Source organism: Melanerpes formicivorus, unplaced genomic scaffold (genome assembly GCF_026170545.1).
Source record: "Melanerpes formicivorus ecotype bairdi unplaced genomic scaffold, bMelFor1.0.p_v2 SCAF_26, whole genome shotgun sequence".
NCBI lineage: Eukaryota > Metazoa > Chordata > Aves > Piciformes > Picidae > Melanerpes > Melanerpes formicivorus.
In genome coordinates this window covers 8208250-8280338 of record NW_027142378.1, presented here as the reverse complement: position 1 = coordinate 8280338, position 72089 = coordinate 8208250, and positions in this window count along the sequence as shown.

Here is a 72089-nt window from a genome sequence, read left to right as displayed (position 1 = left end):
CCTGTCTCTGGGAGGCATACCTCTTGAAATGAAATATAAGCCACCCTGGCTCCCTTGCAGAGAGGTGAAGATACAAAGAACATGGTAGCTGTGAAGGATATATGCATCTCTGGAAAGACAAAGGTCAGGGAGTAACAGCAAGCTGCCATGCCGGGCACTCATTTGCTGTGATCTCTGCAGAATCTGGCCAAATGTTACAGCTGCTAGACAGGCAGAATGAGTCTTGCATCCCACACTGATCATCTGAAGGTTTCCAGTGGTAACTGCAGTGAACAGAGCACACTAGCTCATGTTTGCAAAGTGGTGAGGAAAATGGTTCAAGTGCTGCTCCTCTGCAGTGACTTGCCATTAAGAGAGCACAGTGTGGTTCTCCCAGGCACCCAGTACCAGAACAAGAGGACACAGTCTCAGGCTGCGCCAGGGGAGGTTCAGGTTGGATGTTAGGAACAAGTTCTATACAGAAAGAGTGATTGCCCATTGGAATGGGTTGCCTGGGGAGATGGTGGAGTCGCCGTCATTGAAGGTGTTCAGAAGGAGACTTGCTGGGGTGCTTGGTGCCATGGGTTAGCTGTTTGGGTGGGTTGGATTGGTTGATGGGTTGGACACGATGATCTTGAAGGTCTCTTCCAACCTGGTTTGGTTTATTCTAATAAAGGTTTATTCTAACATTGCTGCAAGGCTGTGCGAGGAAGATCATTCACCACCGAGGTCTTAAGAGGGAGGAGAGGTGGTCTGTGCTCCCCAGCTGTTCTCACAGTCATTCCTGTGTGGAGGAGAAAATTATCAACCCTGTTTCACTAAAAGGTGGCTGAACAGAGGAAGCTCCAGATCTATGAAGAGGTGGGACGCTTAGCTCTCACCACGATCACATAGGCTGGTCACCTGTAACACCTCCAGGAGGTCAGCAATAAGCAATATACCTAGAGGTAGTTTGCACTGAAGCAGGGCATTAATTTAATATATCCTCAACCTCATCTTCACTTCTGTCTCCTCGCTTGCCACTGTTGAAATTGCTTTCCTCTAACCATCCCCAGACTTTAGCAGTGCTTGAACTTCTGGATCAGGTTGAATGCATGTATTAGTGAGACCAGCCCTCTGATCTGTTCAGAAGGAAAGGAATTCTACAGGGCTCTCCACTGGCTGTCTGCAACCCCAGCACTGTGACAGAATCACCACACTAAGCTGGGGATAGCCTTTGGGCAGAAAATTAGGGTAGACAATTCCAACAATCCATGTTTCCATTTCATTGGGAAATTTGGCCTTCACACTTCTTTTGGCATCCAGTACCATTTGTTTTTTTCTTGTCATGCTTTAACTTGAGACTAGATTCTCAGCACAACCCAGCTGAAGGGAAACAGCTGTTGGCTGAAGTCCTCTGGAAAGCACTCCTCGGAGCTCAAATCTGACCATTCTTGGCACAAGCTCCAGCAGACTACAGGTGACTCATTTTACTTTGGAAAGCTCAGCCCTATCTTCTCCTGCCTCCTCAAATCCTATAGGCAATTCAGAGAGCAATTTCAGCTTTGCCTCTTCTTCTGCTAGTTGAAGAGAATCTCCATGCTTACCCTTTGCAACAGAGCCAAGCCAATCCAGAATACACATTTGATCCAGATTATCCCTTTGATCTTTGGCTTAATGCAACACACAAGGAGAGCAAAAGAACAAGGCTTTGCCTCCTTGATGAGAGATTTAGTGTGTGAGCCATGGCCACTTTAAAGGGAGGCTGATGGCTACTGCAATGATCTGGTGAAAAGAGTGAAATGCCTCCACAGAACCAGAGTCCTGTTGAGTGGCTGTGGAAATGATTAACAGATTTATGGCCCAGGTAGACCTGAAACACTAAGAAATTAGCAAGGAAAACTTGCATGGGTTGTTGGTTGGTTGGTTGGTTTTGGTTGATTTTGGTTGGTTGTTGTCGTTTTGGTTCCATTTTTGGTTTGGTTTTTGGTTTGTGGCTTTTTTTATTGTATCCCTGATTGCCCTACCTCCCACACTGGCAATCTCTGACACTGGAGGCAAACAGGACAAGCTTTTATTCATCCTGATTTACAACAGCAGTTTCCAAAGTGGCTTGCTGCAACTGCGAGCAAAATACATGGCAAGAGGTAGGAAATGCCAATACATTAAAATCAATGGACCAAACTATGCACTATCCTGAGAGTACTTTTGGCCAGGGGATGGAAGTGACCCATGTTTGGCTGCCCAGGCATTGATTCTGCTCTCTCTTGCTATTTATGCCGACACAAATGTGTAGCATCGTTGACGTCAGTCCACATAGAACGGGCACAAGTACAAGGGCAGGCAGGCCTGTAAGGTTTCTGTTTGATTGCTGCCTCAGGCAAGGAGGAGCTGTGCCTATGAGGTGTTTAACCTCCTAAAGGAGACCATCTGCAGAAACACTGGGTCTCTGTGTGGTATCTCTAGCTCTCATGACAGCATGGTCCTGAGAGAAGGGGAAAAGAGACCAAAGAAACTTAGCTCAGGCTAATTTTGAGTAAAAGCCACTACTGCAGATGAGCTGAGTTTGCCCCCCACAAAAGTTCCTCTTTTCATTACATTTTTTTCAATTGGAAGAGTCAAGTTGAGTATTTGCATTGACTTTCTGCCTTGACTGTGCAAATCCTCAGGGGTGGGAGATACGTTAGTAAACTAGCAAGCATCCAGGAACTGGAAGAAAACAGGTTGGCCTGTCAAAAGCTTTTTAATCTCTTCTGAAAAATGTTTCCTCTAGGAACACTTTCCTGTTTGGAACAGGCACCAAAACACCCCAACAAAACACTGCAGAGGTGGTTTGTCTTTTGCTGCCACTGAAAAACTTTCTTATACCTGGCTGCATCCCCAAATCTCCGCTTTTGTGTGCAGGACATTCACCTTGTTGGGATTCTGCAGCTACAGTCAAGGACCCATGCTCCATGTCAACCATGCTCTTGCCATTCCTGCTCCCTGATGGTGCTTGGGGTGTGTTCACCCTCCAGAGCTCCTGAAAGTGCAGATTTTAAGCCAAAAGTCAAATCCAGTTGCCAGAGAGGAGGGGAATGTGTATCAAAACCAGCCAAGGAGTTGTACCACTCCACTCTTTTCCATAGCTGCGTGAACATCACTGTTGTTGTTGCTAAGAAAAGCCAAAGGGCAGCTTTTTCCTGGCACTGAGATGTTGTGCAAGGTCTCAGCCTGTGGGGCAGACTCTAGCTGCTAGCATGGCAGGCTTTGCAGACAGTTTGTGCTGAGAAGAGTAGCTGGAGAGATGCTGCTGGTCTGAGAAAGAATAGAGGAGTTTTGACTTATAGCATTGGTTTCTTGTGTTGCTCTCTGCTAGCTTTTTGAGCATGGAACTGGATTTGGATTTGGGGTGGTGAGGGAGTTATGGCACACCTCTGTCCTGGGTTGGCAGTGGGTGGTAAGGTGATGATGGTCTGGGCAGCTGCACCTCTCCAGTGATTATACTAGGTTCCTTTTGTGGGAAGGCTCTGGTTCCCTTGGGTTCTGCTGCTAAGGATGAGGCTTCTCTCCCACCCCTATCGTGGTCTTGCTTTATGACAGAGGCTGGGGCTGTGTATCAAGTACACAAATTCAAGAATGACTTAACATTTCTCTACATATGGGTCTTACAGTGGCCATTGAGCCTTGTGATCTGTGTAACCCTCCTCTGGTGCAAGCTGGTATTTCTCCTTTTTCATCAGAGACTACTCTGAGCTATGGCCCAAGAGTCTCTGGGGTTTCCCAAAGCCCCAGCAACCCTTTAAAGGACACCAGTCCTTTAGTGCTTGTTTGCAAATAGCAGCTGGTTTGCAACGTGGGGGCCCCAGCTCAGTAGAACAGGGAGAAGAAGCCTACCCCTGCCCACCAAGCTCTTTCTGCATGTACAACCTCTCACTGAATGCGAGTCTCCCTGCTGGTGAAACATTTGCTTGCTTGTTTAATTGTGTGTGTTTTGAAGACTAAAATTAGGGGCTCAAGGTATCTCTTAGGAAAGAAATGCTCCTAAACTGGGTGTTTTGAAATGCTGCTTGAAGACTTCACTGGTTTGGGAGCTCAGCTGTCTCAGTGGCACTTTCAGAAGCAGCAAAGCTACGGCATTGACCCTACTGATTCACCAGACAAGTCCTCAGTTACTGTTCCTCTCTCATTAGGCTTCCTTTTCCCCTTCCCTCTTTTTAGCTTGAGGTAATTAAAATTTAAAAATGCTGGGTTCTGCTTTGTCACAGCCCTCTGGGAAATGTGTAATGAGGACCATGTAAGTTTCATCAGTACCTTTACAGTAGGGCCCATGCTAATGACTGGCCTCTCTGGTGCGTGGTGACAATGCAAATAAATAACAACACTCAGATGGAAAATTCCACAGATGAACTCAGATGGTTTCTGAGATTCCTTTCGAAGTGAGAAAACAACTGCACCTCAGTGGAAAGCCTGCAGTGAGCAGATCCATCATGCATAAAGGAGTAGAGAGCACGGGGAACATCTGTGAGTGCTTAATTCAAATGCTGAGGGTCCAGAAAACTTGATAAGCAAGATTGTATTTCCTACGCTCTGGAAGAGTACCAAAGAGCAGTGGAATGATATAGGAAGGAAAAGGTATGCTCTGTGTGGCTGCTTACCCTTTATGACACCTGAATTTCCTGGGTAACTCAACTCATCATGAAATGTCAGCATCAGAAATGAGATACACTCATGTATGAATCCTGGCTTATGCTGCTTCTGCTGTGGCCGCAGAGGCGAAAAAGCTGCTTCCCATACAGAGAAACACTCCCTGTGCTTGAAATGCATTTGTGTTTGAACACCATGATTAGCAATCCACCAGAGGCTTTCTTTTTTTCTATTCTTTCTTTTTGGTCCATCTGGGGATTGCTACCTACACCCTTGCTTTCTCATTATATGAGGAAGTAATGGTTTTCGTATGGGAAGAGAATGAAGTTACCTCATAGGCCTTCTCTGACACATGTGGCAGATTGTAGCTTCTCCCTCAGTGACAGAGTGAGTCATTTTTGGAGTCAACTTGCCTGGTTTGTAATGAAATGAGCAGGGGATGGAGTTTTGAAGCAGTCTGAAAATGGGTTCAATTAAAAAAAGAAAAAGAGTTCATCTGTTTGCATCTTGGCTTGTTCCTGTTCCAAGGCTCTTCTAGCAAGTTCATCTGGCAGCTCCCAGCCCCGCTCTGACCAGTGCTTTGGGTCAGCCCCACTTCTGCTGGAGCCAGTGCTGTGTTGTGCAAGGCAAGGGGCTGCTCAGTCTGCTTGGGAAACCTGTGGTCAAGCCCTGCCTGTAAGTCCAGACCCACCCCGTGAAACTTCTCCATCCATGGAGGTTTTTAAGGGCAGGCTGGATGTGGCTCTTAGCAACCTGATCTAGTGTGAAGGGTCCCTGCCCATGGCAAGGGAATTGGAGCTAGATGATCCCTTCCAACTAGGTCTCTTCCAGCCCTAACAATTCCATGATTCTCCTAAAATTGCAGCTGAACAATGGGGAAACTGAACCAATCCTATGTGAACTGTGCCAAAGACCTTCACAAGTGCTTAAACATCAGACTTGTCATGGGTTCAGCTCACTTATATTCCTGTAGGATTTTTAATAGATGCACTGAAAAAAACCAAAAACTAATCACAAAACCATGGTGAAAGGAAATCACTTGTAAGCATCCTTGGCACTGTGTTAGGATTTCTGCCCTTGTTCCAGCCCATGGTATCACAGTATCACAGTATCACTAAGGTTGGAAGAGTCCTCGAGGATCATCGAGTCCAACCTGTCACCACAGACCTCATGTCTAGACCATGGCACCAAGTGCCACGTCCAATCCCCTCTTGAACACCTCCAGGGATGGTGACTCCACCACCTCCCTGGGCAGCACATCCCAATTACGAACAACTCGCTTGGTGAAGAACTTTCTCCTCACCTCGAGTCTAAACCTCCCCTGGCACAGCTTGAGACTGTGTCCTCTTGTTCTGGTGCTGGTTGCCTGGGAGAAGAGACCAATCCCCTCCTGGCTACAACCACCTTTCAGGTAGTTGTAGAGGGCAATGCGGTCACCCCTGAGCCTCCTCTTCTCCAGGCTAAACAATCCCAGCTCCCTCAGCCTCTCCTCATAGGGCTGTGCTCAAGGCCTCTCCCCAGCCTTGTTGCCCTTCTCTGGACACGTTCAAGTGTTTCAATGTCCTTCTTAAACTGAGGGGCCCAGAACTGGACACAGTACTCAAGGTGCAGCCTAACCAATGCAGAGTACAGGGGCACAATGACTTCCCTGCTCCTGCTGGCCACACTATTCCTAATGCAGGCCAGGATGCCATTGGCCTTCTTGGCCACCTGGGCACACTGCTGGCTCATGTTTAGGCTTTACTCGAATGGGACAGGTAAGATCCTTGTGGCCACGTTTTTAAGCTCCTGCTTTGATGCCCATGGACATGGTTAAGGTGCTACAAAACACATCTGACATCTTCACCACGATGGAGTTTGGAGCCTACTTTCTTTGTTTATGGGAAAGTTCTAGAAAATAGATAGACTTAGGTGCCCAGCTTTCAACCTCTCTTTATTTGTAGACTTGCTTTGGTTGTAGAATCTTCTGGAGCACCTTAGCCACAAAGCTGTCCAGCATATGGACTCCCAGCCCACCCGCTCTTCTCCACTAGCACATAAGACATGAGATTTAGAAAAACAGAAACAAAAACAACTAAAAGAAAAGATAAAGGCTTTCAAAATGTTCTGGAAAACCTTTTGATTGGTAAAGGCTAATACTTAACATAAGACAGACTAGATAATACAGCCTGTAAGTATTCAAGGTGAAAAAAAAGCCTTTTATAGTTTCAAACCAAAGTATTTGGACATTTTTAGATGGAAATGTTCTTGGTTAGTGGTATCCTGCAATATGGTTTTGATATTAAAAAGGTCTGGTCTTGTGATACCATAGATTCATAGAATGGTTTATGTTGGAAGCAACCTAAAAGATCATCTAGCTCCAACTCCCGTGCCATGGGAAGGGACACCTTCTTCTAGAGCAGGTTGCTCAAGGTCTCGTCCAACCTGGCCTTGAATACCCCCAGGGAGAGGGCATCCACCACCTCCATGGGCAACCTGTTCTAGTGTCTCACCAACCTCCCTGGAAAGAGTTTCTTTCTAATACCCAGTCTAAACTGGCAATGAAGTTGGTGAGGGGCTTGGAGCACAAGCCCTATGAGGAGAGGCTGAGGGAGCTGGGGCTGCTTAGCCTGGAGAGGAGGAGACTCAGGGGTGACCTTATTGCTCTCTACAACTACCTGAAGGGGGGTTGTAAACAGGCAGAGGTTGGTCTCTTCTCCCAGGCAGCCAGTACCAGAACAAGAGGACACAGTCTCAGGCTGTGCCAGGGGAAGTTCAGGCTGGAGGTCAGGAGGAAGTTTTACACAGAGAGAGTGATTGCCCGTTGGAATGGACTGCCCGGGGAGGTGGTGGAGTCGCCGTCACTGGAGGTGTTCAGGAGGAGACTTGACAGGGTGCTTGGTTACATGGGTTAGTTGATTAGGTGGTGTTGGATGATAGGTTGGACACGATGATCTTGAAGGTCTCTTCCAACCTGGTTTATCCTATGTAAAGTAATTTTCTATTCTATGTAAATCTCCCCTCTCCCAGCTCAAAGCTATTCCCTCACACCCTATCACTACAAGCCCTTCTGAAAAGACCCTTCCCAGCTTTCTTCTAGGCCACCTTCAGTCACTGGAAGGCTGCTATAAGATCTCCCTGGAACCTTCTCCAGGCTGAACAGACCCAATTCTCTCAGCCTGTCTCTACAGGGCAGGCGATCCAGACATGTGATCATCTTTATGGCCCTCCAGTAGTTCCACATCCCTCTTATGATGGGGAGGGTGGGGAGAGGCACCAGAACTGGACTCCAAATATCCTTCAACACAACTTACACATTAAAAATATTTTTAATTGTCTGGAATGGAAACTTTCAACTTCATAAACACTGAGCATTTGAGTTGACCTAAAGTATGCTTCACTTAAACCTTTTCAGCTACATTAAAAATGCAGCTAGGCTTTTTTTTTCCCCCCCCGGTTGAAGGTGAAATGCCATTTTCTCATATCTTTCCTAAGCTAAGAAACCTGCTGCAGCTCACTAGAAATACACACTGGCTGTACAAAAACAATATTGCATTTACTGTGGAAATTGGCCACTTTTGACTTCTCTGGGCAGCCCTGTAGAAATCATGTGTAAACCTGAAACCAGACACTTCACCCTCTGAAGGCCATGTAAGATTGATCTGTGCAGTGCAAGGCTTAAGAGGCAAGGTAAACTGAAGAATGTGGCTGCAATTGCCTCTCACTTAAAATATGATGCTTTGTTGTGAATGATTAATGGCCAGGAATCTCTTGCCACCTCTCTTTGTGAAGGCTGGAGTTGGCTTTCGTGCCTCTCCCCAGAACTGAGCTGTGGACACAGTTGTTTTTTTGACAAGCCCTAGAATTTCCAAGCTGCTTTTCTTTTCTGCAGAGTGATGCTATCATGATTTATGAAAAATCAACCCCCCAAACAACCAGCTCCTGGAGTTTGTTTTGCTTGGCATGCAGACAAAAGACTCCAAACCCATTTTTTTTAATACAGGAAGGTTAGGTGGGAGGCTTTATGCTGTGCTTGTGGAGTGGAAAACTTTGCAGCTAAATTGAGGATAATATTTTTTCCATCTAAACTGACCTTTATGCTGATATATCCTCTGTCATCTTGGGCTTCCTTTTGAGCTGTGCCTAACTTTCACAGGCTTAAAGTTGTCCTTTATCACTTGCAAAGGAGACAAAAGTCCTTAGGACCTTGTCAAAGAGAGACAGGTTTGTTCCTCATTGAAATTAAATGGGTCTGTGTTTTGGCCTGGCTTCCAGCACCACCTGTGCCACTGCCACATCTCCATGCTGCTCCTTCGCGAGCGCGGTCTCATTTGGGCATGCTGTGTCCACCTGCTTTGTGTTTCCTGAAGGCACTTGGGGAAAATTTCTCCTCATTGGCATCTCTGCCATGTTTTGCTTGGCCTGTTCCTCACTTTTTGGCAGAATTGGGACATTTGGCTGCTCGTCTGGGGAGAGCAAGCGGAGGGAATAAGTGAATTCGTGATGCTCTGAGAGGAAAGATGCTGTGTGTGAGTTTGGGAAATGGACTTTCTGAAAGTAAATGTAGTTCATGAAAGTAATGGAAACAACAGTAAAATAGTGGAAAGAATTCTAAAGAAAGCTAATAATAAGAACTCACTGAAGCAGATATTTATTTATTTTTAATGGACTGGATCTTTCTCCCTGGGTCTGAGCTCTCGATAATCTCAGGACAATCAATGAATAAGTCTAACTATATAGTGGCAGAAGCATAGAATCACAGAATTATTTTGGTTGGAAGAGACCTCTAAGACCACTGAGTCCAGCTACCAACCTGACTACCATGGTCATTGAACCATGTCCCCAAGTGCCATCTCCTTATGTTTCTTGAACACCTCCAGGGGATGGTGACTCCACCACCTCCCTGGGCAGCCTGTTCCAATGCCTGACCACTCTTTCAAAAAAGAAAGTTTTCCTAATCTCCAACCTAAACCTCCCCTGGCAAAATTTCAGGCCATTTCCTCTCATTCTATCATCTGAGGATGGTAGTAGGGAGAAGAGACCCACTCCCTTGAGGGAGGCTTAGGTGAGGAGAAAGTTCCTCACAGAGAGAGTTGTTAGCCTTTAGAATGTGCTGCTCAGGGAGGTGGTGAAATCACCATCCCTGGAGGTGTTCAAAAGGGGATTGGACGTGGCACTTGGAGCCATGGTTTAGTAGTCATGAGGTGTTGGGTGACAGGTTTGACTTGATGACCTTTGAGGTCTTTTCCAACCTTATTGATTCTATGATTCTATGAGTTTGCACAAGACTTGGTAGCTGGATAATAGTTGGGCTAGATGATCTTTAAAGTATTTTCCAGCCCAAATAATTTTATGATTCTGTGATCTCCAAGGTTAATATCTGGCCCTGTGAACCTGAGATGTAGTTATCAATCTGTGTGTTTAGGAGGAACTTCAGGTCAAAGAGTCTGAAACTGTATGTCACAACATCCCCAGAATGGTGTGCTTAGAGCAGCAAATATGGGGTGGATGTGACATAAGGAGCTCTGGAAGTGTTGGGAGGACCTCTTGGGAGATGCAGACTTGCAAGGAGTGTTTTGAGATAGAGTGCAAGGAAGAATAGCACTGCTGGTATCACCTTGTTCCCCTTGCTTTTGAGGAAGTGGGATTTGGAGCGAACCATCTCCTGAAAAAGGCTCAGGAATTCTCTTCAAGCAGTCCAAACAAAGCCAGATGTTAATTGAACAATGTAGCTGATAGGGTTCTGTTTCTCCATCTTTGATTTAGCAGCAACTCAGTACCCTTCAGAACTGACAGTGATCAACCCTGGCCTCTATGAGTAACCACATCCCTAAGCAAGAGCCATTTATCAGCTGGGCTGACAGCAGTGTGAATTCCCCACCCACTTCTGTGCCGGTTTTGTCCACAGACCCATTTTGATGTGTGCAAATAAGTTTTATGGGAGGAAACACAAGTGGAATCTCTGCTCTCTACCCCCTGGCATCGACTTCCCTAGTCTGCCATCCAACTCTTTGAAAGCAATTCAGAAAGGTTAACTGCAGCACTCTGCATTTTGTGGCAAATCACATTCTATTACTTTGAATTTAGCAATCCACTGTGCTTTGTTACTTGGGGTAAAAATGGTGTATTAGGAGTGAGCAAGAGGAGAGGAATCATAGAACTGTTTCTGTTGGAAAAGACCTCTAAGGTCATCAAGCCCAACTGTGGTGGGTTGAAATTCCACCCCCCCACCCCTCCCCATTAACTTTGCCAGACCAGCCCAGTTGGAAGCAAATGGAAGCTGTATTTACAAGCAGAACTGCAATCTACAATGGAATGCAATGAATATGTACAAAATATACAGGAGTTACAACATTTACAGGTATTTACAATTAACAAACAGCACAAGATCCCTCCTGGTCAAAGACCAGGGGAAACTACTAGGCTCTCCTTTTCTAGCCCCCCATAGCCCCCTGTACAACAAAAGGAGAAGAAGCAGGGAAGTTAGTACCAAAACAATGCAGCCAAGGTCAAGCAGAAGCAAGTTAGTATCTCTCCAGAATGAAGAAGTGAGAAGAGAAGAGAAGAGAAGAGAAGAGAAGAGAAGAGAAGAGAAGAGAAGAGAAGAGAAGAGAAGAGAAGAGAAGAGAAGAGAGAAAAGAAGAGAATAGAATTGTCTTGAGAACAAGATCTTACGATAGATCTCTCTCCAATGGGATTGTTTAGAATCATCTTTGTTTTCCTTTTCACACCCAATAGTGATTTATTTACCTTTTACTACTTTTCTGCTCCAGATTTATGAAAAAATGTAAAGGCATAGCCTAAAACAACCACCATCAATGTAACACCACCATGGCCATTAAAGCATGTCCCCAAGTGCCATGTCCACATGTTTCTTCAACACTTCCAGGGATGGTGACTCCACCACCTTCATGGGCAAACCTCTTCCACTGCCTGACCACTCTTTCAGGTAAGACATTTTTCCTAATATCCAATCTAAACCTCCCCTGTCACAATCTTGGGCTCAGCTCTAGACATCTGGCAGAAATATCTGGGGAATCCCAAGGAGCAGAACTTGTTTCTGTCCAGCACCAGAACAAGTGGACAGAGTCTCAAGCTGTGCCAGGGGAGGTTTAAGCTGGATGTTGGGAAGAAATTCTTCTTAGAGAGAGTGATTGCCCATTGGAATGTGCTGCCCAGGGAGGTGGAGTCACCATCACTGGAGGTATTTAGGAAGAGAGTGGATGAGGTGCTTGGTGCCATGGTTTAGTTGATTAGATGGTGTTGGATGATGGGTTGGAACTGGTGATCTTGAAGGTCTCTTCCAACCTGGTCTGGTCTATTCTATTCTATTCTATTCTATTCTATTCTATTCTATTCTATTCTATTCTATTCTATTCTATTCTATTCTATTCTATTCTATTCCATTCCATTCCATTCCATTCCATTCCATTCCATTCCATTCCATTCCATTCCATTCCATTCCATTCCATTCCATTCCATTCCATTCCATTCCATTCCATTCCCAGTTTAATGCCATGGGATTCAAGTGACCAATCTTGAAGTTGATTTTCAACCCCCACCACCCATAATAGTCACCTTGCTTGGTGTTGTACAACAACTTTATAAACTACATAAAGCATCACTGCAATTGACCATTGCTAGCAAGCAAAACCTCTTAGTCAGGTTGTCTGGGTTTGGAAGCCTCTTAGCAGCCTTTTCCTCCTTATTTTCCCAGCACAACTCACTTTTATGAAACCTGCTTGAGAGCCTCTGAGTTTCAGGCCAGAAACAGAAAGAAATATAAGAAGAACAACTTTCATTTGGATTGCATCTCGGCAGGCAATTTGCTTCTATAAGGTTAATCTGATCTGGGCTGTTCCAAGAGGGAGAAATGTTTTTTTCATGAAGAGATGTTAATCAACCTGTCTCAGCTTCTCACGTTAGAAGCTGACTTTTTCCAGCCTTCTCCAATGTGTTGTTGACAGATAGAGAGCTTGATTCTTTATCTTTTACATCTGACCAGCTTTCATTTGCTTCAGTGTAGACTGAAAGTGATTCACATTAAGCTAATGCAGTTTCAGTGACGCGATAGTGTTTTGAAACAGGGAGGCTGAGATGTACCTCTCCTTGGAGATTCATATAATGTTTGGAAATCATAAAAGGACTTGGGTTGGAAGGGACCTGAAAGATCATTTAGTTCCAGCCCTCCTGCCATGGGCAGGGACACCTTCCACTAGAGCAAGTTGCTCAAAGCATCATCCAACCTGGCCTTGAATGCTTTCAGCGCAGGAGCATCCACAACCTCCCCAGGAGACCTGTTCCACTGTCTCACCACCCTCATCCCAAAGAATTTCTTCCTAATAGCCAGTCTAATTCGATCCTCTTCCAGTTTAATTTCATTCCCTCTTATCACATCACCACAAGCCCTGCTAAAGACAAACCCTCCTCATCTTTCTTGTGGGCCCCCTTCAGGTACTGGAGGGCCATTATATGGGCTCCCCGGAGCCATTCGTTCTCCAGACTGAATCACTGAATGTTTGGTTTCTTAAGGTTTAGCAATGTGTATGTCCTTTACTGAAAAGAGGCACTTCATCTCTTAGAGTTAATTTACATCTCCCTTTTTAGTATGTTTCTCTTAGCTGTTGATCAAAACATTCACATCCTCCATGTAAGTACTCCAACAGGGCCAAATTTTCCCTCAGTGCAATTTTTTTTCCTCACTGGCTCCCTCGGAGCAGTGTCAGGGATTAACTGCTTCTGTTGTTTGCTTTCAGTTCTTTCTGGGATCACACACACAATCTCCACAGAGCCTTCCTTAATTTTTCTCACAGGTAAAATAATTTGCATGCTTGCTGTTACACAATGTGTCATTTGCTTCCCTTTTATTGAAGCGATTTTGCTGGCTTTCACACATTTTGTGCAGTTGTTAGAGCTGTTAGAGCTTGCCTGCATTAACAAAGCAAATGGCTTGCAAAGCAGTCTGTAAAATGTACCAGCATTCAGTACTGCACTGCTCAACTTCCCTGACAATTATTTCACTGATGAGCTTCACTAGTTTTCTCTGGGTGCCTCACATTAATGCTCTTGTAGGCTGTGGAGTGGTGGCTGGGCAAGTGGCCCACACAGTGTTTCTCTTATCCTCAGGGATGTATGAGCACCAGCCTACAGAGCAATATGTCTGAGCATCTCCATGCCTTCTGCCAGTATCCACACAGAACTGGGTTTTGTACTCTGGCTATATGAAAAAATAAGGGCAACAGAATTAAGGGCACCACAGAAAATTGAGGAAAACTCAAGGGCACCAAAGGTGGTGAAGAGTCTAGAGAACAAGTCTCATGAGGAGTGGCTGAGGGAACTGGGATTGTTTAGTCTGGAGAAGAGAAGGCTGATAGGAGACTTTTTTGCTCTCTACCAGTACCTGAGAGGAGGTTGTACTGAGGGGAAGGTTGGTCTCTTCTCCCTGATAACAAGAGCAAATGGCCTAAAATTGTGCCAGGGGAAGATTGCATATTGGGAAAAATGTCTTTAATGAAAGAGTGGCCAGGCATGGGAATAGGTTGTCCAGGTGTAGTCATCGTCCCTGGAGGTGTTCAAGAAATGTATGAACGTGGCAGTTTGGGATGTGGTTTAAGGTCCATGGTGGTGTTAGCTTGATGGTTGGATTTGATGATCTTAGAAGCCTTTTCAACTGAAACAATCAGATCCCATCAAATAGACAGCAATCTTGCTTCCCTGTGCCCTTCCTTAGCTCTGTCCTGCTGTAGACTTTGTCTTGCCTGTCTCTGCTCTCATCCTTTTTGCTCCTTAGACCTTCTAAAGAGTACAGCATTTTGGAGTGTATAGTTGTGTCTGGAGACACTTGGGTATGTATCTTTTTCAGTCTTTCCTTTCCCTTGGCAGACCTGTGACCAGTCAAAGTCCAGACAATCAGCTGAATGGCCACAAAATTCCCTGATTGCCAGAGGCCTGTTTGTACCAGCCCCATTCCTCTGGGGAATATCTTTTCCCTGGAGGGAGTTAATGTAGAAATGAGCTCAATTGAATCACAGATAGCCAAGCTAGGTGCTGTGGAAACTCTAGACCCTTTCTGTAAAGGTTTTCTGCTCTGACTCAGATTATGTAGTCCCTTGGGGCAAGCCACTGCATAGCTCCTCAGACACTGGGATGCATGCCTGCTCTGCACAGGTGCCTCTTGTGTCTTCTCCTGGGGCAGAACTGATGGTGCCCTTCTCCATGCACCAGAAGTGAACTTCAGAGCAGCCTGGCCCTTTGTTTCATCTGAAGCTGCTGCAGCTCTGGAGTTGGCTGTTGGAGTGGGATAAGGAGGCCAGGAGGTGTGTGCAGCACTGCAGCATGCTGCTCCAAGATGATGTGGAAAGCCTCTGGGGAGGTTTTCATGGTGTGGCTGGGCAAAGTCATGGGCGCATGGGTGAACTGGTCAAGCACTGGTAGCAGGTAGTGTTGCTCCAAGCTAGACACCACTGAAAGTCCCCTCCAGATGACATTTCCATGAATTTATGACATGTTTTCTTTTGATGGAAAACCAGGCAGACAACTAACCAATGCTGCAAGTAAATAAATGAAAAGAACAGAAAACGGCAGTGTGAAGTAAAAGCGGGAACAGAACGATGGAGGAAGAAATGGGATGTGGGAATGGCCAGATGTTTCACAACAAATTCCAATGAGGGATTTAAGCAGAAAAGGAAGCAACCAAAGACAGGTCATGGAGCATCTTAGGGGAAATAAGTTATTTATTGAAGTTAATGGGACTTCCCAGCAAGACAATTGCGTCAGCATCCATCAAAAGCTGCAATGACAGATGCAGTAGTGAAAGAATAACCAGAAAGGTGAAGGAGAAGCAGTGATGCACAATAGCTTGGTGTAGTTGTAGGATGAAATGGGTGAAACACAAAGAGAAGGTTGTTTTTCCCTCCCCCTTTTTCTTATATAGCTCCTCTCCAAAACCAATGTCTCACCTGTATCTTTGGAGACAAATCACTTTTGGCTTAGAGTCCTTGAAACATTACTGTGCAACTGTCATAAAGGCTGTGTCCCTGTACATACGCTGTAGATTAGCTTCGGGGAGGTGGCATCCTGCTCTGCAGCAGGGGGTGGTGACTTAAAGTGCAGGGTAGCTGGTGGTGCCAGTATGTAACACTGTGGGTCAATGCCTGTCAGCACTGTTTGCCTTCCAGGGACAGGAAACACTTTCCTGCGATCTATAGCCAGGAAGAGTAGAGCAAATGTTCAACGATTACGGGTAAGGCGGGGGAGAAAGTGCATGGCTCTTCCCCTTCCACTTGTGTGCAGAGAGTGGAGTCATTCAGGATGCATTCTTGTTGTTATTTTGGATCCTGGGCAAGCTGGGTTTCTCTTTTCTTCCTCTTTTATTTATTTACTTATTTCTGGTTGCCACATGGGAACCCCGGGGAGGGCAGGCTTCTTGCAACCCAACCCTCGGAGCTGCTGAGTGAAAATTATGTAAATCCTGAGAACATTGTATGTGTGACAGAAGCTGCTCAACAATGATCTTCCTCTGGTACGACAAGGATTCATCAAATGTAACTGCTTGAGGTCCAAAAATGGCAAAACAACAGGTGGAGGCGCTTCAAAAAGCAGCTGGAATGCGGCAGCCGATGTCACCCGAGCCTCTTTTGCTCCAATAATGAGGAGTGCAGTGATACAAAACCAACATGGCATTTACAGTTATGGCATGATAAATGTTCTCCTGTGCTTAACAGTGTATCATATAGTTTTTATTCCTGTCCAAGGAGATTAAAATAATTTGATATGAGACCTCACTTTTGCTCATCCCAGTAATGGGCAGGAAGACTTTCAATTTGACCAAGTGCTTGAGCAAACCTCAATGTGATGAAATGATTTGGTGTAGCTATGGACACAGCATAGCAGAGCAAGGATCCCTGTGCTCTGTGGGGATTGCACTACTTTTTGTTGTGGTTGTTTTGTTTTGTTTTGTTTTGTTTTTTAAGTGAGAGGCATCCTTCTCTTCTGGCCAGCTAACAAGCACAGGAATCTGTGAGAGGTTCATGTGCTGGATGTTAGGAAGAAGTTCTTCATAGAAAGAGTGATTGGCCATTGGAATGTGCTGCCCAGGGAGGTGGTGGAGTCACCATCACTGGAGGTGTTTAGGAAGAGACTGGATGGGATGCTTGGTGCCCTGGTTTAGTGGATTAGATGGTGTTGGGTGATAGCTTGGACTCGATGATCTCAAAGGTCTTTTCCAACCTGGTTAATTCTATTCTATTCTATTCTATTCTATTCTATTCTATTCTATTCTATTCTATTCTATTCTATTCTATTCTATTCTATTCTATTCTATTCTATTCTATTCTATTCTATTCTATTCTATTCTATTCTATTCTATTCTATTCTATTCTATTCTTACAATGGCCATGGGCAGCTGTATCAATTGTGGGAGATGGCCTTGACTATGCTGTTGCAAGAACAGCAAAATGGAAGTTATCCAAAAGCCTGACATTCAGGACACAGGGAACTATGTCTTAGTAGCTGTCTTATAGCATGTAGCCAGCAGGATGAGTGAGGGGATTCTGCCCCTCTACCCTGCTCTTGCGAGACCCCACCCGGAGTATTGCATCCAGTTCTAGAACCATCAACACAAGAAAGGTGTTGAACTGTTGGAATGGGTCCAGAGAAAGGCCACAATGATGATCATAGGATTGGAGCACCTGCCCTGCAGGGACAAGCTGCAAGAGTTGGGGCTGTTCAGCCTGGAGAAGAGAAGGCTCCAGTGAGACCTTATAGCACCTTCCAGTACCTGAAGAGGACCTACAAGAAAGCTAGGGAGAGACTTTTTACCAGGGCTTGTAGTGATAAGGGGGAATAGCTTTGAGCTGGAAGAGAGGAGATTTAGACTGGCTATTAGGAAAAATTTGGCCCTGTTGGAGTACTTGCATGGATTATGTGAATATTTTGATCAATAGACAAGAGAAACATACTAAAAAGGGAGATGTAAATTAACTCTAAGAGTTGAAGTGCTTCTTTTCAGTAAAGGACATACACGTTGCTAACCTTGAGAAACCAAACACTAAGTGATTCAGTCTGGAGAACAAATGGCTCCAGGGAGACCTTATAATGGCCTTCTAGTACCTGAAGGGGGCCCACAAGAAAGATGAAGAGGGACTCTTTAGCAGGGCTTGTGGTGATATGATAAGAGGGAATGAATTTAAACTGGAAGAGGATTGAATTAGACTGGCTATTACGAAGAAGTTCTTTGGGGTGAGGGTGGTGAGACAGTGGAACAGGTCTACTGGGGAGGTTGTGGATGCTCCTGCCCTGAAAGCATTCAAGGCCAGGTGATGCTTTGAGCAACCTGCTCTAGTGGAAGGTGTCCCTGCCCATGGCAGGAGGGCTGGAACTAAATGATCTTTCAGGTCTCTTCCAAGGCAAACCATTCTATGAATCTAAGTCTTCCAGTGCTAATGCTTGGGCCTGATGAAGGATGTAGAATCTGTGACCAAAGAGACTAACTGAGATTATTTCCACAAACAGTTTGTCTCTAGCACATTGGTCTGTGAAGACACACTTGGAAAGGTAAATGCTTCCAAAATTATCATAGACTTTGGAAAGAAAAAGCATCTGGGCTTCATGGAGGATCAAGAAATAATGTAAGGATGCTGATGATACCTAAAATTAGTAATTCAGTTCAGTGCCTGTTTGAGTCTTAAACTAAGCACACATTCGGTGCTGTGGTTATGGTGAAAATAAACTCTTCTGGTAAAAGTACAAGGGGGACAAACTCTTTCACAGGCTGCCTCAAAATACTATTTCCTTTTTGTTCCACCTGCACATAAAATGGCAAGTGTCTTTGCAGCTAAGGAGAACTGTGCAAGAGGAATAAAACCCCCATGGAATGGAATGGAATGGAATAGATTGGAATGGATTGGAATGGAATGGAATGGAATGGAATGGAATGGAATAGACTGGAATGGAATGGAATAGAATAGAATAGAATAGAATAGAATAGAATAGAATAGAATAGAATAGAATAGAATAGAATAGACCAGGTTGGAAGAGACCTTCAAGATCATCACGTCCAACCTATCACCCAACACCACCTAATCAACTAAACCATGCAACCAAGCACCCCATCAAGTCTCCTCCTGAACATCTCCAGTGATGGTGACTCCACCACCTCCTCGGGCAGCCCATTCCAATGGGCAATCACTCTCTCTGTGTAAAACTTCCTCCTAACCTCCAGCCTAAACCTCCCCTGGCTCAGCCTGAGACTGTGTCCTCTTGTTCTGGTGCTGGTTGCCTGGGAGAAGAGACCAACCTCTGCCTGTCTACAACCTCCCTTCAGGTAGTTGTAGAGAGCAATAAGGTCACCCCTGAGTCTCCTCTTCTCCAGGCTAAGCTACCCCAGCTCCCTCAGTCTCTCCTCACAGGGTTTGTGTTCCAAATAGGTATTGCCTGCAGTGCTGTCTGGCTAGCACTGTAACAGTTGTGTGCAGAAGCAAGGCTTTCAGATTCAAGCAGTTAAGTACAATCCATTAAAAAAGAGAAGAATTAAATTCATTCCCATAGCTGGAGCAAAACCAAGAGATTTGTCAGATTCATCCACAAAATTCCAGCGCCAGTGGGTCCATTTCCCCCCAATATTTATCGCATCTAAGCTTTCAGGACACGATGGTCAGAACCACAAGCGGAAGAGAAGAGCGATAAGTCTGGAGTGAATTCGGAGCTGGGGAAAAAGCCAGTGAGCAAAAACTGTCTGTGGTCTGACACAGCAAAGGACAGTCTTTGCTTGAGGATATTCAAGTTGAACATATTGATTTCTGAAGTAATTAACACACGGTTCTTCACGATCCATTTAGCCTTTCTGCCAATATACGTTCAGGCAATGACAGTCCAAAATCAGCACTGCTCTTGCCTTTACTGTGGTGAAGATTTCAAAGGCAATAAAAATTATCATGCCAGACAACACAGCTAAAAGAATAAGCATGCTATAAATAAATAAATCTCTTTTTGTGGAAGGAGGGATGTTGGTCTCTTCTCCCAGGCAGCCTGTACCAGAACAAGAGGACACAGTCTCAGGCTGCACCAGGGGAGGTTTAGGCTGGATGTTAGGAAGAAGTTCTATACAGAGAGAGTGATTGCCCATTGGAATGGGCTGCCTGGGGAGGTGGTGGAGTCACCATCATTGGAGGTGTTCAGGAGGAGACTTGATGGGGTGCTTGGTGCCATGGGTTAGCTGTTTGGGTGGGTTGGATTGGTTGATGGGTTGGACGCGATGATCTTGAAGGTCTCTTCCAACCTGGTCTGGTCTATTCTATTCTATTCTATTCTACTCTACTCTACTCTACTCTACTCTACTCTACTCTATTCTAATTTAGGGAAAATGTGTTGAACTGAATGGTGAGGATGAGCTATGGCCAGGGAACACAATTGGTATAGGAAGCTTACTATTCCACTGTTTTGAGCAGACCTGAACAGGAGAAACAATTAGAGGAATTTCATCCTTGAAGCATAAAACTGCCTTTAGTATGACACTGGCTTGGATTCCCAAGAGAAATAACCAGTGAAAGACTTAACCTAGAAAATAGGGTTGGGATGACAGGTTGCTGTGACTGAGGAGTCCTTAGTCTATAATAATGTTGGAAAATGTATTTTATTTAACATTGGCTGGGCCTTGTGGAAATCTCACTGAAGTAATTCACTCCTTCACTCACATGAAGAAAAAAGAAGACTTTGTCTTCATGAACCTTCTTAAATGTTTTCAGTAGAGTTATCTCAAGTTTAAATAGAGAGAAGAGCACAGAAATGAAGAATTTTTAAGTTGTTTTTAAAGAGTGACTAGGGTACTCTGATGCAAATATAATAGCAGATGGAATTCAGACAAGAAAGGAGATCTGACATGTGTGAAAAGCTCTGTACCCAGAAAACAACCTGTAAGACCAATAGGTTGTACCTTTTTGCTGCTATGTTTATAATTGCTTGTTTCCTGTGGCATGGAAGGAAGCAGACTGTGAAGGTGCAAGGCCATCCTCCTCCTATTTCTTCTGTACATCAACAATCATCTCCCAGCAGACAGAATTCAAGATTCAGCTGGGTTTTGCCTTCCAAAGAGACTAGAATCAGGATACTTTCAGTCCTTAGCTTTGACTTTTACTGAGGCAGTCGTTACTGCGATGGGAGAACAAACAGGAGCAGTTCCTCTCATTTTCCATCGTGTTTTTTTTCCTCTCAGCCAGCTATGGACTGTGAGTAACCTGGTATATGAACCAAGAAAAGGAAGGGAGAAGGTTTAGGGAGGGAGGAGAAATAGCATAGTGAGTCACCCTGTCCAGTGTCTGCCTAAAGATCTATATTCTGCTCCCTTCTTAAATATAGAAATGATTTCACTCGGTTATTAACTCTTGCCAACTAAACCTTTGGGATGAAGGGGGCACTTGGATGCTGATTCATAGTGATGGTTGTCTAAATGAAAACTGGAGCAATCATGTGTAATCCTTGCAACAGATCTTGACTAAAGCAGAAGATCTGTATTTAAAAATGCTTTTATTCAGTGCCTGTCGCTTCTGTGTCTGTTAAACTGCGAGCGACGCTAATGACAACTGATAGGTGCTTTCCCACAGAGACTGTCTTGTGGGCTCTAGATTCCGCTCAAGTTAGAGGTTTTAAAGGATAACAAGGTTTTCCTTTGATGTGTGGAAGCTACCTACCACCCACATAATCTCATGGAGGTTTAATATTGCATATTTGGGGGCTCACACTGTGCCACCTGCTCCTGGTAGCTCACCATACTTCTCATAGACTACCTGTGATTTCTAGGTAAAAGGGTAATAACCTCAGCATGAAATCAGATGGAGGCATAACCCAATGGTATCTAACACCAGTTTCTCTTTTCAGTGTGGGATACTAGCTCATCTCAGTAAGTTAGTAAGTAAAAGTACATGCTCAATGGATTTACCTTGTCAGGTTGCCACACTGTCAAATGTTTCATTACCTGTGTGCTGAAGCATTGAGGATGCTGCTGTGTCAGTAAAGTGATATAAAGAAGTCAGTTTTTAGTGGTTTGTGCTGCTCCACCATGAGGCATTCTGACAGGGAAAAGTTTGGTTTGTGCTGCTCCACCATGAGGCATTCTGACAGGGAAAAGTTTGGTTTGAGCTGCTCCACCATGAGGGGTTCTGACAGGGAAAAGTTTGGTTTGTGCTGCTCCACCATGAGGCATTCTGGCAGGAAAAGTTTGGTTTGTGCTGCTCCACCATGAGGCATTCTGACAGGAAAAGTTTGGTTTGTGCTGCTCCACCATGAGGCATTCTGACAGGAAAAGTTTGGTTTGTGCTGCTCCACCATGAGGCATTCTGGAAGGAAAAGTTTGGTTTGTGCTGCTCCACCATGAGGCATTCTGACAGGAAAAGTTTGGTTTGTGCTGCTCCACCATGAGGCATTCTGACAGGGAAAAGTTTGGTTTGTGCTGCTCCACCATGAGGCATTCTGACAGGAAAAGTTTGGTTTGTGCTGCTCCACCATGAGGCATTCTGACAGGAAAAGTTTGGTTTGTGTTGCTCCACCATGAGGCATTCTGGCAGGAAAAGTTTGGTTTGTGCTGCTCCACCATGAGGCATTCTGGCAGGAAAAGTTTGGTTTGTGCTGCTCCACCATGAGGCATTCTGGCAGGAAACATTTAAAGGCTGCTTTGGGAGTTTTAGGATGGGAAAAGGTGCTGGGGGAGGCACTCTCATCATATGAGTAAATTAATGCAGAGGCATGAATTTGAGCCAATAAGTAGCACGTCAAAGAAGGATTTCCATGATATGAGCTGCTCTAAATTGTCATGGAAAGAGTTTTGAAACTCCAGGAGATTTCCCTACTTGTTTGAAAATCTGAAAGCTAGGTGAGAGCCAAAAGTGGAAATTATTTTATGCTTACATGGGAAACTTTTTGCTTTTGTAGTGAACTTTTTTTCAGATTTCCAGGATCCACTTGCTTGTTGCTTTTCTTTTTTTTTCAGGAGCAAAAAATGACATTAAAAGGGGGAGCAAAATCTCTTACCATCCCTAGAAAAGAGCTCTGTGGAATTCTACCATGCAGGTCACCAAATTAACCCAGACCCTTCATTCATAGTTGCTTGATGTAATTGCTGGTTTGGGTTTGTTACTGCTGTGCTGGAGTGGTGTTATGGCAGGTCACAGACCAAAGGAGACCCCCAGACTCCTTTCTTCTTGTGGATCATTATTTCCTGCATCTAACTGGTGGTGGAGTCACCATCATTGGAGGTGTTCAGGAGTAGACTTGATAGAGTACTTGGTTGCATAGTTTAGTTGATTAGGTTGCGTTGGATGATAGGTTGGATGCGATGATCTTGAAGGTCTCTTCCAACTTGGTCTATTCTATTCTATTCTATTCTATTCTATTCTATTCTATTCTATTCTATTCTATTCTATTCTATTCTATTCTATTCTATTCTATTCTATTCCATTCCATTCCATTCCATTCCATTCCATTCCATTCCATTCCATTCCATTCCATTCCATTCCATTCCATTCCATTCCATTCCATTCCAGATGCAGCTGTGAGCCAAAGCCAGAGTAACGTCTAAATCTGAGTTTGCCTCAGATTCAGAGATGTCCCTTGAGCCAAATGCAAGAAGCAGCATCATTGCAGGAACTCTGGAGGTCATGGCTGCCTGATTTGTTTGTTTTCCTGGCTGTTTATCTGCCTCATGTTCACTGAAGGGTTTTTTCTTTCCCATCAAAGGACTGTGATTGAAAGGGGGAAATCTGCTTAGCCTTCAGAGCCTGGCAATTAAATTCATTCCTGTTGTGGCTCCACAACCTTCTGGAAGATGGAATGGTGTAGTACATGTGGTCAAATTGCCACTGACACCTGGAAGAGTGGGCTGTGAAGAGGCACTGTTTCCCCCTCTCATGCTGTTCTGTTTGAAGGGGGGAAATCCCCACTGGGAGATCAGAGAGAGGAAACAGTGAATAGAAATGGGTGCAGCCAGAAATTCCCAGACCTTGGGCGAACACCCAAGCCAACCTGCAGCATGGCAGAAGGGTTGAGGTGAGGGTGGTGGGAGTGCAGGGATGCCATGCTCCAGAAGGAAGGCTTTTAAATCTTTTGTTCCCCAAACTCAGGCAGAAAAGCAAGTCAAGGTTGGAGTTTACCTGCCTTCTTAGCTATCTTTAGGACACAGCTTTACTTTCTAAATCCACTCTTGCCTGAAAAAGTATCAGGATCAAAAAGGCCATTCTGCGTGAGTGCATGAGGGAAGGGAGCTCATTGGTATCCATACTATGACTTAAATGCAGATTTGTGGAGGGAGGCAATAAAATATATTGATTTGATTGCACACCAGTGAGGAGCATGTGAGCACTTCTCCACCTAACACGTAGCATCCATTTATCAAGCATGTCTTGCTAAGTTGACATAGACAGCAACTACTGTCACTTGCTTTGCAACTGCCTGTGATACAAGAGGGATCTCAGGCAGGGAGGTGAGGCCAAAAGTAATTTGATCTTTGCAAGCATCTTTTTTATCAACAATTATTGCTGATTAAATTTATTAACAGCCACTGGGGAGCTTACAACTCACACTTCGGACTCACCTTCTGTGGGAAGAAGCGCTTTGGCAAAGCTGTGTCTGAACTTGAAACAGGGAAAAAAACCCATAAACAAACCTGGATACCATTTATTTCTTAGGATTCACAGTTTGCAACGAGCCATGGAAGCAAGGGAAGTAGAGAAAACAGTTTCAGCTTGGAGTTTTCACAGCCAGCACTTGATTTTTAGAACATGTTGTCGTTGTATGCAGGGAGGAGCTGAAGGCAGGAAAAGTGCTGACCCTGAAGAGAGTAATCATGAGCTGTGAATGGTCAGTGCAGTCTGATTCAACTGCAGCCTATCTATGGAGAGATCTAAGGACATCCAAGTGTTACACTCACCCAGTAATTGCCAATTATTTGTTAGAAGAGCAGCATTGTCACCATCGTTGTTAGTAGTGCTACCTTAGAAAAACCGTGTCTCAAATAAGATCAGAGTTTTCTCATCAAGATGAAACGATCATTGTTGGCCTGCCCAAGGGAAAAGGGAACAAAGTAACTTCTTTTTGTTGCAAAGTGCAGCCATATTTTTCTACAGTCCTGATACACATGCAGAGTAAACCCTTGTCTGCTCAGACAAGTTCAGATCAGCTCTAGTTATGAGGGCTTGTAAAGATCTGATGTCTGCACCCCTTGGTGGGAGTCCTCTTCCAGCCCTGGTTAACAAAGTTACTAGCAAAGCTCTCCCGTTATGCCTGGCAGGTTATACAATTACAAGCCCTGTGTCATGTAGAAACTATTACTTTGGTGCCAAGTCCATAAAGGAAGACCTTAGGGCACAGGGATTGCAATCTGAACAGGCTAAGCGGGAAGATGGAGGTGCAAAACAGTATTTGCTTCAGGCCATGCAGTGTCTGTGAGGTGCATTGTTCTAGAAGCCCCCCAGGACCTCATGCCCGCATTTCTCATTCACAGTCAGCCATGATTTCTTCTGTTGGAGCTGTGGAGACCAGCCAGTGGGTTAGCACTGGACACCTCCAGGGGTTGTGATGGAGAGGGAGACCAGCCAGTGGGGCAACACTGGACACCTCCAGGGGTTGTGATGGAGAGGGAGACCAGCCAGTGGTGCAGCACTGGACACCTCCAGGGGTTGTGATGGAGAGGGAGACCAGCCAGTGGGGCAACACTGGACACCTCCAGGGGTTGTGATGGAGAGGGAGACCAGCCAGTGGGGCAGCACTGGACAGCTCCAGGGGCAGGAACGAAGAGGGAGCCCAGGGCACGCTGCTGCATCCAAGGCATCCCAGAGCACACCTGGAATTCAGCAGGTGCTTGGCATAGTCCAGTCACTGCATGAGCATCAGGGGAATATTGGTTCCTGTGCCAAGGTGAAGTGAGGCAGGTAACAGCACTAATACAGCTTGCATGTTTTGCTTTGTATTTAGCTTCTACTGACAGTGGAATCATTCACAAGGATGTTTTGGTTTGTCTTGTAATTTCCCACCTAATGGCATTTTAAAGAGATTTGTTAAATGGAACAAGATTGCCTGTTGCTTGTGGCATACTTTGCTCTGTTTTTTTTCCCCCTTTTACTTTTTAGCATGTTTGTTTCTGGGCAAAATGTGTTTTGACTGCTCTCCTGAGTTGCTTGGTAGAATCTGGAAGACGTTGCTGGCTGTTAAGCTGCGTCCCAGACACATCTGGTTGTGTAATTATCCCATGCCTCAGTCCCCAAACTATTGCTGGGTTGTGTGTAGCATTTCTGACATATTCAAAGTGTTTGCAAAGAAACAAGAAATTGGATGTCCCATGCTCTAAGCTGCCTTATCCAAGTTCTTAGGCAACATGAACATGGGCACTTCGATTGCCTCACAACCTTTGTACGTGTTCATTGCATTTCATAGAATCATAGAATCATATTTCTAGGTTTAGGTTGCTTGCAAATGTGTCTTCATTTGCTTTCCAACTGAGCTAGCCAGGCAATTTTATTTTTGGGGGGTAATTTCAACCCACCACATTTGGGTTGGAAAAGACCTTAAAGATCATTTAGCAGTTCCGACCCCTGATGAACCAGTGGGAAATGGATGTGATGAATTAAGGTCCCAAATCATCCTTTCTCCATGCAGTTGCATTTTCTGGTTGAGGTATAGGAAGATGAGAAGGACTTGAAGGCTGGTATTGTAAGACAGGGGCAGAAAGTTCCTCAGCTGTCCTGGTAGACAACACAGCTGGAGCTGTGTCCTTCCTGATGACTTTTTTCTTCCATTTGACGTCATCAGCCTGAATGTTCACCAATGGAAGGCAATATATTTGTGTGGTGTGCTATGAAAAGTGAACCTTGCTCCCTGCAGGCAGTTTTGTGCAGTAAAAGCTGGGAGAACTTATCTTGAGTGCTTTTCCTGCCCTGCAGTAAATGGCATACTGTCAGTGTCCACAGTGAAGGCATTGCTAACCTGGCAAGATCCATCATTGCTGTTAGCAAGTGGGAAGTTATTCCCTGCATGCACATACTCAGTTAGCATGTCCTCTAATTTATTATCTGCATGGGTAAGCTAGTCAAATTACAAGGACATCATTATGAAAGCAGCATCACCATCAGCTAGGTTATGTGTCCTTGGTCCTTCAAGCAAGTTCAGTTTAACAAGGAGCTTGGGCTGAGCTGCACATTCTGGCTCTGTGTGTGTCACTGGCTTAACTGCCTAATAACCAGGCTGCATATCTGCTTCAGGCTGCTGCTGCAGAAAGGAGGGACAGCCTTTACTGGCATGTTTGAGTGGCATCTACCAGCCCAGATGTCCCTGTGGAGTCCTGCTTTTGTGCTTTCCTTTTATTAAGCTCATAATCATTTTCCTTCTGAAGGAAAAAGTGTGTTTTGTTTGGTTGCTTGCTTGCCTTTTTTTTTTTTTTCCTGTAGAGAAACAATAGCCTTCTGCTCCCCCAAATCTGACAAACAAGCCTCTTCTGGCCCCTCAAACTCCCTCCTAAACTCCCTTCTTTCAATCCAACACCCTTCTGCTCCCCCAAATCTGACAAGCAAGCCTCTTCTATCCCCTCAAACTCACTTCTAAACTCCCTTCTTCCAATCCAATACCCTTCTGCTCCCCCCAAAATCTGACAAACAAGCCTCTTCTATCCCCTCAAACTCACTCCTAAATTCCCTTTCAATCCAATACCCTTCTGCTCCCCCAAATCTGACAAACAAGCCTCTTCTATCCCCTCAAACTCACTCCTAAATTCCCTTCCTTCAATCCAATACCCTTCTGCTCCCCCCAAATCTGACAAACAAGCCTCTTCTATCCCCTCAATCTCACTCCTAAACTCCCTTCTTTCAATCCAATACCCTTCTGCTCCCCCAAATCTGACAAGCAAGCCTCTTCTATCCCCTCAATCTCACTCCTAAACTACCTTCTTTCAATTCAACACCCTTCTGCTCCCCCAAACCTGACAAGCAAGCCTCTTCTATCCCCTCAAACTCCCTCCTAAATTCCCTTCTTTCAATCCAATACCCTTCTGCTCCCCCAAATCTGACAAACAAGCCTCTTCTATCCCCTCAAACTCCCTCCTAAACTCCCTTCTTTCAATCCAATACCCTTCTGCTTCCCCAAATCTGACAAACAAGCCTCTTCTATCCCCTTGATCTCACTCCTAAACTCCCTTCTTTCAATCCAACACCCTTCTGCTCCCCCAAATCTGACAAACAAGCCTCTTCTATCCCCTTGATCTCACTCCTAAACTCCCTTCTTTCAATCCAATACCCTTCTGCTCCCCCAAATCTGACAAACAAGCCTCTTCTATCCCCTCAAACTCCCTCCTAAACTCCCTTCTGTCAATCCAAAGGGAGAGCTAACTGCTTCAAGATTCAGGGTAGGCCGTTAGATACATGGGGGGAATCCTCAAATCAAAGTTGGAATGAGGCTTCTGTTTTTCCGTTGTGACATAAGTCTAGGTCCAGAGTTTTGCCCTAAGTCCTGGTCTGTCCATCCATGGTGGGACTGACTTGGTAGGTGCAAAGGTGCATTTGTTTTTCCTTTTCTGTTTTTCCTGTGAAGGGAACAGGAATAGTTGATTTGTATAGGGGGGAAAGGGACTGTGTCACGTTGCTCAGATCCCACTGATCTGCAGGGAAGTTGTACATCTGATGCAGGAGAGCCTGTAACTTGTCACTGTCACACACATGAGCCCAGGTGGCTGGGATGAAGCCTATGAAGATGTAGATGGCAAAAGATTAGTTAAAGTATCACATGGCAAGCGTGTATTATGTGTCTCGCTGCTCTGCTGGTGAAGGAGCCAGATGATGAGGTCCTGAGGGATCAGTTACTGTATGTGTAACCCTTCTGCCAAGGCATGACTGGCAGCAACAGGAGCCACATTTGCATTTTACCCCATCCAGAGACCCTGTGCTCAGTGGGCTTATTTTCATGGCACAAGCAATTTCCTAAGGAAGCAGAATTTTGTAAAGGCAGGGGAAACAGAGGAGTGTTCAAATATACCTCAGATGTTCCTTTTCCCCCCTGGAGAATATGCAGATTAAAATGTTTAAAACAAAGCCTGCTTAAAAATGTTAATCAAGGCTCCCCTCCTTCTTCCCCCCACTGCCTTCCTTTCCCTTCTTTCCCACAGGTTCCCCTCCTCACTCCCACAAGTTATCTGTCACTTCTGTACTCTTGTTCTGAAGGGAGTTGGGAGAATTCTTCCTTTCCCCATACTTTGGAAGAGTTGAATGAATGAAGCAGAGCTGACAGCCTCATGTTTCCCTACAGTACACTGATGTAAACTGATCTCTACTTCATGACAAGGGTCTTTCTTTGTTAAAAAAAACCCTGCCCCCCCAAATGCAGTCAGAAAATGTATATGCAATAAATCACTCACAGGGCTTTGATTTACTTTCTTCCCTTCTGCACCTGAGAGGTTGGGTTTTCTCCATGCTCACTGCAGTTGGCTAGGTTGAACACTGCCCACCATGGCAAGGTAGCCCCTGCCCTGCAGTGAATGCAATTGCAAGCACCCATAGAAGCTCTCTGCAGCAGGAGGTGTGTGATGGAGGCCTTCAAGCAAAAAGATGTGCAGGACAGTGCCAGAAACAAATCCAAAGAGGATACCCTTGAGGAAGAAGGCTTTGCTAGGTTTTGTTCTGGGATGTGCTTGAAGAAGAGAGAGAACAGTAAAATAAGGAGAAGAAGCAGAAACAGCTCTGAAACACTGACAGTAAGAAATCAGAGAAAAAGACTAAAAGTAGCTTTGGGCAGCAGATTCCTTCCTGTGCACAGGGAAGCAGGACACTGCATATTCTTCCCAAGTTCTTCAAAGGTATCACTGCTTTCAGTTCCTCTTCTGACTTGGGACAATTTGAGTGTTGTTTGCATGCAGATGGGGAATGTGTTCTCCTGATGTTCAAAACAGTCACAAAATAACTTGGGTGAGAAAGGAGACAGAGGCAGGAAAGCAGAGGGAGAGACTAAGGTGAGGCTGTTAGAGCAGAGCTGTGCTGAGCTGAGATTAATCAGAAGGGAAAGGAGAGTTGGGTAGTAAGGAGAGTTGGGTAGTAAGGAGAGCTGTGTAGTAAGCTGGGCAAAAAAGAGAGGTGCAAAGTGTAGGTAAGAGGTGCAGAGCTGGCTTTTGGGATCTTTTAGGGTCCCTCAAATCCACTCAGTGATGAGCTTATCTGGCTTTGCCAGCTCGACCAGTGAGGTGAGGCAGGCTCAGCATCGGCAGCAGGCACAGAGGCAGGCCCCAGCTTCCATTTCATTTGGGGCAGTGATGGTTCAGAGATGATTTAAAGGCAAGCAGTTCTTTAATTTGCACACTTTCCTGCTGTCCTTTTTCATCTTTTAGAGATTAAGAGAAATGTCTGGGAAATAGAATAGAATAATAGAATAATAGAATAAACCAGGTTGGAAGAGACCTTCAAGATCATCGCGTCCAACCTATCATCCAACACCACCTAATCAACTAAACCATGGCACCAAGCACCCTATCAAGTCTCCTCCTGAACACCCCCAGTGATGGTGACTCCACCACCTCCCTGGGCAGCACATTCCAATGGACAATCTCTCTCTCTGTGTAAAACTTCCTCCTAACCTCCAGCCTAAACCTCCCCTGGCTCAGCCTGAGACTGTGTCCTCTTGTTCTGGTGCTGGTTGCCTGGGAGAAGAGACCAACCTCTGCCTGTCTACAACCTCACTCCAGGTAGTTGTAGACAGCAATAAGGTCACCCCTGAGTCTCCTCTTCTCCAGGCTAAGCAACCCCAGCTCCCTCAGTCTCTCCTCATAGGGCTTGTGTTCCAAGCCCCAGCCTTTAATTGCCCTTCATGCGAGTGCGTGAGTTTGCCACGTCAGGCGCTTGATGATGCCTCCTGCCTCTATGAGATAAAGTTTGGTGGCCGTATTTTGACTGGGTCAGGGATGTAAACCCTCAGGCATTTAACATCCTGGAAGCTTGCTCAACGCTGAAGAGAACACTAAGGTGGCTTTAGCCGACTTCTCATGCATCAAATGCGTGGAAGCACGAGGTGAATGCGCAAAGAAGAATATTTAATACCGACGATATAATACTCCGGTGCCGGTTCAGTGGCTCTGCAGCCTGATTCAACACATCTTTCCCAGCAGAACAATGTTACTGAAATGAGATTTTATTAAAAGCAAGCAGTTAAGCACACAGAGCAACGTCTCCATTTCCTCTCTAACGCTCTGGTGCTGAAAACAGATCCCATTTCAAAAGGGAATGTTTAACTACAAATGTAATTTGTGAGAGAATCATTCTTTATTGTGTGGGCTGGTGGCTTCTTTATTTTTTGTGCTGTTGTTGGTTTTCTTTTTCTCTTTTCTTTTCTGTTAAGGAAAAAATCTGCTGAAAGCATGCACATTAGCAGAGCACCCTTTCTTGCAGGGTTTTAATTCTCTGCTTCTTTCAAAGGAGCTGCCTAGGAAAGTTGTTGGAGTGATTTCTCCCTAGCTATTCTGCTGAACAATCCCTAATTACCCTCAGCATTTGCAAGGTGAATGGTGCTCTTATGTAATCAACATTAATAATTCAGCTTAGTCCAAGAAAGCTTATTGCAGCTAGCTCTTTGATGCCAGAAAACCTCTACTAAAGCATTCATTCTTCATTTAATTCATAAGCTCTTAATAAAGCCAGTCCAGCCAAAGTATTTGAACATGGCTCCTATGGTTAAAAATGTGGCTGAAATGTTTTTCAGGTGGGCTGTGGTAAGCAGCTCTTGTACATTTGGGGAGGAATTTACTTGCCCACTCTGTTTCTAACCCTCAGGACTGGGTTAATAGAGGTGCCCTTAGAAATGATGTGCATGTAAGCATGCTTTTCTTCTTCCTTTCATTCTACATACTTATTTTCATTCCAAATGTTCTCTCTGGTGGAAATGCTGCTGTGCCATGTGATTGGCAAACAGTGGTAATGGAAATGGCCTAAAATTGTGCCAGGTTGGATATTAAGAAGAATTTCTTTCCTGAAAAAGTGGTCAGGTGTTGGAATAGGTTGCCCAGGAAGGCGGTGGAGGTGTTCAAGAAGTGTGTGGACATTGGAAGATGGTTTAATGTCCCTGGTGGTCTCAAGTGGATGGTTGGACGTGATACTCTTAGAAGTCTTCCAACTGAAAAGATGGAAAATGATTCAGGAAAATGAGTACTGTGGCTAACACAGAGGCAAAAGTATCGTGCAGTATCCTAGTGAGGACAGTAGGGTGTTCAGCTAAAATAAACATGCATGGCTTGGCACAGACCAGCTGGTCCTGGAGTCCCTGGGACTGTGACCCATCTTCCACTGACTGACTAACGCTGCTGCCCGTCTCCTCCATGTGCTGTCTTCAATACTGTTGTTTAAGTCTTCACCAGCTTCTGAACTGGATTGATTTGCCAGCTGAGCCAGCTTAGAAGTAGTTGTTTGTGTTGTCCCCAGCAAGGTGGAAACTAGAGAAAGTTCTGGAGCCAGAGCCTCTACCTCACCAGTTCCTGGAACCACCCTCCCTGCCCCAGGAGGAAGCTTCTGACATAGCCAGGAGGGGATGGTCTTGTACAGCTTTTCATAGCTCATCTTGTGAAGGAGGAAGGGCCAGGAGGAAATGCTGAGACAAAGGAGTCCTGTCTGTTGCAGACAATGAGACTTGCCTGGCCCAACTACTTCTTTTTTTTTCTTTTTATTACAACAGTTGTTAAGTTTTTGAGAGTTTATCAATGCTGCTGTAGCACTCCAGGTATGAACTACTGCTGTGATTTTTCTGGGGGCTTTTAAAAGAGTCTAGAAAACCTCTTTGGAACAAAATGTTTGTTATTTATTTAATGGAGTTCATTTCACGTTGGTCTGTTCAGCTTTATGCTTCATTAGCAGCATGCTTCTCACATGGTGACACGTAATCAATCAGTCCTGTACCATCTGAGGTTATTCTGCACATGAATTTCCCTCCTTTTTAGTGTCTCCAGACTGGCATACCATTTTTCTTGTCCTTTTCCAGCGCTGAACTGTAGATAAGCCCAGCTTCTAGTCCCTGAGATATCTGTCTGCTCAAGGAACTGTGCAAGGAAAACAAACTGCCTCCTTAATTAGATGACTGTGGCTGCTCCTGATCTGAATGACTAAATTATCCTCTTTCTCTCAAATGAACATGTTCTTACTCACATGAGAAGTCTGATTGTTGTCAGTGGGAATTACTGCTTGGTGCTGTGTGGGAGGACCGAGTGGAAAAACCTGTGGTTACCACTGGTTGTCTTTGTGAAGGAGAAGACTTCATGGAGGTTGGGTGGCCTTGAGTGCTGCCAGGCAGAAAAAGGCATGAATGTGATTTGGAGTCTTCCTGATGGTACTGATGAAGCCCTGGGAGCATCAAATCCACCATCCTTTTGAAAGGATGGGGTTGTAAGCCTCTTTTTAAAGACAAGATATCAGTCATTCCTTACAGCTACTTCTTGTGAATGGTTTATAAACCTCGTGGCTGTTGGGGAAATGACCTGTGCAGCACAGACTTGGGGAGGAAAGACTCACAGGATCATAGAATGGTAGGGGATAGAATAGAATAGAATAGAATAGAATAGAATAGAATAGAATAGAATAGAATAGAATAGAATAGAATAGAATAGAATAGAATAGGTTGGAAGAGACCTTCAAGATAATCGCATCCAACCCATCAACCAATCCAACCCACCTAACCAACTAAACCATGGCATCAAGCACCCCATCAAGTCTCCTTCTGAACACCTCCAGTGATGGTGACTCCACCACCTCCCTGGGCAGCACATTCCAATGGGCAATCCCTCTCTCTGTATAGAACTTCTTCCTAACTGAAGGAGTTGGGACTGTTCAGTCTGGAGAAGAGAAGGCTCTGAGGTGACCTAATTGTGGCCTTCCAGTATCTGAAGGGGGCCTACAGGAAGGCTGGGGAAGGACTTCTCAGGATCTCAGGTAGTGATAGGACTAGGTGGAATGGAATGAAGCTGGAGGTGGGGAGATTCAGGCTAGATGTGTGGAGGAAGTTCTTCACCATGAGAGTGGTGAAACCCTGGAATGGGTTGGCCAGGGAGGTGGTCGAGGCCCCGTCCCTGGAGGTGTTTAAGCCCAGGCTGGCTGAGGCTCTGGCCAGCCTGATGTAGTGTGGGGTGTCCCTGCCCATGGCAGGGGGGTTGGAACTAGATGATCCTTGTGATCCCTTCCAACCCTGAATGATACTATGATACTATGACACTATGATACTAACATCCAGCCTAAATGTCCCCTGGTGCAGCTTGAGACTGTGTCCTCCTGTTCTGGTGCTGGCTGCCTGGGAGAAGAGATCAACCTCCACCTGTCTACAACCTCCCTTCAGGTAGCTGTAGAGAGCAATAAGCAAAGGACCTCCAGAGATCATCGGGTCCAAGCCACCTGTCAAAACAGAATCACCTATGGTAAGTTACATAGGAAAGCACCCAGAGAGGAATGGTAAAGTTATGTAGGATGGACAGTAGAAAAATTGCCATTACTCCAAGAAGTCTTTTCTGACCCATGAAAGACATGAGATTTCTGCCTACACTTGAATTTATTTCTCTGGGTGCATGAAGTTTTGGAGAGTTGGAAAATATGAGCAGGGATCAGGAAGGAAGCTGTGGGGTTCCCTGCAACAGTCCAAAGCAAGGATGATTGTTAGTTCTGCATGAGCACAAGCTAAGCTGGAGCCTCTGCTTCACACCAGTTCTTACTGGCCAAGAGCAGCTGTGAATAGACAGAAAATGATACAGAGCCATAGCCAGTGCCCTAGCTGTGGGGGTAGTTAATCATCAGCTCAGAGAGAGCTGCTTCTATCCTCCCATGGAGCTGCATTCTTAGCACCGCTCTTTGCAGCCTTGTGACTTTCTCTTTGTGCCGACTAACAGTTAATTATCTTGTTAAACCCGAGCGGAGCTGCATTGAGTCGTCACCACTCAAGGGTCATATGATATTGAGCAAAATGCCAACAATTTTGCTGCTGGAGAACAGGGCTGTGAAATACAGCATTATCATCTGAAGCAAATAGGCTCACTGGTTTTCTATTTGAGTCCATGTACACATGACCTCTTTTGACTTTGAAGTGCAGTTGAAAAGAGAAATTCATTTGCGCTTATTTGCATTTCAGTCATGTCGACAGAGAGATAGAAGAGTTCCTTTGAGATGGACCTGTAAGCAGTCACTACCTAAAAAATAAAATAGGAGCAATGGAGAAGTTGAGTGGGAACAAGTGGAGAGATGGAACTGCTTCAGGTCATAACAAAGAGGTAAGATAAGCCCTGAGTTAGTAGGCAATCATGCGTCCTTAACGTGAGACTTGCCTCTTTGGCAGCCAGGTCCTAGGCTCTCATAGTCGGAGCAGGCAAGCTTCTGCTCCACATCAGACAGCAAGGACAAGCAGAGGTTTCCTACATGTAAGGAGCAGCATCCCATGCAGAGTCTTGGGACACACTGGCCCTTGATCACCTTAGCCAAGTAGCTTAGCCATGCTCCAGCCGTTTGGTGCATTTGCACCACACGAGTGATGATTCTCTCTCATGTCTGGGGGTGGCAATATGGCACAGCATGTTCATTTACACATTATAGTTTCATAGTTTCATTCAGGGTTGGAAGGGACCACAAGGATCATCTAGTTCCAACCCCCCTGCCATGGGCAGGGACACCCCACACTAGATCAGCCTGGCCTGAGCCTCATCCAGCCTGGGCTTAAACACCTCCAGGGACGGGGCCCCGACCACCTCCCTGGACAACCCATTCCAGGGTCTCACCACTCTCATGGTGAAGAACCTCCTCCTCACATCTAGCCTGAATCTCACATTGATTCAGGGTCCACCAGTTTCTTTCTTTTTAGCTTGCAACTGTGATATAGGTGGGTGTAAATGCCATCTTCCTGTGTTAAGCAGCAGCTTAAGGCTGTTACTTTTGGTAAGTCATTGGTGTCCACTATGATAAATAGATGTAGGAGTAATCCTGCACTGGCATCCGTTGACTGTCTGCCTGGATAAGGCACACTCAGGTTAGTTTACACAGGAACTCTGTTGTTCAAAGAGTAACCATTGCTCCATCTGAACATAAAACTGGGCAAATGTTGTCTCCAGTAGTATCATGGGCAAAGTCAGAAGAGCAGGAGATAGAAAGGTCAGCATGAAAGGACATCTGTGTATGCTCATACAGATACGTGCTCCTGCACCATTTCCCCCAACATTTGGTCAACCACAAGTGAATGGGACAAAGTTTTTTTGCTCTCCCTGTGTGTGTTTTGCTCAGCCACACTGGAAAAGGTTCTAAGAGGTGTTTGCTGCTAATAATTCTCAAGCTACCATTGAATGGAAAAGTATCTTATTAGAATGATTTACTGTTCGCCACACACAATAAATGAATGGACTTATTCACTGGCAGTCACACATCTCTGGGTAATCCTTTTGAAGGTCAGTTGTACCAGTCACCAGCCTCTCACCACAGCTACTGCAGCATGGAGCTACATGTCAAGGACAGGGAGTTGTTGAAAAAAGTGGGATCAGGTCCCCCACACTGGTCTGGGTTTGTTCTTCACCCCAGTTCCTGCACCTCACATCACCAAGGACTAGTAAAGAGAAGATCAGAAAGAGATGAAAATAACCCTGTTTGAATTATGAAAGCATCTCAGCCCCAAAGAAAAGAGCTGTTAGTGTTAATTGATCTCTAAGGAAGCTGGAGCAGAACAGTTTGTTCTGAGAAGTCCTCTCATACCAGCTATTACACTAAGCAGTTTGCAGGGCATCTGCAACAGCTTCCTCTTGGTGCAAAACCATCTGACTGGAGGAGAACAGGATTGCAACATATTATTAGCATATTTATTATGTGCTGCTTCAAACTCTTAAAAAAAAATGCCCTGATTTGAGTTTTGTGTTGTAATTTCCTTCCTCAGTTCCAGAGTCAGGAAACAGTAGGGAAGAGTAACAATATGACCTCACTGACAAGAAACATCCGAAGGAATCAGGTTATCATAATGACCTGGAAGGTCTATTTGAGCGCTGCTCACTCCTTTAGAGTAAAAGAGACTTTAAACTGTGTTACCACCCACCTCTCACAGCTACAGCCAAGTCTGCTGGTGACTGTTCCCTGCCTGAGTGGGTCTGAGCACCATGAGAAGTGCTAAATGTCTACAGATCATTTGCAAGGTACTAAAAATATCCTTGGTGTTTCAACCTGAGGGAACCCAGACTGTGTCACCCACCCACGGGCGTGCTGCATGCCAAGGAGTGACTGAGGTCTTCAAGCGCAGAGATGAGAGCTGTGGGTAGCAACACAAAGTAACACCTTGTCCCAGCTCGACAAGATTTTTCCCTGCCAAGGGGTCTGTCAGTCAGCTGACACAGACAGGTATGGAGCTGCTGGAAAAAGGCAGTATTTCTGCCTCATGTCCCATAGGTGTGAGGTGACCATACCACTTCAAAGGCACAAGGTGATCAGGGACAAACTGAGGAACTTGCTGTCTCAAGCTTTCTTTCTGCCTCCCTCACTTTGTCACTATAGATAATTACTCATTTTTCATTGCTTCTGTACCTTGTCTTGCTCATTGGTGTCCTTTCAAAGGCCAGTCCTGAGTGACTAGTTTGCTGCCAGGGTTAGGGCTTGGTCTTTTGCATTTTCAGGCAAAGCCACAAACTGGGACAGGCATTGATCCCATTATTCTGAAAGATGATGGAGATTCATAGTTTCATAGTTTCATTCAGGGTTGGAAGGGACCACAAGGATCATCTAGTTCCAACCCCCCTGCCATGGGCAGGGACACCCCACACTAGATCAGGCTGGACAGAGCCTCATCCAGCCTGGGCTTAAACACCCCCAGGGATGGGGCCTCGACCACCTCCCTGGCCAACCCATTCCAGGGCTTCACCACTCTCATGGGGAAGAACCTCCTCCTCACATCCAGCCTGAATCTCCCCACCTCCAGCTTCATTCCATTCCCCCTAGTCCTATCACTACCTGAGATCCTGGTATCACTACCTGAGATCCAGCTGTTCAGAACTGAGTAAATGCTATCTATTTACAGGATGCACAGCACCTCAGGCTTTATACAGCTGCACTGAGAGAGCTGCTGTTGTCTGCAGGGCCAGGACCTCAGCCTGTTCATAGGGGTGAAGCTAAAGCTGTGGTTGTCCACTTGTATTCCCCTGATGCAGAGCAAATCCAGGTAAGCACAGACTGGTAGCTTCCATTTCAGAAGCCTTGATATACTTCCCTTTTATACTTCAGAAAATAAATACAGGGGTGTTGGCTGATGTCTCTTAGGGAGGAGGCTTGAGTGAGTGTATCTTGAGAAAAGAACAAGAGGACACAGTCTCAAGCTGCGCCAGGGCGGTTTAGACTGGATGTTAGGAAGAAATTCTTCATAGAGAGAGTTATTGGCCATTGGAATAGACTGCCTGGGGAGGTGGTGGAGTCACCATCATTGGAGATGTTTAGAAGGAGACTGGATGGGGTGCTTGGTGCCATGGATTAGTTGATTAGATGGCGTTGGATGATGGGTTGGATGCGATGATCTTGAAAGTCTCTTCCAGCCTGGTTTATTCTATTCTATTCTAAGTAAAAAATATACCTGCAGAGAGTATCACTCTTGCAGAGGACATGTTTAGTCCACAAAAGACACTCTTCTATGGGTTAAAGTCAGACCCCACAGTATCTTCTTCCCTGGGAAAGTTTTCCCAGATATCTCGTGAGAAGATTTCAGGTGTGGGCCATATGATGGTGATGAACTGCCCAGCTCCTATCCTGTCTCTGGGAGTGTGTTTCTGTCAGGAATGTTGTACTAACACATCCAAAATGTAGGCAAATTTCAAAGAGCCCACGCTGCTGTTCTGCAGCAAAGCCAGCTGAGGATTTATTTTTGGCAGGCTGTTAATAAATAAAAGGACATTGAAAATACAGGTCACAGAGTACAGCAGTATCCACTCCTGCTCTTCTCTGCTGGGTTCAGTGGAGTGATGCTAATCTGGCCTCTTTCTCCTTCCTCTGCAGCCTTCCATTTCAAACCCAGTTTTGCATGCATTCAGGTTGTAGGGACATGGGAGTTTGATTTGCTTGCTTGGCCACTCTGAAACCTGAGCCCTGCTTCAGCACCAAAACCTCCTCTATTTCTTCCCACAGATTCTTGTTTTCAGCTGTGAGGAGCAAACCTGTGAGCACATTTTATTCTCCTCTTTTTCTGCTCACTAAAAGGACACCTTCCTTGTCCTGCAAGTCTCAATGATACTAAAAACAACTCAATGCCACCAAGTCCTGCTGCACACACAGACCTTGACTACAATGTCAGCCAAGCTGATCACTGCAGCTGTGCTTCAGAGGCTTAGCTAGTTGTTATCAGGGTCCAGCAGGCAAACAGCACCCTAAACTTGGCTGCTGCTCAGCTCCAAAATCCTCTTTCTCACCTTCCTCCAAGTTTAAACAGTACAAACTCCAGGTTAGTTAAGACTGCAGGCAGGTGTAACCCATAAGTGGAGGAGATGAGGAGCTTGGAAGTAAGCTAGACTATTTCTTCTTACAATTCATAATTGCCCTCTGGAAGTGCCCTCATTGTGTTGTCACATCACTGTTGTTCAGCTTTCCCATGGCACCTGGATCCTTCTTCTGCTTCAGTGGTGCTGTACTTCCTTTCTCTCCTCTTGCTGCACCATGCCATTGCTACTTCACTTGCAATCACAAATTCATCTGGCTGTGCCACTGGTGGGTTTCTGTTGTTGGGTCATACCAACTTTCCTCATACATCCCATATTATACAAAATATGCTTCTGAGGCTTGCTTTCTTATCAGATCTTTGGCCAGTTGACATCTTTGTGATGCTCTGCTGGAAGGGAAAGGTGTAGAAATGGACTTGCTTTGCCTACCTTTTTTCCTCTTCCTCACACCTGCTCAGCCTCATCTTGCCAGACTGGACCAGATATCTCCCCTTCTTCTGGCCATCATCTCACCCTCTCAACATCCTTTGTCACATGGTATTTTATTATATGATACAGTAAGACAAGGTGAAGTAAAGAGGGAGTATGATGGCAGAGACCACGTGGAAGGAAAATGTAGGACAAAGGGACAGAAAGAGGGAAAAGGAAAAGCAGTTGCAACCTGCCACAGCAGTGACAAACAGCAAAATTAAGTGGAGTCAGACTTACAGTGCAGCCAATTATTCTGCCAGTAAAGGCATGAGAGCAGCTAATATCACCTCCTGCCCCAGGGTTTGTTTCTCCTTATTTATAACACCATTACCAGGGGATACATGACAACTGGGTGCACCACTTTGGGAGCAAGGAATGGTGAGTTGCTCCAAAGAGGAGGAAGAATCCTGAAGTAAGGTAGGAAAACATGGGGGTTTACAGCCTGAATGAAGGAAAAGTGTGATTGAGAGTATCTGAAATGGACACAGTAACTAAGTCAAGATAATGATACTAAAAGAGGCATTGTTTCTTTGTGTGCTTTCCATAATGATGGAAGTGAATCCATGCCCAGCCCTGGAAACTTTCTAAATCATCACTCACTTAAAGTGTTCTTGGGGGCTGGTTTTTTGGTTGCCTTATTTTGATGAGGCATCTCCCACTGAATGGTTGGAGTTTGTTTTCTTTCTCTCTTTTCTTCTTTTCATGACAGACTGGTCTAGATTTTTCCATGCAGGGAAATTGTTGTCTACTTGAGCTCATTAAAGACATTCTCCTGCAAATTTCAGGGTGGTAACTGAGAGCCTTTGATTTCCATTTTGAACAGGGAAGAGGCAAGGATGTTGCAGATATTCCTCAGCCTCCAGGAAGGATGAAAACACCAGATAACAATGTACTGAGGAAGTTAATGGGGAAGCTGGAGAGTGAAGACAAGTCTTGCACTCATTTCTAGCAGTGCTTGGGCATTTATGAAACCATTTGCACACATTTAAATTCCTCTAGGATGTCATAGCCAGTGTCTTTCTTACTAAAGACTGAATCTGCTGACCACATGAAGCCATGGGGCAGCTGGACCACCCATGATCCTGCGTCATTTTCCATCTTTTTATTATTTACCATCCTAGCCTGTAGAAAGTTCATTCTCCAGACAGTCCTACAGCTGTCTCTCTACAGAGATGATGCTGGCTCTCAAGTCATTTGTTCAGGTTTGAAGTGATGCTGGAAGAGAAGGGAAGTAATTTTATCAGCTCAGCTTTGCCGTGGCTGATAAACTCCTCTAAGTCACTACGAGACTGTAGACTAATATGAGCTGTGTATGAAAACTAAGAGCTACACTGAATGACAAGAAAACTGGTCCTGCCAGATGTCTCCCATGATGTGGAAAGGATGCCTCTCTACCCCTGATTTCCAAGTGCATGTCCAGTTTTTCTTAGGTATCTAGGTTGACACTTGGTTATTCAAATGCTGACCCTCAGCAGCTCTCATGGACTCCTGATGCACTTGAAGACCATTCACTAGTGGCGTCCCCCAGGCATCAGTGCTGGGCCCCATGCTCTTTAATATCTTTATTGATGATCCAGATGAGGGCATTGAGTCCATCATCAGTAAATTTTTAGATGACACCAAGCTGGGGGCAGGAGTTGATCTGTTAGAGGGTTGCAGAGGCTCTGCAGGGGGACCTTGACAGGCTGGACAGATGGGCAGAGTCCAAGGGCATAAGATTGAACACATCCAAGTGCCAGGTTCTGCACATTGGCCACAGCAACCCCATGCAGTCCTACAGGCTGGGGTCAGAGTGGCTGGAGAGCGGCCAGGCAGAGAGGGACCTGGGAGTACTGGTTGATATTGGGATGAACAAGAGCCAGCAGTGTGCTCAGGCAGCCAAGAAGGCAAATGGCATCCTGGCCTGTATCAGGAACAGTGTGGCCAGCAGGAGCAGGGAGGTTATTCTCCCCCTGTACACCACACTGGTTAGGTCACACCTTGAGTCCAGTGTCCAGTTCTGGGCCCCTCAGTTTAGGAAAGATGTTGAGTTGCTGGAATGTGTCCAGAGAAGGGCAACAAAGCTGGGGAGGGGTTTGGAGCACAGCCCTGTGAGGAGAGGCTGAGGGAGCTGGGGTTGCTTAGCCTGGAGAAGAGGAGACTCAGAGGAGACCTTGTTGCTCTACAACTATCTGAAGGGAGGTTGTAGCCAGGTGGGGGTTGGTCTCTTCTCTCAGGCAATCAGCACCAGAACAAGAGGACACAGTCTCAAGTTGCACCAGGGGAGGTTTAGGCTGGATGTTAGGAAGAAATTCTTCAAAGAGAGAGTGATTGCCCATTGGAATGTGCTGCCCAGGGAGGTGGTGGAGTCACTCTCACTGGAGGTGTTTAGGAGGAGACTTGATGGGGTGCTTGGTTGCATGGTTTAGTTGATTAGGTGGTGTTGGGTGATGGGTTGGACTCGGTGATCTCTAAAGGTCTCTTCCAACCCGGTTTATTCTATTCTATTCTGTTCAGAACACGTTGGTAAATGAGGTATCCTTTTCTCAACACTTTCCAAAGTTATGACATCTGGTTTTAACACTCCAGCTTGTAAGTGCTTTTCATGAAAAAAAATGTAAGAGGCCACCCAGAATATCCACCAGCCCCGTGGTTAGGAAACTCATCTGGTTCTTCTGATGCAACTCTTCTTCTCTGTTCCTGGTTTTGTGAAGAAATTCAGCCCGAAGCTGGAAGAATTTAATCAAATCATGTTGTGCCAAACAGCACTGCACACTGCACATCAACAGGAAGGAGGGGCACCTCCAGTTGTAAGGACAGTAATGAGATCATTAAGCTGCATTTTCTGCAGGGATTGCAAAAGCTTTAGCAACAGTGCTTGCAGCATTGTAACTCTGGTGCAAGAGATGGTGTGTAAAAAGTTCTCTTACCCATATTACAGATCAGCACATTTGCTGCCAGATGCTAGTGGCTTGGTTTCTTGTAAGCAGCCCATTCTGGAAATCAAGCCACCTGCAAGATGACCTGAAGAAAGCTCCAAGGAGACCTAATTGTGGCCTTCTAGCATCTTAAGGGGGCTTACTAGAAAGCTGGGGAGGGAGTTTTTGGGGTGTCAGGGATGACCTTTTAGGAATGGGGGGAATGGAACAAAAATAGAAATGGGTAGATTCAGATTGGATGTTCTACCCTATGAGGGTGGTGAGACACTGGCACAGGTTGCCCAGGGAGGTGGTAGAAGCCTCATCCCTGGAGGTTTTTAAGGCCAGGCTGGATGTGGCTCTGAGCAACCTGCTGTAGTGTGAGGTGTCCCTGCCCATGGCAGGGGGGTTGGAACTAGATGATCCTTGTGGTCCCTTCCAACCTTAATAATTCTATGATTCTATGACCAACTTTCTGTCAGGGCAAAAAGTTAATCTCTGTGGTCTGAGGCATGGCAGTCCGGCTGAACTTTCTCTCTATGTGTGTGCTGGTCCTTGATGAAAGGGTGGGATGAGGAATTAGCATGAATGTTATGCTCAAGTGCAACTTTATGATCTGTCATCCCTTATAGTGGGAGGAACACCTCAGCAGCAGGTATCACTGAACCATCTGTTTTAAGGAAGCAGAGGATAGAGTCTGAGTGTCCAGATGAAGAAACTATACATAAGCCATCAGCCTCACAAGTTGATACAGGTTTCTGTACACCCATGACTTTCCCTCGTGGTCCTAACACAACTTCTACTGATTTGGAATGTGAGTTAAATACTGGAAGTGACCATAACCCTCTAGAAAGCCATGCAGGGGATTCCACAGTAATATTTCCTTACTAGGAATGGATCATGCCCTTTCAGTTGGTCCTGGGGGTGATCAAGAACTGGAGATACCTACATAAACCCAGGGGTATTCCAGGGAGATAGGTAGTAAAGTAGAAATTGAGGCTCAAAGCTGGGATGAAGTAAAAGCCAAGCACAAAACCCTAAACCAGCATCGTGTGCAGCCTTTGTTCTCTGATTCTGTGAAACCAAATGGCATGGACCATTACCAGGATCTACAAGAGAGCAGTTGTGTGTTGTGTTGGAGGACTCTACTGGTCCTTGCACTGATTTTAGCTTGTCCTAGCTTCTTTCACTGTAAATCCCTCCTGCACACATTTTATGCCTACCCAACACATGAGGAAATAATTAAACAGCTTTGGAGAGGAAGTGTTTCCTATGATAAACCAATTCTCTCCTGGGACTTAAGCACTGTGGAAAACTGACAACGAATTGACTCTGTCAGGATTAGGGATCCCCAGTGGAGGGCTTGTGTGGAACCTCGGGAGGTACCTGCTGCTCCTGCAGCGCTCTTCCCCTGTGCCTCTGCAGTGGCTCATCTGGGCCCCCAGACTGTCTTCTTTCTCAGGCAGAGCAGCGTGAAAGCAGCTTTGCAAACCTGAATAATCATCATGTGAGGCTGGAAGGATTTGCTGTGCACCAGGCAACATCAGACCAGGGTCATTGCTGCCAAGGCAGGGTGAGATGCTGGCCAGTGTTGCTAGACAGGAATAGCCTTTTGCAGTCTAACTGGGAAAAATGGCCTTCCAGTTGTGCTTTCTACACCTGTAGCAATTACAGACATCCTTTGCTTTACTTTTGCAGAGTGTTGGAAACCTGGGGGAAAGCCTGGAGAAAAGAAGGCCGTGGGGAGACCCTATAGCAGCCTTCCAGTACCTGAAGAGGGCTTACAAGATAGCTGGGGAGGGACTTTTTACAAGGGCGTGTAGCGATAGGATGAGTGGGAATGGCTTTAAACTGGAAGAAGGAAGATTTAGACTGCATACTAGGCAAAAAAATATTTACAGTGAGGGGAGTAAGACACTGGAACATGTTGTCCAGGGAGATTGTGGATGCCTGATCACTGGAGGTGTTCAAGGCCAGGTTGGATGAAGCTTTGAGCAACCTGCTGTAGTGGAAGGTGTTCTGGCCCATGACAGGATGGTTGGAACTAGGTGAGCTTTAAGGTCCCTTCCAACCCAAACCATTCCATGATTCTGTGATAACTGTACATGAAAACCAATGAGACTGTGTGCAGGGAGAGCAGCAGCAGGGTACTAGCCTCTAGGCCCTGCTTTATGTACTTGTGTTCTAGCTTCTCTAACCAGCACTGCTGGATTTTGTTTATTAAGCCTTTTTTCACCTTCTCAAACACTGAGCTCTTCCACAGCAGAACCCCACTGGAGGTGTTTAGGAAGAGACTGGGTGAGGTGCTTGGTGCCATGGTTTAGTTGATTAGATGGTGTTGGATGATAGGCTGGACTTGATGATCTCAAAGGTCTTTTCCAATCTGGTTAATTCTATTCTATTCTAATCTTCTCTTCTGTAAGAAGCAAACTTCTCTTGGCATAGACTACTTCTGCCTCTGTAGTGCTGAACATTTCATTTTCTCTGCTGGATTTTGCAGCTTCACAAAACTGGAATGAAATATGGTCAAAGTACCAGTGTGTTTTGCTCTCAGAATGGGTTTACTTGACTTCTAACTACCTTCCCCTCCCCTCATTTAATCAGAAAAGAGATGACAAAGAACAACTCAGAGTACATAAAAATCTGTCACATTGCACAGTTTGTCCAAAGCACAAACAAGAAGGCAATTAAGGTCTGATAACCCTGGCTTTTTAAGTGTAGCTTGGCAGGAGGGCTCATTTAGAGAATGTAGACTTTGTAGTGATGAATTCAAATTACTTTGGTGCCACCTGTGATGATTCACTCTCAGTGGGGTGCTCTTTAGGAGCAGTAAGCCTGGGCAATGTCCCTTTGGTTATGTCCCTTAGTTGTGGCAGCGTTCATTAAGGTCATGGGAAGCCCATGGGTGGATGTGAATGGTGAGTGTCTTGTGGCCTTTTGGAAAGCTGTCTGCCTTTTATGCAGAGCTCTGAGAGACTGTCAGGATGTGTAGGTGAGCAGTAGCCCTGAAGAAATGGATCTGTATATATCAAGCTCTGGTTACAGATAAAATCTCCTTTTGTTGAAGCTCCCTTGGTTGGTGTGGGCTTCATCAACAAGGAAACCACTGATGGTAAACCTGATGTAATTCTAAATTCAGATGTTGGCAGGCAGTGAAATAAATAATGCTAACATGGACCATGGTTAGAAACAGTTTGCTGCCTTGACTTGGTGTTGGGGGGGAAAGTTAGCCCTTGGTCAGAAGGAATCAAATTAGCTTGTAAAATGCTGAAGCAAATAATCAGAGCCTTTCCCCCAGACTTTTCCTTGTGCTGTATAGTAGTGTTGCCCCCCATCTCCATGCTGAGGAGCCCATCTCCATCCAGGCTTGGCATTAGTGCTGTTGTGCAATTGACCTGGGTGCTCATCAGCAGTCCATCTCTCCTTCACAGGCCATTAACTGCCCAGAAATCTCCAGCCTTAGGTTGTCCTTCCTGGTCCAGTGAAAAACAGCTGTAAGCTTCATCACAAGCTGTAAGCTTCATCAGTCTGCAGAAGAGAAGGCTCCGAGGTGACCTCATTGTGGCCTTCCAGTATCTGAAGGGGGCTACAGGAAGGCTGGGGAAGGACTTCTCAGGATCTCAGGTAGTGATAGGACTAGGGGGAATGGAATGAAGCTGGAGGTGGGGAGATTCAGGCTGGATGTGAGGAGGAGGTTCTTCCCCATGAGAGTGGTGAAACCCTGGAATGGGTTGTCCAGGGAGGTGGTCGAGGCCCCATCCCTGGGGGTGTTTAAGAGCAGGCTGGATGAGTCTCTGGCCAGCCTGATCTAGTGTGGGGTGTCCCTGCCCATGGCAGGGGGGTTGGAACTAGATGATCCTTGTGGTCCCTTCCAACCCTGAATGAAACTATGAAACTATGAAACAAAGCCAGCCATAAGGGGAAAGGGCTGGGTGATGGATCTGTCCGGTGCCACTGAGTCAATGCTGGGTTCTCAGTCTTTTGCACTTCAATTAGTGCCTGGGTGCAGGTTGTGTAAGGACAGGCTAATAATGCACTACAAGAAATTACAAGAGGGTGGTGGCTCTGCTGGGTGGAAAAACATGCCATTAAAAAGAGCTTACAGCAGCTAGTGACAAACCACATCAGGCAGTGTATTTAGCAACCTGGGCTCCCCACTGTGAGAAGAGGTTAAGAGGAAGGAGCGAGATCATTCATAAAAGAGCATGAAGGTCTCCCTTGCTGGTAAGTCAGCTCTGTCACATTGCTTCACACACAGCCTGCTAGGGAGCAAACCCCAAACCACAGTGGAAATAATAAATGAGCATGTGGGACTGTACAGACAAGGTAAAAATTGTTCCCTCTTCCTCCCCACGGTTCTGAGGGAGTTGCACACCTACTAAAACTTAATGCAATTAAGAACTTTGGTTCTACCAGCTAGCTGCAATAAGTGCTAATGATACACATTGAGTGTTTTATTTTACTCCATTTATTTGAGCAGGGTTCGAAGAGGGTTTATGGAGGGTTTTTTTACCTTCATCAAGGCCACTGTATTTGAGATCACTGCATAAACCTGGGAAGAAACATCTTCAGAGTCATTGTTGCATCCCCTCGTATTTGTCAGTCCCATCCTTGTTGCTCCTCCTTGTTGTCTCCCCTAAAAGGTTTGTCTCTTAAGTCACAGCCTTTGTCTCCTATTCTGAAAGCTATCCACTTGTGGTTTCATAGTTTCATAGTTTCATTCAGGGTTGGAAGGGACCACAAGGATCATCCACTTCCAACCCCCCTGCCATGGGCAGGGACACCCCACACTAGATCAGGCTGGCCAGAGCCTCATCCAGCCTGGGCTTAAACGCCCCCAGGGATGGAGCCTCGACCACCTCCCTGGACAACACATTCCAGGGTTTCACCACTCTCATGGTGAAGAACCTCCTCCTCACATCCAGCCTGAATCTCCCCACCTCCAGCTTCATTCCATTCCCCCTAGTCCTATCACTACCTGAGATCCTGAGAAGTCCTTCCCCAGCCTTCCTGTAGCCCCCTTCAGATACTGGAAGGCCACAATTAGGTCACCTCGGAGCCTTCTCTTCTCCAGACTGAACAGCCCCAACTCCTTCAGTCTGTCCTCATAGGAAGAGGTGCTCCAGCCCTCTGCTCATCCTTGTGGCCCTTCTCTGGACACGTTCTGTGCATTCTGGTTCTGTGCATTCATACCTTCTGCTTCCAGGAAAAATGGGTGCCTCAGGTGTCAAGCGGCTTGGAGGTGACAAAACCTCCAGGCTTACTGAAGCAGCTCCATTGGTGGCTATAGCATTTGAGGTTCAAACCCACAATTGTCATAGCTAGAGCCCAACTCTGGAGCACTCTGTAGTGCAAAGGTGGTTAGAAATATCCCTTTCAGGATGTGCATTATGATTTTTGTCTTGAACCACCTGTTGAACAGTGCTTCAGGAATGAGTCAGAGCCAGGGAGTTCCCTGTTGGGGGGGTCCCTCTGCGGCATCAGGTAAATGGGGCATGACATTATGGGTAATACAAAATCCTATGCAATACCCACCAGAAGGCTCTTGAAAATGGGGCAGAGAGAGTTAGGAAGTGCCTGGTTGTTTAGCAAAAAGTTAAAAGTGTGGTAGGGTGCTTCTGTTCAGGTAAGTTTGCAGGTGACACCAAGTTAGGTGGCAGTGTTGATCTGCACGAGGGTAGAGAGGCTCTGCAGAGCCTAAATTGGATCAATGGGCCAATCTTAATGGGATGAGCTTCAACAAGACTAAGTGCCAGGTCCTGCACCTGGGCCACAACAACCCCATGCAATGCTACAGGCTTGGGGAAGTGTGGCTGGAAAACTGTCTGGCAGAAAGGGACCTGGGGGCTCTAATCGGCAAGCTGCTGAATATGAGCCAGCAGTGTGCCCAGGTGGCCAAGAAAGCCAATGGCATCCTGGCTTCTATCAGAAATGCTGTGTCCTGCTGGAGGAGGGAGGGGATTGTCCCCTTGTACTCAGCTCTGGTGAGGCCACACCTGGAGTATTGTGTTCAGTTTTGGGCACCTCAGTACATGAGAGAGATGTGGAGGTGCTGGAGCCAGGGCAGAGGAGGGCAATGAAGCTGGGGAAGGGCCTGGGGAATAAATCTGATGAAGAGTGATCGAAGGAGCTGGGGCTGCTCAGTTTGTGAAAGAGGGAGTTAGGGGGAGACCTCATTGCTGTCTACAGCTACCTGAAAGGACCCTGTGGAGAAGCTGGTGCTGGTCTCTTCTCACAGGTAATTAGTGATAGAACAAGAGGGAACAGCCTCAGACTGTGACTGGGTAGGTTTAGACTTGAACTTTTTCCCAGTGAGAGTGGCCAGGCATTGGAATGGGCTGCCCAGGGAGGTGCTTGAGTCACCAACCCTGGATGTGTTTGAGGGTCGTTTGGGTGTGGTGCCTGGGGATATGGTGTAGGGGTGAGCCTTGTAGAGTAGCATTAATGGTTGGGCTTGATGATCTTAAGGGTCTTTTCCAACCTGAATGAGTCTGTGAGGTGAGCAAAAAATCATCACATGTGTCAAGGAGGAGGCTTGCATTGAACTCTTACAGTTCTGCTCTCTGCCTGCATGCCTGATGGTTAAAGTCCTTCCATAACCCTTGTGGAAAACTTCAGGAGGCAGCAGCCAGACCCAACGGTGGTTTCTCTCCCCAGTATGGACATACTTGCCTGTATTTGTCATTCTGGCTTCTTTTTTGTTGTTCTAATTCCCAGGTTTTATGCTGCAGTTGGCATCTTTATTCCTACTGCCAGCACTGTGGTGGTTTGCTGGGTTGTTGGTTGAGTTTTGTGGGGGTTTTTTGGTTGTACTTTTTTTTTCCCCTCCCTCTCCACTCCCCTCTTAAATTCCCCTTCATCCTGCTCTGAGTCTGCCCTTCCAGAAACACAGCTTTGTCCTTGGATATCGCTTGACCTGCTTTGCCAAGGTGTTTATCTTCTGCAATGCAGATACCAAACTTCTCGGTCTAATATTTCCCCAGGCAGTTTGTTGGCTGAGGCAGTGCCTGGGGAGGTTTCTTGGGGAAATATGTCTGCCTTCTCTGACCCCTCCAGAAACTTGGAGAGGAAGTTGAGAGGTGTTAAAACTTGGAGCAGGGTGTGTGGAGAGGGGAGAAACAAGCAAGTTCCGCACTAGCAACAGGCACTGTGGCTGCCTGCTTCTCTGAGAGACTTGACATAAACTCCAGTGGGTGCAAAGTACTGATGGAAAGAAAGGCAAAAATGATTTGATTTTTCTGCTCTCAGGCTGAAAAACTCCATAGTGATTTAGAAGAAACTGAATCAGCTTGCATCCAGTGGTGACTCTGAGCTGGAAGGGGAGACTCTTATTTTGTGGGTGCTTATTTTGGCTGTGAAAGCACCTTGGTGCCAGCAGCCAGCTCCTTGCAGGCACCTTTAGCTCTGCACCACACATATACCCCTTTGCTCAACAATATTGTTCCTTCTTATGGAGAAAAGTTAAGGTGAAATGATAGCAAATGATATGGTGTGTCTGCAGATGACTGTTTTGAGGGGAAGTTCTTTCCATTCCAGTGGCTACTCCCTCACTTGGCACTCGTGTAGCATAAATCCTGCTTCATTTACTGCTGTTTATGACAGGGGAGCTTGGACCAACAGCAAAGGCTGCTGCCAAGAGCACCTAATCAAATCAAGTAATACAGAGCCCTGGCTGCATGCTGGGCAAGCTGCAGACCGTTTCAGGGTTGCAAGAAAACTGGACTCACTGTCCTCTTCCTGGCTTTCATAGCAGCTAGAAGAAATAGATGCCCAGATGCATTGCTTCTGCTGGTACACCACGCCTCCATTCCCCTCCCCTGCTTCTTACAGGACATTAATCATGATGGCCCAAGCACAGCATCTGTGCTGTGAGAATGTGTCATGATTGAGTTAATCATACAGTCATGTTTTAGGACTTGTGTTGCCCCATCTTAGGCTGAACATGAGCCAGTAGTGTGCCCAGGTGGCCAAGAAGGTCAATGGCATCCTGGCCTGTATCAGGAGCAGTGTGGCCAGCAGGAGCAGGGAAGTCATTCTGACCCTGTACTCAGCACTGGTTAGGCCACACCTTGAGTCCAGTTCTGGGCCCCTCAGTTCAAGACCTGACCTGTGACAGCCACCCAGGTGCAGCAATGCCAAGCAGTGAGTAATGTTCTTCACTGCACCCTTTGCTTACCAGGTGAAAGCCAGCTCCTTGGGGCTCTGTGACATTTGGTAGTCCCCTTCAAGTCATGGCTCTAGCTTAGTCTTGGGGGTTTGATGGTCCTTGAGATTTCACCCTCTATCAATATTCATACAAAATAATTGATCTGTAGCAAATTCTGGGTGTCACTGAGCAGATGCAACAGACTGGAGATGAAAAGGATGTGCCCAATTCTCAGCTGTGCTTGTGACACATGTTTAGCCTAACCACAGCTGCTTTGTTCTCAAGACCACTGTTGTAGTTTTAACCTGTGATCACAGCCTCTTCTGCTGACATATCCTTCTGAACACTCTCCTCTGCCCCAGCCTTAGCTGCTTTACATCCTCCTGCCTCTCTCCAAACACTGACAAGAAGAATTTGATGGTGAGAAGGGCAAAAGGGCTGAGTTAGGAGCAGCAGAGTTGTGTGTGACAAAGCTGTGTGTGTCGGCTGTCCTAAGAGTTTCCCCGAGGAAGGTGCCAAATGGAGAAGAAATCCTTGTGCACTTACGTTGCTCCTTGGGAATAGCAGGTCATGGGTCTGTTTTGGTAAGCTGGACAAGTGCAGTGGTTGGGGAAAGGGTGTCTCTCACAGAAGTACAATACCCCAGCAGTGGGTCATCATATGCTCCAGCCCCTTCTACTCCAAACTCTTTCCCTAGCTGCAGAAACATTTCTTCTCTCCCCCTATCACCATCTTCACCCTGCAATGAGTGCTTCTAGAGCAGACTCCTCTCTTGGCCCTGCACACCATTCCAGTGTTGTAGCTCTGCAGCACCTCTCTGCAAACACCTCCTGGTGTCACTCCTGGGAGTGACACACTGCTGCTGTGTGAGGCTGGTCAGGAGGAGAAAGCTGGCCTGCAGGAAGGAGGCAAAATGGAGAGGCTGAAAGAAATGGCTTGCTGAGGTGGGTGAGTGTGTCAGGGCATGGGACCTGAAACCAAATACACTCTTCATGCAGGGATCCTCTTATCTTCAAAGCAGTGTTCTGGCTTACAGGGATTTGTTTTATGTAGGTGGAGGATGCTTTGACTTCAATACATTAATTTTGGTTTCTGTAGAACTAGCAGAACCTCCATGACCTTGGTTTGGAGGCACGCAACTGTACTACAGCAATGCTGTTGCTTGTGTTTGAGGCTCACAGCTTCAGGGCGCCAGGCACTGCAGGATAAACACCATCCCTCCCCCCAGCAAAATGCTACATGACAAAACAGATGTCGCAGCTTGCAGCTGCTGGAGAGCTATCTGCAGACTACATGGGGAGGAGAAGCAGCCAACCTGTTGGCCTCATTTTGTAGCACAGCTTTCCAGGTGCTGGAACTGGGATGTGCATGTGTGATACCTCCTCTCCAACAGCAACCACACCTGGTGCCTGAAACAAGGCATGGAAGGTGGAATTGCCAGACTTGCTCTTCAGAGGCAGTGGAGTAATCCCATATACAATGATGATCAAAAACATTTCTACACCCCACATGCTTGTGACCTTGTACCTGCAGATACAATTTTGTGCTTTAAGGCACATTTGCCCAGGGAGGTGGTGGAGTCACCATTCCTGGAGGGGTTCAAGAGGAGATTGGACGTGGCACTTGGTGCCATGGTTTAGTCATGAGCTCTGTGGTGACAGGTTGGACTTGATGATCTTTGAGGTCTCTTCCAACCTTGGTGATTCTGTGATTTTTTTTGTGTTAAAGGCACTAGAGAAAGGACTTGGCATCCCTTTTAAAGCCATAAACATAAGAGCTCTAAGACAAAGTGCATGAGCCTGCGCTGTCTGCCTCAGCATTCATATCTCCTTCATCTGTTCCGTGTCGCCAAATTCAGTTGTTGCCTTTTGCTGTCAGTGGAGATAAACCAGGGCTAATTTAGTCCACAATATATTTTATTTTCAGCCTGCTGCTATGGAGCCAAATGCTCTGCTGGGGCAGCCACGGAATAAGACGTCTGCCGCTGTGCTGGGGCGTTACATCTGTCCTGCACCCATGCCACGTCTGCCCTGTGAAATTAGAAAGTGAGGCATGAAACGAGCAGCTGCTGCAGTCGCTGCTCATTCTGCTGACAACAACCTTGTATGATTAGCCTGGCTGCTTCCTGCAGCCCTGTGAGGAGACCTGCAGCCTGCTTTCCACTCTGCCCTGGCATTTAGGGGTTGGGATTGCACGTTGCCGCCGGAGCAGAGCAGCGAGGTGTGACCTTGTGTCTGGGCTCTTGCACAGCCTCAAAGATAATTGAGATGTTTTTTTGTTTGAAGCCCCACAGAACATTAAAAACCACCACAGAACATTAACACCACCCTCTCTCCACCCCCTCCTTCCCTTCTACCCCCCTCCCCCTCTTCCACCCCTTTCCCCCCTTCTACCCCCTCCCTCCTCCCCTCCCCAAAGCCCCACCTTGAATATTCCTTCTTTGTGTCTCCACGCAGGAGCAAGGCATAGGTTTGGTTAGTTGCCAAATCTAATTGGAAAACCAAAAGTGATTTACTTATTTATTTATTAAATAAGAAAGTTCATTTGCTATGGAAAACAAAAAAATTTCAGCCCAGGCATTTTTAATTCAGCTGAGAGTAGGTTGTGAAGGAGAACCCCGAAGAGGAGGAGAATACTTTCCATCCCACTTAAGGAGATGAGGAGGCTGGAGCATGGAGAAGAGTGAGCCAGCTTTTTCCATGATCATGCAGCAGCCAAGGCTGTAGTTAGAAAGCAAGAATCATAGAGTGGTAGGGAGTGGAAGGGACCAGAACAAGAGGACACAGTCTCAAGCTGTGCCAGGGGAGGTTTAGGCTGGATGTTAGGAAGGAGTTCTTCACAGAAAGAGAGATTGGAATGTGCTGCCCAGGGAGGTGGCGGAGTCACCATCACTGGAGTTGTTTAAGAGGAGACTGGATGGGGTGCTTGGTGCCATGGTTTAGTTGATTAGATAGTGTTGGGTTGGACTTGATAATCTCAAAGGTCTTTTCCAACTTGGTTAACTCTATTCTATATGTATTCTATACATAAAACTACATATCACTTTATTTATATACATATAAAACCATTTCTTCCCAGGCGTGGGGAAATGCTACTTTTGCCTTGGGTTCGTTTTGAATGCGTGGCAGAGAATCCCAGGAGGTACTGAGGTGGTTACTCCTCAGATCAGTCAAAAGATAGATGGATCTTCTCCTCCTTGCTCTCATTTTGATTCAGATTGATTTTCCAAATTCCACTTTCTAATCTGCCCCCTGAATCGAAGCTCATCGCTCCATTTCAGGCTGCCTCCTGATCCTCTGAATGATGAAGTAGGCTTCCTCTCCTTGTTCCCCTGCTAAAAATACAAAGCATTTGACAGAGCTGCAATTAATGTTTCCCTGTCATGATGGCCTTTTCTTTACCAAACCTTCAGACCAAGTGTGGGTATTCAGATGTGAAGAAGGTGCTGTGGTGTTTCATGAGGTTGCCTTTTTGGTTTGCCAGCAGCTGGATAGGAAAATGAGAAGAAGTGTCTCCAGAAGGGCAGAACTCAATAGTGACAGAATATTAGCAAGTGTTTTAATTTGGTAATGGCTTTTTCCCCCCTCCCCCCCCTTCCCCCACCCCTCTTTTTTTTCTTTTATAATCAGAAATCTGAGCTTCTGGAAGCTTTTATTTCTGTGGATGATGAAAATGAGCCCCCTAGGAAATGATTCCTCCTCAGTGTAGCTCCTTAATTTGCCTGTCTGAGCCCTTTAACAATGTTACTGCATCCTAATTGGAAGTCACTTGAAGGCAGACTAGGTTTTGATTGTGATTGATTTAATGGATCTTCATAGTAGCTGATCTTGAGCTATCTGTCTTGCCCCACTGTGTCTTGCTGATCCTTGGCTGGCATGGAGGCACAGTTCTCATGATTTAATTTAGCCCCTTTGTGTCTCATTGTAATTTATTCTGCCAGTTGGGTGCTGGCATGGAGGGAACTGCAATGGTTTCTTCTGCAGGACATTCCCAGGTGCCACAGGGACCACGATGATCTTGAAGGTCTCTTCCAACCTGGTTTATTATTCCTTTCTTCCCACCCTACACAAAACATTCCTGCTCCCTAGCACAGTGAAATGGACTTCATAGCTGTAGTCTGAGCACTGGCCAGAGCCACCACCTCCTCTCCCTGACAGGCTCACGTTTTGAATCTCGAGACCAAAGCACCTTTTGGCAACCCCATTACTGATTCAAGAGCAGTGGATATTAAAATGTCACTCATTTTCTTTTAATTATGCCTGTGGCAACCTGGGAGAGCTGCTGATTTGATTTTGAGAATGCTGTCACTTTTTGACAGATTAGCAAAAAGCCTGGGCTGGAGTGATGCCTGAGCTGCAAAAGCACCAAGGTCAGAGCAGGCTTGTTGGGATAAAACTGACCCAGAGAATAGAATAAACCAGGTTGGAAGAGACCTTCAAGATCATCACAACCAACACCATCTAATCAACTAAACCATGCAACCAAGCACCCCATCAAGTCTCCTCCTAAACACCTCCAGTGATGGTGACTCCTCCACCTCCTTGGGCAGCCCATTCCAATGGGCAGTCTCTCTTTCTACGAAGCATTTCTTCCTAACATCCAGCCTAAACCTCCCCTGGTGCAGCTTGAGACTGTGTCCTCTTGTTCTGGTGCTGGTTGTCTGGGAGAAGAGACCAACCCCCACCTGGCTACAACCTCCCTTCAGGTAATTGTAGAGAGCAATAAGGTCTCCCCTGAGCCTCCTCTTCTCCAGGCTAAGCAACCCCAGCTCCCTCAGCCTCTCCTCACAGGGCTGTGCTCTAAACCCCTCACCAACTTTGTTGCCCTTGTCCTGCTGTAGCTTATAGCTCCTGGCACAGACCAAGGGTGGCAGTCACCTGAACTGAGGTGGTCTAATTGTGAAGACTCTGTAAAGTCTAGTGAAAGATGTGTTTGCCTATGGTGGGGGTTTGCAACTAGATGATCTTGAGGGTCCCTTCCCACCCAAACCATTCCATGATTCTATGCCTTGTGCTGCCATTGTGTAACTCATGGTGACAGGTGTGACCCAGTTCCCCCTGTGCTTGGGGCAAGCAAATGTGCTGCCTGCTTCATCCAGTGGCTGTTCTCAGAGGATGTCACCCACATGGCCGCAGAGCAGCTCTGGCCCCAGGCATGAGAGCCAGCTACCTGTGCTTTCCCTTGTGTAAAACAGGGTGTGCTGTTTCAGTGATGCTGATCTCCCAAGTGTGATGTTCATCAGCTCACTGCTATAACATCTTGCTGAAACTCCTTGGGCTTTGTTTCCTCATGATGTAAGAGAGCAAGCAAGTTGTGTGGGGATCCTGGCTGTTCCATGCAGAAGCACAAAGGCAATGATCCTCTGGTAAAGGTCCTGTCCTGGTTTGGGGCTGGACAGATCCTCTGTTGCTCTGAGAGGGGCAAAAGAATGACACTCACACAAATGGATTGGAAAGTGATGGGAAGTTTAAATGGGGGGTGGTGGGGTGGTGGGGGTGAAGCAGCAATTAGTGTTTTACAGAAACTACAAAGCATAGTGACAAAAGAATCCCAAAGCGTACAGAGTCCCTTACAGCACACCCAAAGGCCCTCAACACTTCCCTTCTCCCCACCTGGGTCTACCCAAAAACCCCCAGGGCTTGCTCTTCCCCCCCAACTGCTAGGCTAATCTCAGCTGGCCAGGTCTGAGACTGCTCCCCCCACCTTCTTCTCCTGGCATTAAGAGGCCTTGAGATACTCCCCCACCATTACCTGAGCATCTCCCATGGGAGCAGAGGGAGAAGAAAGGGGAAGAGAATGACTCTGCAGATGGATTTACATGGAGCAGGATTTATGGGTAGAAATAAGCTGTTTCCTGTGTTCACCTGACTGGGTTGGACACTTGGAACACCAGAAGTGTAGCAGTAACAGGAGGCACCCAGCATAAACTGCCACAGGTCCACAGGAGCATTACCCTTTACTTAGCAGATAGACGACTCAGCTCCGTGTCTAAGCTCTGGCACACTCGGTGCTGGCAGACACAGAGAGATTCCCCTCACACACATGATGAATTTGCACGGCTTGGCTACACATCACTTCTACTCATTCCTCTTCCAGCTGTCACAGGGCTCTCCTGCTGTGCCAGTGGCACCAGCTCTTCGGCATACTTCTCCATCATCTCTTTGGAGGGACTCACATCTGTCTCCCTCCCCTTTTGCATTAGCTCTTGCCTCATTTGTAAGGCAGTAAGTGGAAACTGCAGAGTGCTGAGTCACAGGGTAATGACAACAAAACTGTCACTTGTGGTGGACAAATTAATACTATGCTGCTTATAGCATGATGACTGACCTCCTGTTCAAAGATCTGTCAAAGACTCTAAGTGTTCTGCATGCTGACATTGTCTCCTTCCCCTAAAGCATGTCTTGCAGCATCAGTTTACTGCCTGCATGCCCAAGGTGGTTGTAACCAGCTAGCCCAGGAACTGGGGCAGTGCACAACTCCCTGGGGCTCACTGCTGTGCTATTTGTTTAGCCCCTCTGGATAGGTCCTGGCCACCTCTGCCACCTCTGTGCTGCCCTCCTCTGCCTCTGCTGGGAGGCATCTCAATGCTCTCTGCTGCTCTGGCATTGAGTTGCAAGGTGAATTGCAGGACTTTGTCCTCATCCTGCTGTCTGGATGCAAAGGAATGGTGGAAAGATGCTGCAAGTTTACCAGTAGCTTCATGGTTTGTTTTCTGTGAAAACAGTGGCTGGCTTCAGATGCTCACCACCAGCTTGGTGCAGATGCAGTGTCTCCAAAACATTGATCTCTGTGTCCTTGGTGGTGGTGTCACCTCTAGTCCAGCTTGTTCCCTGGTACTGGATAATCAGATGACTCATGATGGAGAGCTGATTTTACAGCTAAAGGGCCAAGACTTTCAGCCATGGATCATTCTATGCTTGCATAGCATTCTGCAGAGCTCCAGCTGCTGCTTAGAGCCACAGTGGCTCTGTGTACTGATTATGCAGCAGAGCCAGCAGCCCCATTGCCTCTGCATGACCTCATGGATGTGAGGATGTGGGAAGATAGATGGCAAGGGCAGGGGAGCAGAAAAGGTGGGGACATGAGTGCTGGGGGTGTGCTATGAGTGGTCTGGGAGCAGGTGGAGATGGGAGAAAGGACATTGGGGATGTGTACCCCTACTGAGAGAAGCATAACCTCAGATGAGGTGCAGGAGTCAGCGTGTGGGGCTGGAGCTGTCACATCTTGTCCAGCCACAGAGAATGCAGGTCAGGCATAGCTGATTAGACCTGGTGAAATGAGTGTTGAAAACTAAATGCCTCTAAGGACAGAAGCTGGCTAAAGATGCAACTCTGGTGTGCCACAAGGGCCAGGCCCTTGCCCCACCTTGCATGGCTGCAGTGCAGAAGCTCAGGAAAGGGTAACCTGGGCCCACAGCAGGGGAGGCTGGCAGCTGGGTGCATGCTGTGGCACAGAGAGCTCTTGGGGGCATGTTGCAACAGGCCTAAGAGCAAAGCAGCAGCGTATGCTGATGATCCCAAAGGTTCCCTCTCCCTGTCTATGGGTCTCTGTTATGTTTGTTTACCTGATGGAAAGTCTCCTCCAGGGCTGGGACGTGGCCAGGTAAAGGAGCCATTGCTGGGATCAGTCACTATAGTCTAGAGCAAGCTGTGACTACTTAGTCCCCTTCACCAGGTTCAGGTGCAAGAGAGCACCTGATGGGCTGGCTCTCTCCATTTGTGCTGAGAAACCAGACTGGTGTTTGAAGCTCATGCAAACAGTACACATGAGAATGCCCCATTTAGGTATTTGTACAGAGGAATAACATTAGAAAGAAGCTTCTGCAAACAGTCTGAGTTCCAAAATGTTCACAAGAACCAGCAGAGGTTTAAGGCAGGCTGAAACGAAGTTCTGCTCACCCTTGTCTGACTCTTGAAACAATTTCCCCAGATCTAATGGGAGTGCCATGAGACTCTCTCTGTGTCACCAACAGAAACAAAATCTCTAGTTTCTCCTCCTTAAACAAGGAGTCAAAATCTTTCTGCCCTTCCAAGCTCCAACTCCCTTTGCCAGAGACACCTTTCACATGCTGGGTCACCATCACACGCTGTGCAAACACCGCAGCTGCTTGAGCTTCCTCTGTCCCCAGATGCCTTTAAAGATCTACAATCCCTGAAGGTCTTTTGGTCAACCCTTTTATTACCTTTTTTTTTTCTTTTATAATGTTTGTTTATTTATTTATTCTGTCCAGGCTTACTTTGCAGTTATGGGCTGTGACTTTCATCTTGGCTGTGCCCTGGATTGCCCAGCGCTGGGGGGATGTTTTCTACATGAGTTGCTCTGTGTAAATAAACCCCACGACAACAGTGATGAAAAATGCAGGCTTTAGCTGGAGAAGTGCATAAGCTGCTGCTGTTTCTTCTTCTTAAAGAATTCTTCCACCAAATCATCACAAATCATCATTCCCTCTTCATTGCTATGCTGTCTGACAACGATATTTTTTCTGCAGAGACAAAAAGAAGATGCACTCAAAAAAGAGCAATAGCTGTACAGGATTCTCAAAGTCTGTTGAGCAATTGCCCCCTGGAAAGAATAGCTTCACAGCATATGCACATGAGGTTTAACTCTTGGCTGCCATTTAAGCTAAGCCTGTGTATCTGGTATCACTCTGGCTTTTGGTGTTTCATTTGCTTACTTCCAGCATGCTGAAGATCTGCTCTTATCTTCTCATGGTGTACGCCAGCGCAAGCTGATTTGTTGCACCGTGGTGCCCCTAGAGCCAGAGGGGAAAGCTGAGGATGGGAGGGTGTTAGGCTGAAGCTAGAAATGAAGGTTGTGTTGATAGCACCTCTGGGCTAAGAGTAGCATGGTGTGATGGAAAATACCCAGCATGCAAACGGGTCTCCATGGCTGCAGATTGGGTGAGGGGATAACAGCCTCAGGCAGGCTACCCTTGTCTGGCACATCACAAAGAGCTTTGTGACTGTGTGCTATTGCCTGTGGCTGTTGTTGCACATAGAATTACAGAATCATAGAATCAATAAGGTTGGAAAAGACCTCAAAGATCATCAAGTCCAACCTGTCACCCAGCACCTCATGGCTACTAAACCATGGCACCAAGTGCCACGTCCAATCCCCTCTTGAACACCTCCAGGGATGGTGACTCCACCACCTCCCTGGGCAGCCCATTCCAATGCCTAACAACTCTCTCTGTGAAGAACTTTCTCCTCACCTCCAGCCTAAACTTCCCCTGGTGCAGCTTGAGACTGTGTCCTCTTGTTCTGGTGCTGGTTGCCTGGGAGAAGAGACCAACCCCCTCCTGGTTACAACCTCCCTTCAGGTAGTTGTAGACAGCAATAAGGTCCCCCCTGAACCTGTTCTTCTCCAGGCTAAACAATCCTGAAAGAGACCTTAAAGATCATCTAGTTCCATCTCCCTGCCATGGTCAGGGATATCTCCTGCTAGACCAGGTTGCTCAAAGCTTCATCCAGCTTGGTCTCAAACATTCCTAGGAATGAGGTATCCACAGCTTCTCTCAGTCACCTGCTCCAGTGTCTCACCGCCCTCACAGTAAAGAACTTAATGTCTAATCTAAATCTGCTCTGCTCTAGTTTCTAACCATTGCCCCTTGTCCTATCACCACAGACCCTTATCAAGAGTCCAGCTTTCCTGTGGACACCCTTTAGGTACCAGAAGGCCACTATAAAGTCTCCCTAGAGCCTTTTCTCTTCCAGGCTGAACAGCCCAAACTTGCTTAGGATGTTAGGCTGATGTCTAGGAAATTTGCCACAGGTCTTGAGTAGAAAGTGCCATGGTTTAGTAGTCATGAGGTCTTGGGGGACAGGTTGGACTTGATGATCCTTGAGGTCTCTTCCAACCTTATTGATTCTATGATGTTAACATTGGATGTAAAGGGCAAATAATGATAAGGTCTAAATAATCCCATGGGTCTGATAACTAGCATAAAGTCAGTTGTATAAACTAACTCTTTTTCTTTCTCAGCTCATTGCTCTAGCAGATACTAGCTGGTTGCTTCTGCTGGCTTGCTGACCCTGGCTGTGCTCTTGTGGCTAAGTACTAACAGCTACTCTCTGCTTTTCTCCTGTCCCTTGGACAGGGGGAAAGGGGAAGGAGAGGTGGAAGCTATTAGTAGCCCCCTGGTTTTGTCCAGGGGGGTTCTTGTGTTGTTTATAAAGTGTCCCTATATGTAAATATTGTATATGTTGTACATATTCATTGCATTTCCCATTTCTAGATCGTAGGTTTGCTTGTAAATACAGCTTCATTTGCTCCCAACTGAGCTGGTCTAGCAATCTGATGTTGGGGGGTAGTTTTTTTTTGGGTAATTTCAACCCACCACACATGTTTTCATAGGACAGGTGTTACACCCTCTGATCATCTTTATGGCCCTCCTCTGGACACTCTCCAGAATGTCCATGTCCTTCCTGTATTGGGGACTCCAGACCTGGACACAGTACTCCAGGTGAGGTCTCACAAGAGTAGAGTATATATCTGACACTATTCTATGAGTGATTGGTGAGAGGTCTTCGTGCCTTGCCTCAACTCAGCATGCTTCACCAGCCCTGTCTCAGCACCTGGAGGGTGCTGTCACAGCACACAGTTCCTCCATTCAAGCTGCTGCAACATTTCCTAGCCCTGCAGCTGCTGCGGGTAACAATGCATTTGTCACATGCTGTTTAATTAGCATGGAGCGTGAATCACAATAAAGGAGATGAGGAGAACTGAGGTAAATGTCAGTTGGTACCTCAACAACGTGGCTGTGAACATAAAATACCTCCGTGTGCTAGCCACATGCTGCCAAGGTTCCCAGGAAGGCAGCATATGGCTGAAGAAGCCTGAGGAGAGCAAGGCTGCGCTGCCGCTGCCTTCTGCCCGCAGGCACAAGGAGCAATGGATTGCCTGGCCCTGAAGGGGGAACTTTTCTCCCCCTCTAGACTTGACACCTGCACAGTGTTTGACACCTGTTACTGCAGAAGAGCAAATAAAGAGGCTGTTGCTTGTCTTGCAGAAGCCAAGCCCGGGGCAAAGCCTGCTGTTGTCTTCATCGGTGCGCGTTGGCAGCGCTTGGCGCTGGCTGGCTGAGCTGCTTTCATTTCCTGGCTGCGTGGCTTTCAAAGTGAGAACTGCATTGAAATGCCAGGGGGTTGCTCAATACTGATGTGCTGCTTGTTCTTAAGCGTTGGTTTGGGACAGAGCTGCTCTGAGAGGTGCACACTGAAACTGTGTGTGGTGGGTTGAAATCCCCCACCCCTGCCCAGCATGAAATTTGTCAGAGCAGCTCAGCTGGAAGCGAAGGGAAGCTGTATTTACAAGCAGAACTGCAACCTACAAAGGAGTGCAGTGAATATGTACAAAACATGCAGGAGTTACAACGTTTACAGATATTTACAATCAATAAACAGCACAAGGATCCCCCTGGTTTTTGACCACAACCTAAGTGATACTGTGATACCAGCCTCCCTCTCTGCCCCCTCTTAATTCCCTATACAGAAGGGAGAAGAGACAGAAGCAGAGAAGTTAGTACCAAAACAATGCAGCCAAGGTCAAGCAGTTGCTGTGTGCTGAGATCAGTGCTTGCTTTCTGGCTCTCTCAGCAAAAGGATGGCATGCTGAGGTGTTTGGGGTTTTTTCCTCCTTGTGTTGCTTCCATGAAGACCTTAAGCTTATGCTGGTGTAAATGTGGTGACACAAAGGGTGTCAGAAGGCCTGTGTTAACAGATTGCTCAGTGCAGCATTTCCCTCAGAGGAGGTAGCTCTCAGATCTTGCTCTTCTCCTCTGACACCTCTTTCTGCAAAACATTTAGGCATGCAATCCCCTCGAAGGGCCTGCTCTGCCAGATCTGGCTGAAGCCAGCCAGTGGGGAAGGTAGGAGAAAAAGATCATAAAAGCATTGCCTATGTGCCTATGGAGCCTGATGGCAAAATTACAAAGTCCAAGGAAGGTAATACCTCACACCTGGTAAAGTCTCTGCACACCTAGTGCCCTTTTGGGCACATGGCAGGGAAATCCTGATTCATCTATTCAAAGCAACCCAGCATGTTTTCATAGGGGTGGCACTGTGTCGTCATCCCAGCCTTGCACCGAGTTCCTACTGTGCTGCAGTGTCCTGAACAGAGGTAAAGCCCTTGCACAAGGCTCTCCAAATCAGGATCACTCACAGCTTTGCTTGTGGGCCACTCAGGGAAGCTGAGCTGGCCATCTTCTGATGATGTGAATGGGCATCATCATGTGTCATTTACCTCATTTTGGGACTTCATGTTCTGCCAGCTGTGATTAGGGAAACCAGCAGGTAGCGTTGAGGTGGGGCTCCTGGCTCATTTCCCATCCTGCTGCAGGATGCTTTGCTCCTTTGCTGCAGTGCCAACAGGACACCTGAATTCTTTAAAGTAATGTCCTCCTCAGTTTGTGGTGGTGGTGTAAACACTGAGACTGTCTTGAATACTGTCCCACACTGCAGAGCACTCAAAAATGACATCACATGCAAGCCAGCAGCCAGGCTGGGAAAGTTAGACTTTGCTTTTGGCAAGCAGAGAGGGAAATGAGACAAAGCACAGAAATGAGCTTTTAAAGGATGTTTTAAGCAAGACTGGCTGGGCAGCCAGTTTTGCCAAGGAGGATCATCTCATGTGCTGCTATTTGGACTCTTGAATAATCTAATTTTAGGATGAAATTGTTTGCTTCTTCACATCATATTCTGTTCTGGTCCTTTTAATGTCATCAGTAGTGGGAGAAGAAAAAAAGCTCCATCATGAAGTGTTCTATCTAAGCTGTCTGGTCTCCTCTGCAGTGGTGGGCTGGCACTGTCCTGCCTGCTGGTTTGTGCCCATGGAATGGCTCTCCTAAGAGCAAGAGTTTTCTATTATTTATGCTGCACTTTTCATGCTTTGTCTCTCATGCAGGAGAAGTTTGGGTACCTTTGGGGTTTTCCTTTCTGAGCCCCTGTGGTATGCCTCAGGTGCAAATAAAACACTTCTAGGGAAAAGTGGTGGGTTGGAGAGGGGGTGTGCACTGCAGGGGACACAAGCTCCTGAACTCTGTCCTTGGTTGGCTGGATAATCACGTTTGGTGGTGGTACACGTCTTTCTTGGCAGCTGTGGGGTTTGTGTGCTCTCTTTTCCTACACCCTTTCAGGGGGCTGTGATCTTGCACATTTTATCGGGTTTATATATCTGCCTGCAGTGAGTCAAAACCTGTCCTGTCCTTCTGGGCAATTTCTTGCAGGATACCAGAGAATTCACTGGGAGGTGCCTTCTTGGAGGTGTCTGAAACAAGTTGTCTTGAAAGGGTATCTCAGGCAAACCTCTCCAAACAAACAAACAACAATCCCACCCATTTCCTCCTTCATGTTACAGGGAGATGAGGGGAAAGGATAGATCCCCATCAAGTCTTAGGGATGCTGGAAACTTAACTGCTACTCCAGTGGTAGCCTTACATAAGTGTGACTGCTCTTGAAGACAGCAGCTCACACTTTTACGGTGCTGCCATCCTGGTTAAAAATAACGGTGTAAAATCGTGTGATGAACTTAAAAAGCTCAAGCTCATTTTGGTTTTATATAGCTTTTTGCCTTTTTCTGATTTCATGGCTCATATAGCAAATTTAGTTTGACTACCTAGTAAATTAAGTAGGCCTGTAGGAATTGGGCTATTTGGCTGTGTTGACTACACTTCAGAGGGACTTGAAAATAATCTGCTTTGGCCTAACGTGGCTCCTGCTGACGTCAACAGCAGAAGCCCTCTCTGGATTTCAGCAGCAGAGAGGAAGGGGCACTTCAGTGCCTCTGCAAATCCTGTATTTACAACGTGGACAGGGAGTTAAGATCCACAAATACTTCTGGAAGAAAGTTTTCTCAGCCTTTGTGCCACGGCTACCTTTCAGATCATTTGCAAGGACTCCCAGCAAAGGGCTCCCGTTCTCCAGCCTGTGCTCCTTACGTGTTGTAGGTCTTCTTTCCTTCCCTTCCCCCACAACCCCCCTTCTTGTTCTTTCTGTAAGTCAAAGAGTGTTCTTCACACCATGCAGCTGCCCTACCTGTTGGGTGACTTCTGGTTTTCCCTATTTGCTTTGATGATTTCACTGAGGGGTTGAGTAGGTGACACCTCGTACCAGACGCTACCTTGCCAGGTGTTGCACAACAAATGCAAATATGGCTCAGAGGCCAAAGCAAAGTGAAGCTTTAGTGGCTTAAATCAATAAACCTTAGGAGGTGTCTGCCCTATGTCCTAACCCTTCAGAGTTCTTTATTTCTACTTAACAAATTTCTGAGCATTAGTACAAATAATTACAGAGATTTCCTCTCCCTTCACAAGTTAAGCCAATACCACCTTAGACACAACACTGCACGCAGGGAAATGGGGTTTTAAATGGTGTGGGTGTAGATTTGGAGGATGTTTCTCAGCTAAGAAAAAGATCCTGCAAAAATATTTCCACCAGATTTATTTAAAGGGACTCTTTTTTTTCTCCTCTTTCACAACTTGCATGCAGAAAAGCATCCTAATGTATTAGCATTGGTGGTGCAGCTGGCTCAGTATGCATGGTGGGATCTTGCTGCCCATTATAGCCAGCTGACTGCTCTGACCACATCAGAGCTATGCTAGTTACCAGGTGGAAGCACTGCCATGGGGCTGGCAACGTGTCAGGCTGGTGGTCTAGGATCCAGGACTAACTTCCCAATGTTTGCTTGTGATGTGTTTGAGATACAGCTGCCTTTTGCTCCAGGCCGTTCTCTGGCTGAAATTCATAGAACCATGGAATCAGTGGAGGCTCAGGGGAGACCTTATTGCTCTCTACAGCTACCTGAAGGGAGGTTGTAGCCAGGTAGGGGTTGATCTCTTCCCCCAGGCAACCAGCACCAGAACAAGAGGCCACAGTCTCAAGCTGCACCAGGGGAGGTTTAGGCTGGATGTTAGGAAGAAGTTCTTCGCAGAAGGAGTGATTGCCCATTGGAATGGGCTGCCCAGGGAGGTGATGGAGTCACCATCGCTGGAGGTGTTTAAAAAGAGACTGGATGAGGCACTTGGTGCCATGGTTTCGTTGATTAGATGGTGTTGGGTGACAGGTTGGACTTGATGATCTTGCAGGTCTTTTCAAACCTGGTTAATTCTGTATATTCAGGGTGGCAGAGAATGCCAGATTGAGGGCGCTCTAGGTGGCTGAGAGTTGGCTTCACTTCTTCAGCTGATCTGACTACAGGTGAACACAAGGACCATCTTGCCCAGCTTCTGACAATAGCAACAGGAGAGGCTATTCAAGGAGATCAAGAGTTTGGTTGCTGTTTGCATTCCCAACCCTTGCACCCTCTCAGCGTTCCCAGCTGTTGAGTTAGAGCTGCTGAGTCCATTGATCCCTTTAGGACCTGATTTCTTGGCTCCTGAAGCAAACCTCAGGCACCTGGGGTGACACAGACAGCCCAATGCACAGTCACCCCTTGAGTGGCTGGCTTTGAGCTTTCTGGTGTAGAAGCCAGAGCCACATATTTGGATTCAGAGCTCACATCTTGCTCCCCTTGAGTGCAGCCTCATGGCAAGTGTTACCAGCATTAACAATGCACTTCTTTCAGCCAAGGTAAGTTGCTGACAAGTCCTCCTGCTGGTCTTTCAAGGGGAATAGAACAAAGTAAATGTCACATATTTTAAAATAACAATGACTGAGAGGGGGCAGCATTATGGCAGAACCTGGGTTGAAACGATGTGAAGCAGTGATGGGCTAGTGCTTTGTTCTGAGAGGTGACAAGAGGTGAGACAAGTGTTATTTGCAAGTGCCTGTGGAGAGGGAAACCTCTGGGAGCAACACTGCTTTAAAAGCTGGCTAAGATGTTTAGGGGAGCAGAAAGGGGCAGATTGCTTACACCTTTGGCAAACAGGACAATGTTTTACCTGAGCAAACAACAGGTTTGCTCAAGACTTGAGTCCTGGCTGCTCTTCATGGACCCTGGGCTTGAGCACTGGTTTGGTGTTCCCAGAGAGGCAGAGTGTAACTTGAGCCTCAAGCAGAGCAGAGACTTTGCTGTGTCTCAAGTTCTGTTAAAGACTCTTTGGAGTTCAAAGACTAGGTTAAGCTGTGTGCACAGATGTAGCCTATATCATATACACCCTTGATCATATAGGCTGTATCTTGTTTTTTCTTGTCAAATCAGCAGAGATGAGAAGTTTAGGCTCGAGGTGAGGAGAAAGTTCTTCCCAGAGAGAGTTGTTAGCCATTGGAATGTGCTGCCCAGGGAGGTGGGGGAGTCACCATCCTTGGAGGTGTTCAAGAGGGGATTGGATGTGGCACTTGGTGCCATGGTCTAGTAGTCATGAGGTGTTGGGTGACAGGTTGGACTTGATGATCTCTGAGGTCTTTTCCAACCTTATTGATTCCATGATTCTATGTCCTTTTTGTAATTCTTGAATCACTGTTTCCATAATCTTCTTTATTCACTTAAAGGGTTATCAGGCATTGGATTGTTTTACCCTGGAAGTATTTAAGAGTCATGTAGTTATAGTGCTTAGGAATATGGTTTAGTCAAGGACTTGTCAGTGTTGGGCTAGTGACTGGACTTGGTGACTCTAAAGGTCTTTTCCAATCTAGGCAATTCTGTGGTTCAGACCTGACTGGAAGGCCCCACTGTGCATACAGGGATAAATGTGCAGAAGCTCCAAAAGCTAGTAACTGAAATGGGTAACTCTGGGAACTCTGTTACCTTTCTCTGCCTGAGAGTGAGCAGTGATGCCAGCACACACAGAAGGTTCTGTGAAAAAGCTGTTGCTTAGCCAGAGTTTCCCTGATCTTCATCTTTGTCTGGTGAAGAAGGATTATGCAAATTGGCAGCATTACTGCCTGTGACAACTAAATCCATGGGGTGTCTGCTTGGGCTGTCACATCCTGAACAGCTGCCATCTAATGAGTCCTGCTCATTCTCCTTTCACACAGGCAAAAGGGAGTAGAAGCATAAAATTGTTTTGGTTGGAAAAGACCTCTAAGATCATCAAGCCCAACCATCAACCTAAGATCACCATGGCCATTCAATTCTGTCCACACACTTCTTGAACACCTCTGGGGGTGGTGACTTCACCACCACCCTGAGCAGCCTGTTGCAATGCCTGGCCACTCATTCAGTAAAGAATATCCAACTTAAACTTCCCTTGGCACATTTTCAGGCCATTTCCTCTCATTCTCTCCACCAGGAGGGTTACTCATTAGTACTCCTTAGTACTGCAGGCTTTCTGCTCCAGGATGAGCTGCTGTTGTTGATCAAGCAGTAGAACAGAGTAAATATGCTAAGGTAAAAAAGAATGGAGAAAGGAGGGAGAATCAAAACTGTCTGTTAAAAACAAGCTACAAAATCCGTTTTCCTGCCTTACAGAACACAGTTCCACTGGAAACAATGAGGAGGGACTTGTTTCATCCCCTACATGGTACACTTTTGCGTGTCAAAATACACGCCTGAATAGTTTCTGTGTTCAAAGTAAGACAACTTGGAACCACTCTGAGTAGTCTTTTATCTGAAGAGAGAAAGTTAGCTGCTGCCAGCTCTGTTTTCTTTGCTAAATCTCAAGGTACTGGTAATGTTGACATAAAAGCATCACTGAACAATACGCTGCTTTATTTTGGTGGAGAACATAACCCTAAGCATTCCCATACTGAGTGTACTGAAATACAACACAAGGCAAGCTGACTGGCACCACTTTCAGGAATATTCATGAGAAGACACAACCAGAAGGGTAAACAGAAACAAACAGTGTAGGATTTCCCACTCTGGAAACAAGAATCGTCACTTGCTGAAGGTCCACAGAATTGGCTGAGCTTCCTGAGTTGGCTCAGCTCCTTGTCTCCAGCTGCTAAACTGTATTCAAAACAAATTAAGAAGACTTTGGAGATGTTCCTTATGTTATGTCCTGTCCTTATGCTATGTTATGTCCTCCCTGTATGAAATTACTTTTCCAGTTTGGTAATAAGAGGCTGCAGGTGACAAAAACATTGGTAGGGGAGCAAGCGACGGGGTTCTGAGGAAAGTTCTTTCACAGAGGACTTGGACTTTCAAATCAGGTTCTGATGTAGCTTGGTGGAGTTGGAACACTTTGATTTATTATTACATTCCTATTGTTTCACATTTCCCATGCAGGAAGGCAGGGGTGAAGACCCCTGGAACCCATGTGGGTTTCATGCCATGGAACCCATGTGGGATTCTGTGAAGGGCAATGAGGCTGGGGAGAGGTCTGGAGCACAGCCCTTTGAGGAGAGGCTGAGGGAGCTGGGATTGTTTAGCCTGGAGAAGAGGAGGCTCAGGGGAGACCTTATTGCTCTCTACCACTACCTCAAAGGAGCTTGTACACAGGTGGGAGTTGGTCTCTTCTCCCAGCACCAGAACAAGAGGACACAGTCTCAAGCTGTGCCAGGGGAAGTTTAGGCTTGAGGTGAGGAAGAAGTTCTTCACAGAGAGAGTTGTTGGCCATTGGAATGTGCTGCCCAGGGAGGTGGTGGAGTCACTGTCCCTGGAGGTATTCAAAAAAGGCTTGAATGTGGCACTTGGAGCCATGGTTTAGTAGTCATGAGGTGTTGGGTGACAGGTTGGACTTGATGATCTTTGAGGTCTTTTCCAACCTGGTTGATTCTGTGATTCTATGCTTGCAATATTGTGCCTGGTTTCTATTACAACTTCATTGAAATCAAACTGTGTTCCCAAAACATTTGGGTTAGGGAAACTCCAATGGAAATTCCAGTTCAGCACATTTTTTCCCCCCCCCTGACTATCACTGGTAAGTTATGGTTAGGATTTTTCATCTACACTGAGCAGCATGAATTACTTTCTTAGTATGCCTTAATCAAATAAAACATGTCTTGCATTTGGGGGAAAAAAAAATGCTCTCCAAAGAGAGTTTGCAGAACTCACCACAGCTTACTCACCAGAAAACAAGACCAGGAGGTTCTTTAGGTATAAAATAGAAACCCAGTACAGGGGGGAGTATAGCAACTGTTGAATCTAAACAGATCCAGAGTTTAGTCATGGAAAAACCCCACTGCAACAGAAACCATAGACTGAGGGCTGAGGCCATTTAAACTAAAAGTGAAGAAAATATTTTTACTGGCCTGCAGTGGTCAGTCACTGGGAAAACTGGACTCTCATTTCTGGATGTCTTCACAGCAAGCTAAGCTGTCTTCTGAGAAACAAACATATACCAATTGTTCATCCAGATTAGTGGGTTCAGCAGAAGAATAAATACCTGAGTCCAAAGGAGGTGTGATAGTTTACAAGCTAGTTTAAATCATCAGGTGGCTTCATTAATCTTAAATTCTAACAAATAGGAGATGGGATTCTAAACTGTAGCAACTAGATGATCCTTGTGGTCCCTTCCAAGCTTGACTGATACTATGATACTATGCTAAGACACCACTCCATTGCTTGCCATTACAGCCTGAGACAGCCATCACACTGGAAAATGGAGCAACAGAATGATAGAGTCACTGAGGCTGGAAAAGACCTTTAAGATTGAGTCCATCCATAGCCCAGCTACCATGACCACTCAATCATATCCTGAAGTGCCACATCTACACACTTCTTGAACACCTCCATGGATGGCAACTCCACCACCTCCCTGGGCAGTCTCTTCTAACACCTCATCACTGTCTCAGTAAAGGAAAATGACATAAAATCTAATATAATATCATTGCCTAAGAAGATGGGACCCAAGCTCTGTCCTGTCTTGGGAATGGAGCACCTGAGGTGTTGCAGCATGGACCGTGTGATGCTCCTGGGTGCTGAGCAGCCTTGTTGTCGACATCACAACAAGCTGCCCGGGGAGGTGGTGGAGTCACCATCACTGGAGGTGTTCAGGAGGAGACTTGATGGGGTGTTTGGTGCCATGGTTTAATTGATTAGGTGGGTAGGATTGGTTGATAGGTTGGACACGATGATCTCGAAGATCTCTTCCAACCTGGTCTGGTCTATTCTATTCTATTCTATTCTATTCTATTCTATTCTATTCTATTCTATTCTATTCTATTCTATTCCATTCCATTCCATTCCATTCCATTCCATTCAATTCCATTCTATTCCATTCTATTCTATTCTATTCTATTCTATTCTATTCTATTCTATTCTATTCTATTCTATTCTATTCTATTCTATTCTATTCTATTCTATTCTATTCTATTCTATTCTATTCCTAAAGCATCAGGAACATACCTAACTTGTGTAGCCTCAGTTCACACCAGGTGTGCTTTAGCTGGTAAGCCTGCATGCTGATCACTAGCTTCCATCACTGCTAGTTAAACAGCAAGCAGTGACCCAAACCAAGGGCAAACAGTAGCGGGTGGTGGAGGTTTAACGCACTGTGACCTTGATAGTCGCCAATGAGCTACTGCAAAGAGTCAGGAAAAGTGCCTCTGCCTTTTGGGGAAAGAACACTGATGGCATTGGCTTATGTCTCTTGATAACTTGCCAATGAGTTTTATTAACACTAGCCTCACAACCAGGTCAATCAATCAATTCCCATATTTCCAGCATATTCACAAGAAAGGCCCTGAAGCACTTTCCGAAAATACAGGCGTCCCTGTGAAGTCTCTAAATAAACAAGAGGGCTGCAGAGGGAGGAATCAATGCAGTGTTGAGGTATGTGTTGATATTTCATACTGTGTATTACCCATAACTGGGTAGTCAGAATTTACATAACACATATAACCTCATAAAAACATACAGTTGTGATGCAGCCCTCCACTCGTCCTTTTTTTGATCTGATAAAAGGTCTTTGCTTAAATGCTGGACTGCTGCAAATTGCACTTCCTCCTAGCTGGGAGAAGCAGTGGAGCTCTTCTTTCTCAAACCTCCTGATCATAGAATCAGAGAATGGCCTTGGCTGGAAGAGACCTTAGAGATCATCTAATCCAATCTGGCCAGCCTGAGACTAGCCTAGTGGGGCAGGGGGTGGGGAGTGGGTGGGGAAGAAAGAGTCCTGGGCAGCTCCTCAGGTGCGGAGAAGGGAAGTGTTGGGGGCCTTTGGGTATGCTGTAAGGGACTCTCTATAGACTAGACTAGACTAGACTAAAATAGAATAGGATAGGATAGGATAGGATAGGATAGGATAGGATAGGATAGGATAGGATAGGATAGGATAGGATAGGATAGGATAGGATAGGATAGGATAGACCAGGTTGGAAGAGACCTTCAAGATCATCATGTCCAACCCATCATCCAACACCATCTAATCTAACCACGGCACAAAGCACCTCATCAAGTCTCCTCCTAAAAACCCCCAATGATGGTGACTCTACCACCTCCCTAGGCAGCCCATTCCAATGGGCAGTCACTCTTTCTATGAAGAATTTCTTCCTAACAGCCAGCCTAAATCTTCCCTGGTGCAGCTTGAGACTATGTCCTCTTGTTCTGGTGCTGGTTGCCTGGGAGAAGAGACCAGCCCCCTGCCTGTCTACAACCTCCCTTCAGGTAGTTGTAGGGAGCAATAAGGTCTCTACAAGCAATGCTTTGGGGTATCTTGCTACTATGCTTTGCAATTTCTGTAAACACCAACTGCTGTTCCATTGAAGCTTTCCATCACTTTCCAATCCATTTGTCTGAGTGTCACACTTTAGTGCCTTTCTCGGGGCAATAGAGGATCTGTCCA